The sequence below is a fragment of the Acinonyx jubatus genome, chromosome X (genome assembly GCF_027475565.1).
Source record: "Acinonyx jubatus isolate Ajub_Pintada_27869175 chromosome X, VMU_Ajub_asm_v1.0, whole genome shotgun sequence".
Classification (NCBI taxonomy): domain Eukaryota; kingdom Metazoa; phylum Chordata; class Mammalia; order Carnivora; family Felidae; genus Acinonyx; species Acinonyx jubatus.
The window spans coordinates 110,227,079-110,298,555 of record NC_069389.1 but is presented as its reverse complement, the minus strand read 5'-3'; the positions used below and the strand labels follow the sequence as shown (position 1 = coordinate 110,298,555).

Here is a 71,477-nt window from a genome sequence, read left to right as displayed (position 1 = left end):
TTATTATTTCTACCTAGGCTTACCTTTTTTTTTTTTTTTTTTTATCAACACAATCATTGTTTCCTATGGCAAAGTGATAAACAGGTTTGTTTGTTTTTTAAAGGAAGGTAAGGCCAAACAACAAAGATGGGAATCGTTTTCAATTCTTTAAATTCTTCAGATGATATTTTATTTCCATGAACATATTTTCCTGTTATTGTAAATTTATACTAAGTAAATAATGATGGCATTAACTGGCATTCTTGGTGTGCTTTTGATCATCTATCTCAAAAAAAAAAAAAAAAAAAAAAAGCGACCGCCAAGAGAATTTCCTAACAAACATCACTTAACCACTACGTGGCCGTGAGTGTTTAAGGCAATTAGGCAATGATTACTTCAGAAGTGCAATGTAAATTACCCACTTCCTCTGTTTAACGATTTGAAATATACACACCCAGACAACAGAGTCCTTGAGACGCATTTCTCTACAGTAGCTCGTTTTAGAAGCCGTTCAGGTCTTCATCCTCAAGAGTTGGTGGCCCTGGCTTTTGGAAGAGCCCTCCTCAGGCCAGGAACTGACTTTCGGGACTCTGGCTGTGCCGCTTACTGGCTGTGTGACCTTGGGCAATTTACTTCACCCCTCTGAGCCTGTTTCCACGTCGGTAAAAAGTGTGGCTTTGTACCTACAGGTAAAAACACCTCTCTTTACGTGAAACTGAACTTCTCTTAGTATTAGGCTCCGGTACATTTTCTGTCCCTTTCCACCACCGCACAGCTGAACGTTGCCAGATTTGGGGACAATCGCCGTCCGGGGTTTGTTTGGAACAACCCTAGTTTTAAACAATCCTTCGTGTTACTAAACCCAGCCTGGATGGATCACCTGTTGTTCTGTTAACAGCACATCAAGTTCGAATTTTTTCCAATGCATTCTTTGCCTTGTAATCTTATGAAACAGGCACCTTCCTTCCCCTCGTTTCAATTCAGTGTCAAAACAAAATGGCATTTACCAGTCTCTGATCTGATCCACATGCTAGACTGGCGAGTCTAGACCTAAGTATACAGGCGAAAGCCGCCGAGCTGTTTCCAACCACTGGCATGTGCCCCAATTCCCAGCGAGAGTATACAGTTCTTCCTGACTACCTGAATAGGGACTATGTTAAGGCACTGATGAGACTGGCAAAGTATAAATTATCCAGCTCCCCCTTGCCTCCCTTGCTTTTAAGAAAATACTACCTATTTTCATAAAGTAAATGTATCACTGAATAAGCAGAGAGGGTAGTTGGTAATATTTCCCTTCCTCCATCAGCCATAAGACAGAAAGCTCATGGCCGTTCCCTTCCGCCCACCCCAAACATACTTGTGGACCCCACTGAAACAACATCTGCTCCCCCCCCCCCCCTCCCGCAAAAGAGTTACGTAGAAATTTTGAGTAGCCCTGTCTGGATGGAATGGGACCAATCACCTATCTTAGGCTTTAGAAACAGAGCCAATTATTTATTGAGCATCTTCTCTATAAAGCTGTTTTGTGCTTTAAACTGAGGGGACTATAAGGCTACGTGAGATATGGTCTCAGGGGCACCTGGCTGGCGCAGTCAGAAGAACATGCGACTCTTGACCTCGGGGTCGTGAGTTTGAGCCCCACGTTGGGTGTGGAGTTTACTTAAAAATAAAATCTTTTTTTTTTTTAAAAAAAGATATGATCTCTACCTTCGAGAAATACGACAGACGCATTTGTGCAGCATAAGGGGGGATTACCAATGAGGAAGCTAACCTTCAGAGGCAACATACAGTAGTAAGCAGGGCCCTGGGATAAGGCAGAGCTGGGTTCAAATCCCAGCCATATGGCTTACTAGCGGTGTAACCTTAAGCAAATGACTCAACCTCTCTGAACCTGTTTTCTTTCTTTGACACGGTAATACTATTAATAGGATGACCCGTTTCCCAAGATTGTGGTGAGGCTTAAGTGAAATAAGTCAGATAAAGCACAGTCATAAGTACTTAAAAGTATGAACTATTATAATTAAGGCTTGAGGGCTTCCTGGAGAAGAGGACGCACCACTTAAAAGCTCACGTCAGCGGCTCCTGGGGGGGCTCGGTAGGTTCGGCGACCAACTCTTGGTTTCGGCTCAGGTCATGATCTCATGGTCTGTGAGATCGAGTCCCGTGTCGGGCTCTGTGCCGACAGCTCAAAGCCTGCTTGGGGTTCTGTCTCTCTCCCTCTCTCTCTGCCCCTCCCCCTCTCAAAATAAATAAACTTAAAAGATAAAAAAAAAAAAAGCTCACTTCAGCAAAAGAACAGACTTGTTTCTGAGACACCCGTATCAGTAAGAAGCCAAGAGAGTCTTACCCAGGGTTCGGAGGGAGCGCCACATGAAAAAGTGAGGCCCAGAAAGACCAAAGACGAAGGCCCTGGGTTTTTAACCTCTTAAGTAGAGGTGCCTCCAAGATTCCGTCCCAGGACAGGACTCCCCAGCCCTCACAACCTAAACACATCATAGCTTCATAAGGATTCCAACCACTTGGCCCAAGTTATCACCCCTAAAGCATCTACAATGTGGATTATGTCACCAAAACGTTTTCTCTTCTCCACCTGCGTTGCTAGCTTGGGGTTTCATCCCTTCATTGACATCATCAAGACCCCCACACACCCCCTCCACCCCCTGCTCCCCCCACATACACACACTGAGGTTCTGTCGCTGTGCTGGGTAGTCCACATCCAACTGACTCAAGAGTCCTGTCCAGTCTGCAAGACAGGATATGCCCCGCAAACAATAGCTCGGATGAAGTTCGAGCGGCCTTGAAGCCGGTGAACAGCACGGAAGGTGTCTGCGGGGCTCCAGGGGAGACAGAGACTGAAACACTCCCCCGGCTCAGCTACCGGCCCCCCAACAGCTCCCCACGTCACTTAGAGTAAACTCCGACGTCTTCACCGGGGCTTGCCAGGCTCTGTGTAAGCTGGCTCCTTCTCAGCTTTCAGACTTCATCTCCTCCACTCCCCGCCCCCGACTCTGCCCCAGCCACCATGGCCTCCTTGCTTTCTCCCCAACGGGCCGGGCACGCCGGAGCCAGGCCCCCTTCCAGCGGCCATCTTTCCGTCTGGAGATTTCTCACCGAGAAGCGGAAGCCTGAAGAAGAGGCTAGCACGACTGTGCCGTTAACCGTGAGGCCCACACCTTCTGCCTGCCTCTCGGAGCCTTTCACAACCTGGACGCCCCCTCAGCCAGCCAATCCTTTGCTCATTCACCACCACCCCCACCCCCCACCCCGGGTCCCATGCTGCACTCGGGTCAGGACTGTGTGTCCCACACACTCCCACTCGGAACGTCTTCCACGCTGACTTGCCACGATACGGGTACTGTCATTATACCTATTTCACAGGTGAGGAGACTGAGGTCCAGAGAGGTTACATAACTCGTGACTTCTCCAAGGCCCCAGAGTTTCTAGGGGGCAAAGCCGGAGTTCAAACCCTGATCAACTTGATTCCGAAGCCTACGTGATCTTTTTTTAATGTTAATTTACTTTTGAGAGAGAGAGAGAGAGACACACAGACCGTAAGTGGGGTAGAAGCAGAGAGGGAGACACAGACTCCGAAGCAGGCCCCAGGCTCCGAGCTGTCAGCACAGAGCCCGATGCGGGGCTCGAACCCATGAACCGAGAGATCGTGACCTGAGCCGAAGTCGGATGCTCAACCGACTGAGCCACCCGGGTGCCCCCCAAAGCCTACGTGTTTAACGACAACGCTCACCTCCTCCCTTCTCTGCTGCTTTGCCACATGACTGCATCCAACAGTCCAAATCATCACAGAAAACACCCAATATTTGCCAGACAAAAGGAATATGAAAGGCAGCGACTTTTCTAAAAGCCTCACCCAAGCACCCCTTTTACGGATACATTAAAATTTCCACGAACAAAGGATGGTAAATACTAACACGCACACCCCCCCCATCTAAAGTCGCAGAAATGCAGCTAATAAAAACCCCCAAAGCCCACAATGACAGGGTGCAGTTGGGGAGCGAGCGAGGCACAAATCCCCGTGGTGCCCCCATTCCTGCGAACGGCCGCTGCGTTCAGGTTCACCCATACACCTGTGCTCGCAGCGCTGGGCCAGGCACCGAGGATGCAGAGACGAGAAAGGACAGTCCCCATGCTCTAGTCCCCAGTCCTTGGGTTCGGCGGGGTGGCGGGGGAGGGAGAGAGAAAGTGCCAGGCGGGCTTCACGTTGACAGCAGCCAGCCCGATGCGGGGTTCGAACCCATGAACCGAGAGATCGTGACCTGAGCCGAAGTCGGATGCTCAACCGACTGAGCCACCCGGGCGCCCCCCCACCCCCACCTCGCGCTCCTCCATTTAAACAGCCGAGTAAGCTTGGAGAAATCGTTTAAGCCCCCATGACCTCAGTGTCCTCACCTTGACGATGGGATTTACATCAGTCTCACAGAGCTGTTGGAAGGAGTCGGTTGGCACGAGACCTGGCACATAGTAGGTACTCACTAAGAGGCACCGCGTATTCTTCTTAGGAATACGCCTCACCTCCTGCAGTAGAGGGTGTGCTCCTTGTACTTCATGTCCGTGTCCACAGATTATGGAACACGTGGCCTCGCACATGAGGGACTATTGGAAATAGCTACATAAAGAACGAAAGAGGGGCGCCTGGGTGGCTCAGTCGGTTGAGCGTCCGACTTCGGCTCAGGTCACGATCTGGTTCTGTGAGTTTGAGCCCCGCGTCGGGCTCCGTGCTGACAGCTCAACGCCTGGAGCCTGCTTCGGATTCTGGGTCTCCCTCTGTCTCTGCCCCTCCCCGACTCACGCTCTGTCTCTCTCTCTGTGTCAAAAATAAATAAACATTAAGAAAAATTATTTTAAAAAGAATGAAAGAATGAACAAATCATGATAATGGGTGACCAAAAGAATTACAAACGGGGTGCCTGGGTGGCTCAGTTGGTTAAGCGTCCGTATGTTGACTTCGGCTCCGGTCATGCCCTCCTGGTTCGTGAGTTCGAGCCCCGCGTCGGGCTCTGTGCTGGCAGCGTGGAGCCTGCTCCGGATTCTGTCTCTCTCTCTCTCTCTCTCTCTCTCTCTCTCTCTGCTCCTTCCCTGATCGCGCTGTCTCTTTCTCAAAAGAAATAAATAAACTTTAAAAAAAATGACAAGGTGCTTCAGGGATTCAAAGGGCCGTAATGCGTCTCATTGTTGAGGGCAGGAGAGAAAAAAGAGGGGTCAGGAAAAGCTTTAACGAGGAGATAGATATTGGTACAGAGTAATGACGTTCCCGCCAAGGGGGCTTGAACCCATGTCCAGTCTGGCTTCCGTGTGCCCCTCTTTCCAAGCTTATGCCAGACCATAACTGCCATTGCGATCCTTCCCGTGGTGTAAGAGGAACGTCATGGCGTAGGAAAAAGCCAAGAAACCCAAGTCCTACCCGGTCTGCTGAAAACTGGCTGTATTGTCTTGCGCCTGGCAGGGCACCTCCCTAAACGTCAGCTTCCTCCCCCAACAACAAAGATCTATCGCCCAGAGCGGCCGAGAGACACGTGTTCAACAAACGGCGGCCACAGTCTCTGCTCTGTCACCTGACTTCTAGGCATGCTGAGCTAGCCAGGCACCCCGGCTGCCGGGAATATGAGATTTGGCACGAAGCCTTGCACGTCACTTTTTAGCCTTAGTCGTAACAAGTGCCACCCCATCCGGCACATGTCGAGGTGCCTGGGTGGCTCAGTCGGTTAAGCCTGCAGCTGTTGATTTTGGCTCAGGTTATGATCTCACAGTTTGTGAGATCGAGCCCCGGGTCTGGCTCTGTGCTGACAGCGGGGAGCCTGCTTGGGATTCTTTCTCTCTCTCTCTCTCTGCTCCTCCCACATGCATTCTCTCTCTCTCCAAGTCAAAGAAAGAAAGAAAAAGAAAGAAGGAAAGAAGGAAAGAAGGAAAGAAAGAAAAAGAAAGAAAGAAAGAAAGAGAAAGAAAGAAAGAAAGAAAGAAAGAAAGAAAGAAAGAAAGAAAGAAAGAAAGAAAGAAAGAAAACTTAAAAAAAAAAGATCTGGAACACCTTAACTCTTTGGGCATATGTCAGCTTGGGTAAAATGGGATTGCTAGAGAATTTTGTAAGACGTTAGGATCATTAAAAGCTTTGGAAAACCTTCCCAGCAGAGGAAAAGAAAACGACCTAAAAGCTGGCTAAAACGCTGATTCGGTGTGCAGAAAGAAGCCGTCCCGAGTACGGAGCCAGGCCCACAAGGCGAGGACACAGGGGCATCGATGGGGAGCTTTGCCTGTACGGTTTTATATCGGACATTTTTGGTGTAAAGGTAAATAAAGCCATAGACTATATCAGACCAAAAGGAGGGAACTTCCAGAGCCATGATGATATATTAAATTCCATCCCAGGCTCAATAAACTATGACTTATAAGGCTTGTAAAATCTTTACGGGGCTCCTGACAGCTGCTAAATCACGCACCTTGGCTAGAATTTCTCTGTCTGTCCATGATGACAAAATACAGAGGGAGCGAAGTGCACTGAGGTTTGAGGGAGTGGATGTGGGTGTTTTTGCACAATACAGGGGCTGCTTGCTTCATTTTTTTTAAGTGTATTTGTTTTCAGAGAGAGAGAGAGAAGCTGGGGGGGTAGGCAGCAGAGAGAGAGGGAGAGAGGGAGAGGGCGAGAGAGGGAGAGAGGGAGAGGGAGAGACAGAGAAAGAGAGGGAGTGAGAGAGAATCCCAAGCAGGCAGGCACCACACGGTGAGTGCAGAGCCCAACTCGGGGCTGGATCTCCCAAACCTGAGATCGTGACCTGAGCCGAAATCAAGAGTCAGACACTTAACCGCCTGAGCCACCCAGGCGCCCCTCGGGGCTGCTTATTTAAAGTGGCACTTTGTCATAGCTTCCATCTGTAAGACGCATTTCTGACCCTATTGGATGAAAGCTGCTCTCTCCTCACTTTAACCATGCCTGAGCAACACGACTTTGTCACGTATTGAATCACCCTGAGGGTCTACTAGAAGGACACAAAGCTTCTGGTGACTTCTGACAAACATGAGCTTGAGTAGATTATGCCCAGCAGGCCCAAAAGAGTTTCCTAGTCATTGAAACCGGAGTTCATGCACAGATGGGAAGGAACGGACTCTCGGGGACAAGCTAGTGGTTTTTCATTGTCCAGGAAATGTGCAAATCAGAGCGACCAGAACTTTTGCAAACGACGCTGAGTTTCGCCTCAGAACTCAAGTGCCTGTGGAGTGAGAACATGGAGAGACGGGCTGATAAAAAGGGGCTTTCCTCTTTCCCCTTTCAAGGCTGTGTTTCGGATGTTTGACGTTTTAAATAGCGTACTGCTCAGATGATGGCAATGTGAACAAGGAAACGGAGGGAAAACGCTCTTTTTCCATCCATTCTGTCCGCGTCGGCGAACGAACTGGCTCTCTCGGTGGCCTCCAAGGACTCTGCCACGCGGGAGAAGACACGCACCCGGTGGGGGCACCCGGGGCTACCGTCAAGACCCTTTGCCACTCCGATCTCGAGCCACACCTTTGGGGTTGAGCCCGGCCAGGTGACGATGGGGCCACTTGGCAAAGGCCCACTGGATTTGGTTAGTTGCTCACTTTCTAAAACGATCGGGATGGGAGAAGGTGGTTTTTACTGCGTCTGCTTACGACCACCCGGGGCAGCTTCCGCGGACCCCCGTCTCGGGAGGGTGCTTCTAAGTGGAGAACGGCCCGTCGTAACATCCGCTGGCCATCCGTGTGCCGGGTACATGCTTGGTATGAGCATGGAGACGCGGCAGGAAAGAAGGCAGGCGCGGTCCTCATGGAGTTGAGTAACATGGACAGACAAGCAACCAGACGAGCGTGAGGCGTGGGGGGCGTCGCTGGGGGAGGGGTGCAAAGGTCGAGCGAATACGGCCTGTGCTCACGGGGAGCCCGGGCCCCGGCGGGAGAGACACGACAGCAAGTGAGGCGTCCCAACACCGAGCGATCGCCAACGGGAGGACACTCAGGACCGCGGGAGCACGGCCGAGGGAAGGGCCCACGCGTCTGCCCGGGGAAGGTGGGGAGGGGCTTCGCAGAGGGCGACCAGGAAGCCAGGTCCCCAGGGATGAAATGAATGGCTGAGGGACGAGGTGGTCTGGGACTCCGGGGCGCTGGCCGTCACTATTCCCCCTGCAAGTGACTACGACCTTTGAGTCCAGACTGATGGCCTCACTCCGTGAGCACTAAAGAGTTAAGCCTCACTTCTGCCAGTCCTTTTAAGGTTCTCGAAATCCCAGGGGAGGAAGAACCCGCAGGCTGCCTCATAGCAGTAGTAGGAATGCTTTCAAGGGAGGAAACCAGGAAACATCAAAGACAGGGTGTTTCTGGCTGAGTGGGAAGAGCCCTGGGTTTGAGTCCCGTCTCTACCACTAACTAACTGACTACGTAAATAAATAACGAACTAACTCTTTGATCTTCCAGGACGCTTACCGTTTTCTCCGAGCCTCAGTTTCTCGGTCTAGAAAATGGCAGTCAGGCCTGCCTCCCAGTGTGCTTAGAAGGGTCAAGTCCAGCGACAGAGGGAAGGGGCTTTGTAAAGTATAAAGCCCACTACGAATGTCAGCTATTGTTTCCCGGCAGGGGAGGGACGGAGCATTTGGGGGTTTATTCCTGGTGTCCTCGGCCAGGAAGCCAGTCCTTTCCCGACACAACGAGCAGGCTTCCTGAGGGAGATGCACAGCCCTTTGCATCGTCCACGCGGACAAGCAGGAGGAAAATCAGTAACGTGTCCGACCGGGCAGCCCGGGTGGGCGCCTTTGTGGTGTAAGGGGTTCAGTGAGGCGCGCTGCGGTGGTCTGGGTGGAGAGCAGAAAGGACGAGGAAATCCACACAGCACGGTGACGACGGGGACCGTGCTACAAGCCGCTCCGTAGCTGGACAGGTAACAAAGAGCGCCGTCAAGTGAGCTTGGAGAAGAAAGCCCTTCTAGAAAGTGGAGGCAGCACAGCACAGTGGTTAAGAGCACCGGCTCCGGAGCAAGCGCCCTGGACCTCCAGTCCCATGATGCAATCTTAGGTAAAATGGGAAATCGGATTACCAGCTTACTGATTTATAGCGATTTGTTCCCTCCCTGCGCATGGCTTCCCTAGGGGCAGGGTACACGCTCCTATCCCATTGACTTTGACTTTGGACTCGGCCGCGTAAACGGTTTTGGCAAACGCGTTGTGAGTGGGCACGACGTGTGCGGCGCGTAAGCACAAGCAGGCTTCAAACGGGCTCCTGTGACTTGGCCCGGTCCCTCATGCTCCTGCCCTATAGGAACCACATGCCCCGCGTCACGGCTGTGCGTTCCCCCTGGGTCCCGGAAGGAGAACTTGGAACCAAGTCCCGCAAGCTGGTAGAGCCCCACAGCGCGACAGCTGACCGGGAGCCTTCCCACAATATGAACGAGGGATAAAAGGGTGTTCGAGTCCAGGGTCCCCAAGCTGCAGCCATGGCCAAGTCCGGCCTTGCGGACCACAGGTGAGCTAAAAAGGGCTCTTACACCCCTACGTGATTACAAACACTTTCAAAGATTATTGCACGACGTGTGAAAGGTGTATGAAATTCAAATTGCTGGGTCCATCCACAAAGTTCTTTCGGAACGCAGCCAGGCACGTCTACCCGTCCACACGGTTTACCGGCCACCGTGGGGCCACGATGGCAGAGTTGAGTAGCCGTCACAGAGACCGTATCGCCCCCAGAGCTTACAACGTTTACCATCTGGCCCTTTACAGGCAAAGCGTGCCAAACTCTGGTTAAAGCCCCCAAATACTAGGGTTATTTGCAACTTTGGCAACCCATGACTGATACAGGGAAGCACTTAGGGTCACAAAGCCTCAGTTTCCTCATCTGCTGAGGGGAAAGGAGAGCAGGACAATGTTCGTTGCGTTTTTAAAAGATTAAATCAAAGAGCACACGTAAAGCATTTAGATTGCAACCAGGCACACCGCAAGCATTCACAGTTGTTACCGAGGAGCCGGAAGATTCCTGCAGGAGGGGCGCCTGGGTGGCTCAGTTGGCTAAGGGTCCAGCTCTCGATTTTGGCTCGGGCCATGATCTTGCAGTTTGTGAGTTCGAGCCTCGAGTCAGGCTCTGCGCTGACAGTGCGGAGCCTGCTTGGGATTCTCTCTCTCCCACTCTCTGTGCCCTCCCTTGCTTGTGCGTGCGCTCTCTCTCTCGCTTTCTCTCAAAATAAATAAAAAAGTAAAAAAAAAAAAAAGATTCCTGCAGCCAACACAAGAAGGTCGAGAGGCGCCTGGGTGGCTCAGTCACTGATGTGTCCAACTCCAGCTCAGGTCATGATCTCGCGGTTAGTGAGTTCGAGCCCCACATGCGGCTCACTACTGTCAGCCTGTCAGCACAGAGCCTGCTTCAGATCCTCTGTCCCCCTCTCTCTGCCCCTGCCCGGCTTGCGCTCTCCCCAAAAAATAAATAAACATTTTTCAAAAATACCCTGAAAACAGGATGGTCGCGATGAGCCGCATTCCACGTTGACTAAGGGTTGGTTGAGCACCTGACCCCCCAGTGGTCAGCAAATTGCATATAAATGGTTTCAATACGGTTTCTTCCCTTGACTCCAGTACTCATATATATCAATATAGTCATCAATATAAATCATTGGTGCAGCGCGTTTATTCGTTGCGATCTCCATTCCCTGGACGCCCAGAGGAGGAAAGCAGGTAAGATTAAAAGGGTGATTTTCAAAAAGGGCTTCAGAAGGCATTCCAGAGCTCCTTTGGATGCTCAGAAGGGGACATAAATTAAAATCCTTCAGGAAAGAACAAAAATGCTGGTCCCTTCTGCTCGACTCCTTCTGGAGCCCTGGGAGGCCCTTCCTAAAATTAAATTAATTCCCTTTCTCTCCGAAAGCAGATTCGGTGGCAAGCCTCTCTGCCTGAGCCACCTGATTCAACTCCACGTTCTCCCCGGTGTAATCCACACTAGGCAGAATATTGAAAAGTATTCCCAAAGTAGGTAGACTTTGAATTAATTACTTACTTTATTTAACTTCTGCGGTTCTAAAACTGAAGCGTCTCGTAGGTGATCTTTCGAAGGCTGGATGATGTGGAAATACCTGAGTCATTGGCCAAATATTTCGTTCTTTTCTCCCTTTCCAGATGTGAAATCCATTACTTGCTAAAGCTGCCTCTGTGTTGCTGCAAAATGGGAACCAGAATGCTTTTCGCAGAAATATTAGATACTCCAAAAGTTTCTTTGGAAGCTCACCATTCAGATCGTCTGTAACATAAGGCTGGTAACTCAAAGGTACCTCTCCCTTGATACTTGCTGGGAGGAATTTATCAGGCTGTTCTGAATCTGCTAAATCATCCTGACAGCTGGCTGCAGCGTTTCCAAAAACACATGCGCCATTTTGTCATGGAGATCACCTTTTTATTTTTTTGTGATGGTCCAAACAAGCCAAAGAGCTTCCAAGTAATTTGGGGCTAAGGAGAAACACATTGCAGAAAGGTCCCCGAGTGGCACCACTCCTGACGCTCCAGGACTGGCTCCCCCACCCCTCCACCCCCCCTCACCCCCCCCAGCCCCCCCCCCGCCCCCCCATGTCCCCCACCCCCGCCCGGGCAGGCCTCGAGCCCCTCCCTCTCCCCTCAGAGGCTCCATCATACTTTGTAACCCAGGCTTTCCCGCCTTCAATTTCCTTTTCTGTCCGCCCCGGCTTCTTCGGGGGAACCCCTAAGACTTTCCTGTGTCTTTCCTACTTTTCTCGATGAATAAATCATGCAAAAATCTGCCACCATCCCTCACTTTTCCTGTCACTTAATCTGAGCTCATCTGTTTCTTGCCCCATCAGCATTTCCCCCTCGCTCCCCACAGCGTCCGTGCGAGTCAAAGAGTTCACATTCTCTTATTTATCTGTGTCCCACTGGACTAGGCGCCCCCCTTACAAACGGAGGCCACGGCTTATTCCTCTCTGTGTCTCCGGGACATCAGATTGCCTGGCACATGGCAGATACCTAATATATATATTACATATATATAATAATATATAATAATATATAATATAATATAATATAATATAATATAATATAATATAATATAGAATATATATATATTTGTTCAGTTATTCTGATATATATACAATATATCGGTTATTCTAAAAGTAAAATGAAACTTCAACTATCCAGGACCTGTGGGAGAAGTGTCTGAGTGTTCTTTGCGGGGATTGGTAAACCCTTCCAGGGCTCTTCGGAGCCTTTGTTAAATTCCTGGTTCTCCGTGATGATCCCGGCAAGCAGCGAGGGCGTTGGGGTTATGGGTATGCAACCCGTTCCTCCCTTCTCTGAGCAAGTGCAATTCTGTGAAGACACACCGCGGGGTTCTGTGGCTGAAGGAACATAGGAGGTGCGTTCCTGCCTCTGTTGGGTTTGTGAAGTCACGTCTTCCTGCCCTACTCGTGCTGGCCCTACAGAAGACCCTATGCTGGAGTCTTTTGTCCCCGAGAAACCTAATGACGTCACCTTCTTGGTCTCTCCGTCACCCGCTCGTGTTCTGTTCTGTATCGGCACGGGAGGTGATGGTCATTCATAGTGGCGATGGCGGTGGTGGTGATGGAGGACCCGGAAATGAGTTCCGGGTGGTCCCAATGGATCTTCTGATGGAAATTTAATTATGCTCTGGTTTCTACCCGAGGTCATACCAATCAGCTCTGACAATATGGGTACACCTTAAGGCAGCCCTTCCTTTTGAAGGAAAGTCTGTCTCTTATGGATGACCTCGATCCTAACCCACTGCGTTGGATTCTGATTTTATTTAATGTCGTCGATCCCAAAGATTGATTACTCAAACCGTGGATGATCTACAACAAGCTGAAACTCTAAGCTGGCTTTCTGCTCGCCCTCCCAACTTTCCGCCCACCTTCACCTTCACGCAGACACACATCTGACCTGTTTCCTCTGCGTTGGTATGACCTCAAGCAACAAAACCCAATCTTGGCGTCAACCTAAGAAAAAAATACGTGGATGTCACATCTATTGCCCCAAACGTGTACAATCCAATCAAGCATTTGACTCGGGACTGTTTGGCTTGTACGTGAGGTGATGAGAACAAAATGGGTTTGGGGAGGCCCTTCGGGAGTTGTTTTAAATTTCTGAAGCCAATAAGGTACCGCTCTATAAATTACTACTGTAGTACGCGAAACAGAGCCCGGGTAGATTTAATGAAGAAATGTTTCTCTAAGTGCCCCTTTGCTCTGAGGAATAACTCCCCCCGTTTGACAACAATTAGCATGCGCTCCCTTCTACAGGTGAGGAATATTTTATACTATATTAGGTCCATTGTTTAATTGGCTGGATGCTATTACGAAGCTGTTGAAAAGAAAGAAGTTTGCCATTATTGTTGACTCTCAGTCTCAACGATTTATGTTAATAATTTGGGCCCGACTGCGTGTTCAAACGTCAACAGTGAGAGCAAAGTATTGGTGTAACAGATGAGGTTCGATATTCAAGAAAGAACATTTAGTAAAAGGGCAAGATACGCGGCGCCTGGGTGGCTCAGTCAGTCAAGCCCCTGACTTGATTTCGGCTCAGGTCGTGATCTCCAGGTTCGTGAGGTCGAGCCCCACGTCGGGCTCCGTGCTGACAGTGCGGAGCCTGCTTGGGATTCTCTCTGTCTCTGTCTCTCTGTCTCTCTCTCAAAATAAATAACTAAACTTGAAAAAAAGGACAAGAGAGCTTGAAGTGATTACTCAGAGTGGATAATAATATGAACTCCTTCCAGAGGCAAATGAAGGGTTGGAACACACCCCTCGATCAATCAGGGAACCTGCCTAGCTGTCAACTCCCAGTTCAAATGCTGAGTTTACAAAGCCTCCCTGGATCTCCCAGCAGGGACATCCAGGAAGCAGGAACAGAACAGACAAATGCTCAGCTCCAGGGAAGTGTATGGCTGGTTCTAGGAACTGAGACAAGAAAGGTCGCTAATGCTGGAAAACAGGACTGGCAGAGTCATGGAGGCATTCTTTTTTCTACGGGCATCAGAAAGCAACTGAAAAAAATTACACTGGGGGCGGACGTGGGGGTGGACTGGGGCGGGCAATGTGATCTCATTGGCTTTCTCAAAAGACCACTCCTGCTGCCGTTCAGAGTACAGACAAGCGGGAGATAATAATAGTGGAAACAAGACCAGTTAGTTGGCCTATTGAGGTGCCCAGCAAGAGAAGACGGTAGTTCAGACCAGTGTCGTGGCGCCACAGGCGGTGGAAAGGAAACAGATTGACTACATTTTGGAGATAAGAGTGTCAGGGATTGTCGGATCAATAGGCTGCAAGGGCTGAAGTTTGAAAAGGAAGCATCAAGGCTCTCTTCCAGGGCACGGGCTTCAGTAGCCAGTTGGTGATCATGACAAGGAGCTAGGGAACCATGGGGACCCAAAGTAGCACTGTGGGGCACTCAGTGAAGGGATGTTTGTAGACTGGGGGGACGGGCCGGGGCGGGGGGGGGGGGGCGCGGCTATGGAATCTCCTCTCCGTGCTAAAGCATCTAGGATTATTTTCAGTCCAACTAGCTTGTCTCAGCCTTCTTGGTCAATGTGTCGGCAGCGGATTCATTAAGAAATATTGATAAAAGGTCTACTGTGTGGCCAGCACTGCTCACGATCGACCCGGGGCCAAAATAGAACTCGGACAAAGTAAACTAGAGCTTTTCCATGCGGCCATCTGAGAATTTCCACTGGCGGTACACAAAGGGAAAGAACAAGTCAGTCCCCAGTTAGAAGCAGTAATCTGGATCAAGCAACATAGTTCTCGATGAGAGAAAAACAATCTTTTCAAAATAATATGGAAATTAGGCAGATATTTCAGCCGATGCAAAACTAAGTTAGATGCGGGGTTGAACGTCAGCAATTAGGAAGAAGTTGAAATAACACGGCATGTAAAACAGACGAGGTAGTTTATGTTCAAGGCACTAAACATAAACCAAAGAGGGCGGCTGGGTGGCTCAGCCAGTTCAGTGGCCACCTCTTGATTTCGGCTCCCGTCATGATCTCACGGTTTGCCGGTTCAAGCCCCACGTTGGGCTCTCAGCTGATGGCACGGAGCCGGCTTGGGATTCTCTCCCTGTGTCTGTCTGTCCCACCCTACTCATGCTCTCTCTGTCTCTCTCTTTCTGTCTCAAAAATAAATAAGTAAACATTTTTTTTTTTTTTTTTTTTAGAAAAGGCACTAAAGGAAGCGTCACTTACAGTCCCAATTCTGCCGCGAAATCACTTTTTGACCTTAGGCAAAAGTCCCTTTGTTTTCTGGGCCATAGTTTCCCCACGTACACAAGGCAAGCGTTGGACTAAATGGTCTCTGAGACCTTTTTGACTCTAACACACTGTGAGTCTAGACCGCAGAAAGCCTAGCCGCGCGTCTCACGGCCAGGGATTGAGTTGGGGTTCTATAACAAGCTTTTCCTGAGACAATAAGCAGATGAAATACACCCCCATAAAATGATTTCTTAAAATTATATCTTGTCAGGGCACCAAAGAGTCAGAGATATGGAAATTATAAGTGGTAGAATTGACATGTAATCCAGAAAAAAGGCATTTATAGTATAAGAGGATAAGAATTGCTTAGTATTTTTACAGCATAATCAGGAGAGACAGAAACGTACCAGGAAGGAAGAACTTGGAGTCTTCGAGACCCCAGAGCCTGACAGGAACCTCTTAGAAACTCGATTTTGCTCTCCCTTCACTGTGATTCCTTGCTCAAGAAGCTTCTGAGCGGTGGACCGCACGGCCAAGTGGGGTGCCTATCACACAACTGGCCCCAGGGATCAGCCTGGGGGCCCCCCCTCTCGCGGTAAACGCATTGCCCAACTTTCCGATTTCCATTTGGTCTCTAACACGTTTTTCCTCGAAGAATGAATTCCTTCACTGCAAGCAGAACACCCCTTGGGGAAGAGGGTTAAACACCAAACACCAAAACACGCAGCCCCCGGAGCGGACGTGGTCTGAAAAGCATAGGAACCGGGAAGGAAGTAAACGTGCCCCTGGCGTCAGAGTTGTGTTGTATTTCGCTTGAGACGCCGCCTGGTTATGGGGCGATCGTTCCTGTGGCTACAGACCGACAGACTGAGTGCGTCTGCCCCTCGGACTGTGAGAAGAACACGCGCTCTGAGAGTAAAAGCCAACAGACAATTTCATCCTCGAGATGGAAAAAGCACTTGGCAGGCGTCGTTAATTTCGTGCGCGCCACATTCCGATGAGCTAAGCACCACACTCCTCGCCTACACGGTAAACCAGAACTTGTCTTACAGGAGGAAAGTCTTAGTGGGTTGAACCGATCTCACACACATCCTTCTTTCTTCCTGAAATGTCCTCCTTCTTATTAGAAAGCAGCTGAACTCTCCGAAGGCTTTTTCATGTGTACGACCGGTTTACGTGGGCATAACGTGATTTCCCCCCGTTTGCCAGCTAAGCAGAGTGGCTGTTAAACAACACAAATAGGTGTGGAGCCTCTGCGATGTAAAATTCTCAGATGTGTGGGGAGCAACTCTGGGAAGGACCCTACAGCCTCTGCAAACTGCCTGCGACGACATTATTAGGAACACAATTCTAGAATAGTGCTTCAGCGCGTCTGTATGAGGCCGGCTTCAGAATTCCGGGGAAACGCGACGTTTTATTATCAGCAGCGGAAGGATTTGGTTCAGTTGCAGCAAAAAGTGACAAAGTGGGAACCCATTAAATACCGTGGGGGAGGGGCCGTCTGGAAACATCTTGTTCAAATTGTGCAGTAAACATGTGGTTTCTAATTCTCTTGGTTACTGTGCTTCCTCTAAAAGGATGAGAAGCCCTTGTTCCCCAGGTCCCCGGTCCCCTCCACAATTTTGGTTCCATTTCGGGAGCCGGCTGGAGCCCGGATTCTTTTACCCAAAGAAGAAAATAAAAGACAAAGAAAGAAAGAAAAAAAAAATTCTTGGGATTTGGTTTGCTTTTCCTTTTTTAAATGTGAATGCAGAGAGGTACACACAAAGGAAAACAAACTATCTGATAATTTGATGTCTGAGCTCTGGGAGCGAGGGTTTTAAATTGGGTGAACCGGCCTGGAAGTACATGGCTAATGAAAGGTGGCCAATCCCAGAAAAAGCCAAACCAGAAGTTGAGCCCTGGGGAGTAATTAAACCGGGAAAAGACCCAAAATACTTGTCCTGGAAAGAAATGGAAACACAAAAGTATAATCTCTCTCCAAACAGACCGGCCAACTATCTTGATTGGTGAGCGCCCTTTATGATAATGCAGTGTTCTCTCCCCAGCACTTTGCCTCAGCTCATTTTAAATAAAAAGTTCAAAGTCTACATTCTGTTGCTGTCAGACCTACTTCTCACACCTTGAAGGAAGGGAATTCAAAATTGGTTTTGAAGTGTCTTCCAGACGGAGACCTTTTTTTTTTCTTCTTCTTCTTCTTTTTTTTTTTTTTTAACTGCTTTAGTCTGTTCCTTTTAACAATTAGCCACTTATTTAGGAGTGGGGGGTGGGGGGCGGGAGGACGGTACCCCCCACGGAAAATAAAATTGCGCTTTCCACTTTTGAGGTTTTTAAGCTACGCGGGACCCTACTTCAATAAGCATGTCAAAAGACCTATTTGAAAGAATAGATTTTCTGTGCCCCAGGCCAAATCCCCTTTAGCAATTAAATACACTCTGGATTGGAAATATACAACATACGGACACATGTAAAGTCGCCAAGGTATAGTTTCTCATGAATTCCTCCTCAACCCATGGCTATCCCCTTTGCAGAACTTCTTAACGATTTCCTACAAGGAACTGATTTCATCAGAATGTGTCTCCAGATAATGAAATAAAGGGAACGAGGCAGAATAGCTGCAGATTTCGGCATGCGCTTCAGATGTTCAGTAGATTGTGGCCAGGTATAGAACCCTCGAAGTTGTCAAGGAAACAGAGTGGCTTTGTGTGTCTGGTAGGGCTTTTCTTCTGCCTCTGCCTCCACGCTTCTTCATTTACACTAACTGAAGCAGTAACGTCTGTGCCTTCTGAATGTTCCAAGTCACATGACGCACTTGTTCGGAAATACACTGCAGGAAGACGAGATTCTTAAATACCGAGACGTTCCTAGGGAAGGCCTAATTGCAAATGTGCCCTTCATTCTGCAATGTTCTTCACAGATTGCATTTTCCTTAAACCAAGAGTCTCTTGAATTTAATCCCTGGAAGAGAGACTGTCGAGTAATCACGGGGAAACTTCCCAGTATTAGTCTTCAATTCCCTCAGCACTTTGGTCTTAGAGCAAAGATAAAACGTGATAATCCTCTCTAATCATCACAAAGTTACCTACTTAATCAAAAACCCACTGATGGGCCTTCGACTCCCAAATGGATAAGCGAACTGTGGTACATCCATAAAAGGGAATACTATTCAGCAGGAAAAAGGGAAGCGATGTAAATGACTCTTGCTCAAAGCATTATCCCACGTGACAAAAGCTAGGCTCAAATGGCTACATATTTTGAGATTACGTTATAGGTCATTTGAAAAAAAGGCAAAAACCTACAGGGTAGAAAGCAGATCAGTGGATGCCAGAGGTTGGTGGGGAGGGTGGTTGACTCCACAGGAGTATGGGGGATATTCTGGGAGGTAATGATTTGGATGGTAATTAGACATTTGTCAAAACTCATAGAAGTATACACCAAAAATGGTAAAGTTTACTATGTCAGTTATGCTTCAGTAAACCTGACCTTTAAAAAAACTTGTTTTTTTAAAAGGTTACTTATTTATGTTAAGAGAGAGAACACAAGCAGGGGAGGAACGGAGAGGGAGAGAGAGAGAATGCCAAGCAGGCTCCACACTGTCAGCACAGAGCTCAACGCAGGGCTTGAACTCACGACCAGAACCGTGAGATCACGACCTGAGCCGAAATCAGGAGTCTGATACTTAAACGACTGAGCCACCCAGGTGCCCCCCAAAAACCTTGTTTTTACTCCCTCCCTCTAAACAAACCCACACTGGTGGTAATTTAAGCTTATTATGTACAAGTTCTCAGTATAGTCATACAACAAATCACATGTACTATCATTATGTGAAACCAGACCACAGATTGGAATTATTCTAAGACAAGGGGCTATGAAGCAAAATTTCATTCCAAGATTCTTTATAATATGTTTTCACCAAGAAATGTTTCAAAGCCCCAGTGGCAATATCATAATGCTACAAGTTTCACTTGTACATTGCAGGTAAGAATGACCCAAGGTTATCGAAAGATGAACTATAAAGATGAAACATTTTTTATAATATGGTGTTTACATATATATCTCTCCAAACTTAGGTGAATTAAGTTTGCCTATTTATCATATACTGAACCATCAATAAGGTGACACTTGGAAGCTTATCATATTATACTTCTGGTAAACCAATATTTTCTTCTACTTTTTAATTAGTATTCTGATTATTATATTACTAACTGTAAAAATTATGCTAATATGGGGCGCCTGGGTGGCTCAGTCGGTGGAGCGTCCGACTTCGGCTCAGGTCACGATCTCGAGGTCCGTGAGTTCGAGCCCGCGTCGGGCTCTGGGCTGACAGCTGGGAGCCTGGAGCCTGCTGCGGATTCTGTGTCTCCCTCTCTCTGCCCTCCCCCACTCATACTCTGTCTCTCTCTCTCTCTCTCTCTCTGTCAAAAATAAATAAACTTAAGGCAATTATGCTAATAGAGTTAATATAAAGGGGACCAACACTTATGGTACACCTATTGTGTGTCAGACGCTATACTTCCTCTTTCTTATCACATTTAATTTAAAATTTTTGTGACGCATGTAGGACTGTCTCTGTGGGGTTTCTTTGTTTTGTTCTTGAGAGAGAGAGCGAGCACGGGCGTGCGCACGTACGCACACGCACGCACACGCACATGGGAGTGGGGGAGGGGCAGAGGGGGGAGAGAGAATCCCAAGCAGGCTCCACGGTCAGCGCGGCGCCCGACTCGGGGCGCGATCTCACAACCGTGAGATCCCGACCTGAGCGAGAATCAAGAGTCGGTTGCTCAACCGAGCGAGCCACCCAGGTGCCCCTGTTTTATTGATGAGGAAGGCAAGGTTGAGAGAGACTAAGCGACTTGTCCCAAATCAGCCAGCCAGCTCGTGGTACGATCTGGATCCCAACCCAGGTCTGGTGGCTCAGAAGTTGAAGAGCTGCGACTTTCAGGTGACTGAGGTCCACTGGGTGCTGAAATAGGCCTGAGACGATTCAAGGTCTCCACAATAGAGTTGGAACCCCCGTACTTGATTCAAAAGAGCGCCAAAGCACTTTTCATTAGCTCAAGACATCTTATTTAAGGGTTTTTCGTGGGTCTGACTGGCCTAACGTCATCCATTTTTTTTTTTTTTTCCATCTCAAATTGATTCCCTACATTTCACGGGGTCTTAGAAAAAGGTCTTTAATCTTCCAAGCCTGCAGACACAGTCAGGCATTTGAATGTTATTTAACGATGTGTTTGTAAAGGAAAAAGCCAGTGACAAAGTGGGGAAAAGGCAACACTTGCAAAAAGTCCCAAGCGCGTCTGTTCTTCTAGAACGTAGCTACACACAAAACACACATTACAGTCTGAAAAAGACAACACTATCTCCAATTGCTTCCTTCTCCTCAGATGATTAAAAGATTAAAGAGAACATGACCGCCTTTTTCCGGTACTACGAACTCCTTTGCAGAGAAGCACGGCCTGGCTAACTTCTTAAATTATCCAGTAGTTGGAAACGACAAAACCCTTCCACAGTGAAGGATCTTTAGCTCAGCTGTGTGGCCTGAGAACCTTGAGGCATTTTATCTCTGGCTAGTACTAAAATCCCTAGCAACTGAAAATCAAGTGAAATTCCCAAACTTTGTCATTTAAAGGAGTGACGACTTTCCAAACTAAATGATCGGTTTCATCTGATAAATGCCTGTTGGCATCGTGTCGGGAAAACATACCCCAAGAGCCGGCCAACATAAAACCCAGCACACGCTGGCCCTTAATATCCCTCTTTTGGAATACAAACCCCATCGTTGCTAAACAAAATGTTTATGTAAGACCCATCAGAACTAATGACTCCTCTCCAGATGAAACGCCAAGGGAAAAGCGAATGAAAACCCCTGAAGAAATGCCTTGGAAACGAAAACAGAAGCATCATGCGTGGTTACGTCTACTTGGAGTTTTCTCGCATGGGTCCGGGGAGCAGTGTTATTGGGCTCGTAATTACATTCAGCACGCAGGCCTCTTTCAAAGCAACCGAATTTTTAGCCCCGCCACTCCTACGCGGCAGCTTGCAAAGTATTTCCTTGCTAAAACTCCGAGATAAGAAAACAGCCAAATTCACACCGCGTTTTGAAACTTCCTGACTTACGTGTTTCCGAATGCTCTTTTAACACTGTTTTGAACCCGTTTTTATTTAGTTTGCCCTCAAAGGTGTCTTGTTTTTTCAATTTGAAAAGAAAATTTTAAAAGCCAGTTAGCTGTGAAGTCCCTCCCACAGGCACATTTAATTACCTGACAAATGCTTCCCGTACTGCTCATACTTCCCAAGCAAGAGCCAGCTCCCCTCGAGAGAGGAGTGACTAAGTACTGAGTGAGCGCGTTGTGTTTCAGGCAGAGAGGAAACCCACTTCCTTGATGTAGACAACCCACCTAGGGCGCGCAACAAGAAATCCGTTTAAGTTGGTCAGATACAAAAATCGCTAATCAATTATTGTTTTCAGCACTTTGCAGTTTCAAGGACCTAACTCAAATATCCATTTGCTTCAGGGCATTTGCGTCTGCTAAAACCCTCTCTGGTAACCAGATGTCATATTCCAGTCTTTCGAAATCTCGTTAGGTGGCCTCGTTCTCATCTCCACTGGAGACTCAGGAGAAGGCCAGATGTTCAGAGAAGATCCAACGGGTGACGTAATGAGACTTGTTTCTTATAAAACGACACTGGACAATTAGCTTGCTACAAAATGTGATTTAAAAGGCCATGCATGGGGGGGGGGGGGGCGCCGGGATGGCTCAGCGGGTTAAGAGGGAACCTGCTTGCGATTCTCTCCCTCCCTCCCTCCCTCTCTGCCCCTCCCCCTCTTGCACGCTCTCAAAACGAATACAGTTTAGAAATAAAAAATCAAAACGTACACATTGGCCACACAAAGCACGTTCCGCAGAACAAGACAGCAAATACACCACACACACATACAAGAAACGAGAAATCGATATCGCAGTGCTCAAGTTGGGACTACGGAAGATACTTTCTTCCTCTGTTTCAACCTTCCTTTCCTGGGTTTTGTTTTTTTTGTTTTTTTTTAATTTAAATTTTTTAAGTAGGCTCCGTGCTGGGCACGGAGCCCAATGTGGGGCTTGAACTCACGACCCTGAGATCAAGACCTGAGCCGAGATCAAGAGTCAGACGCTTCACCGACTGAGCCACCCACGCGCCTCTCAACATTCCCTTTCTAATTTTCTTTCAGGAGTATGCATTTTCTCGAAAGGGAAAATTAAATCCTAAAAAGATTATTTCTTTAATCGTAGAGAAAACAGCTTTGTATTTATGGCCAGGTCATTTTGTTTTCACAAACAATCGTCACGGGTGCCTCCGTGGACACCCTCTGGTTTTGCTGACAGGTAGTAGTGAGTTAGGGTTTCAAGTCTCTTCAGATTCAGAGCCTATTTATTCCATAACTGTAACTCCTCGCTTACAACAATCTGGAGGCTAGAAATTCATTCTATCAATAGAGCTAAAAAGAATCATTTCCGTCATCAACACATTTTCACGGAGGACCCCCAAGGTAGAGATTAGGGGTCTCTACCTCCTTTGCATTTCTGTGGAACTTCTTGTCCCTACAGCTTATGTGGCATTTAGCATTATTGCTGACTTATATTCGATCACGTTTTCACGTACTCATGTGTCGTCTACCAGGTACGTAATAAACCCCTTGAGCGAGCAGTGATGCTTTTGGTCCACAGCGTCGCAATATGGCGCCTTGGAAGTAAGAGTCACTCAGCATCTGTGATGATGTATCAGCCTCACGCACACACCTAGACCAACCCATGGGGTGTTGGGGACAGAATGAGCATGATAGATTAAGACTGGTCATGAGCCACCCCCTTGGAGCTGAGAAACGCGTCACTCTTCCTGAACACTGGGGAAAGAGAACACCAAAACGACACAGGGCATCCACCAACAAGGAGAAAGGGGCTGAGGGAGTCAGGAGTGGCTTTACCTGCAGCAGATGATGATGATGATGATGATGATGATGATGATGATGATGGTGCTGTTGATACTGGGTCAGTGTTGAACACTTCAACCTCGAGAAGCTCAATTGATTGGACCCTGGGATCTGGAACATGCAGAGAAAATGGGTGAATACAGTCGCGACGATATCATTCCGTAGAATTTCTCGTACTATATGCATACAATACAGATCACATAAGCCCATATTGGTATCTACAATAAACACCCACAACGTACGAAATAGAATCAGTTACGGTTTAATTATGCTGCGCTATTAAAAGCGCCTGCGCCAGAAACGTATTGTTTTAGACAATCATTTTATTTCTCATGTGTGGAAAACACAAGTGACAGATAAATAAGGAGAAGACTCCTGGTGTAAGTTTGACAATTATGGTTTGATATGCCCAAGAATATAAGTTGATTCATAAGATAGATTCCGTTGATGTGCTGCAGTACATTCTCGTCTGTTTGTAAAAACGCGGATTGTTTGGTTTTCGCCTTGTTTTTGCATCTTCCTTGAGGCTTACCCAGGCCTTTGCACTGATAAATACTGTAGCAATATCTGATGAACGAGTAAATGAGTGAGTGATTAACAAATTGTGAAAGCAGAGAACATAATACTCATGCTATCCCTAGTATGAACATCATGGCCCCTGCCGACACGTAATATTATTTTGCCATCATTTTGATCTCTGAAAAATACACCCAGTTTCAGGGCAGATGTGACACCGTACAACGGAGGTGGGAGTCGATCTAGAGTTGAGTCAGCGTTTTTCGTCCCTCTTCCAAGAAGAGTAATCGAAAAGCATGTACTTCAGAAAGCTAGTTTTGGATGTTGAAAGGCTTTTTCCAACCAACTCTAAGCAATGCTCAGGTTGACTGACTAATCGTCAACAGCTCCTTCACAGAAAATACACACACACACACACACACACACACACACACAAGACAGTTCAGACAAACATTTATGTTATGCCTCTGTACCTTTCCAGGACAAGAGAGTGGACAGGAAAAGCGATTCAGGGAATTTCAGCAGAGCACGTGCACAAGAAGATAGAACTTTCAAGTAATTTTACTAAAATATATCCATTACCCAGGAGAGAAAGCCCCGGCCCCTCCAAAGTCCCCAGGGCCATTGTATAAGAAAGAGCCAAGTAATTGAACATGTATATGCAGCTGCGTGAGCTCTCAAAAGATTAAGTGATGAAATATTTTTCTTTGGAAACTGCTAGGGAATTGTGCATTTCCCCGAAATTGACATTAAACACAAACAAGATTCCTGATAACGATGCGTAGATAAGAATGCTTTCATTCGGAAAGAAGCAGTGTGGAAGAGGTCGTGGCACTCTGTACAAATACGGAAAATGACAGCAAATGTGACCTGATGAGAAAGCAACAAGACTACCTCCTTTAAGCCACATTTATAGACGGCATCTTGAGACTGTGGTCATAACCCATCTAGTCAACTCTTAAGGGAGTTCAGAATTGGGCTTTTAGCAGACAGCAGCGGAAGGCTGTGTCAGGCATGTTATCAATTAACCACGCAGGCCATTCGTTTTACAAACTTTTGGCAAACTTTCCCTAAGCATGAAATGGGAATGAAGAAACGTCTCCGTGGAAAAGATGGGAATAAAGGAAATAATATCAATGAAAGGCTTAAGCCTTGAAAAGAGATGAACAGTAGAAACAAAGGGCAGGAAAATGCAGTAGTAAGAAAGCAGGATTCCAGAAGCCGATTGCCCACATTCAAACCACGTCTCCACCAGCCACGACCTGGGCAAGTTCCTCAAACTCTGGGACTCAGTTAGCTCATCTCTAAAATGAGACATACGGTAAACACTTCACTGAGTTACTGGGAGGACTCGGACACCGAGCCCAGTGCGTGGCCCAGAGGATACGTGATAAATGTTAGGTTTTTCTTTCTGCTCCTATGTTCGTGAATAATAAAAATGCTGATGAGGGGCTGCTGTATTAGTATACAGACTGCAAGGAGATAGGGCTTCTTCCCACATATTAAAATCAGCTTCTTTCATATGTGAATAAACCGGTCCAAATTACTCCATATGTTTCAGCGGAATAAAGATGACTTTTTTTTTCAATCTAAATAACCATCCCCCTTTTTAAATGTAGCTTTTTAATGTTTATTTTTGAGAGAGAGAGACAAGAGTGCGAGCGCGGAAAGGGCAGAGAGAGAGAGGGAGACACAGAATCCGCAGCAGGCTCCAGGCTGCGAGCTGTCAGCAGCGAGCCCGACGCGGGGCTCGAACTCACGGACCGCGAGATCATGACCTGAGCCGAAGTTGGACGCTCCACCGACTGAGCCACCCAGGTGCCCCAAGATAATGGCTTTTTGTTGAAGTGGCACTTCTATGGAAGTTAGGAATCGCCCTACAACAAATAAATCTCTGTGGACTGGTGAGTTGTTTCACACAGAACTCCCTTTGTATCAGAGGCAAAATATCAATATTCCCGTTTGTTGGCAACAGGAGCTGATTCTGATCATGGAGGGGACTAAAACAGAATTCGCGGGGACAAAGAGAATGGTACCAGCATCAGTGACATTTGTTCAGGTCCCACGCGGGACCCTCACAATGACACTGCTGAAGAGAAGGGCCAAAAACGAGCAATGGAAAGGCCAGATGTAGGCACAAGAGAGGAGAAGGAGAAGCAAGAACGAGCATAGTAAGTTTCTTGCATGGGCATACTTACCAAAGGCCGTCCTTCCCTTACCCTGCAATATACATGTGCAAGCGCACACACATGCACGTGTGTGTACGTGTGCGTGTGTGTGAGTGCGCATACACAGGCACGCACACTTCTGTTCACCACTCATCCCTAGACTTGGATAATAGACGAATCTTTTGCAAGATGCAGTTCCCCTCTCCCAATATTCACTCACTTCATTTATGACAAATCGTTACCTGCAAGATAAAAAAAAAAAAAAAAAAAAAAATACAAGTAGATCGCTGTTCCTGGAAATGAGAAGGGACAGCCAGAGAAAAAGTGTCATCTGGTAGTGCCTCGGTCCTCTTGGCATTTAGCGATCTTTTTTATAGATGACTTGAGTCAGAAAACCTTTTGAGAAGATAGAACAAATGAGGAGCTAATAAAGCCTAGTGGTTGATGTGGAGGTAATAACACATAGTGGTTAAGTTAGAGCCAGTGTTGTGCTGCTAAAGGGCAGGGGTTGGGCCGGGAGCCCTGATATGTACAATTTGCCAATTTCTAGGACGTGAATACACCCACCATGACGATCTCAAGTTTCCAACAGACGTGGCCAATCACACGAGCTTCCTGAAAATACAACAACGGGTTCCCACAAGCTAGTGCAAGCTAGCTCCCGCGCACCGCTGATTATAACTATATGACCGTAGGGCTAGTCGCTTAATCTCTCTGACTTTCACGTTCCTCTACTGTAAATCAAAATCACCATTATTATTATAATATATCTGTCACAATCCTCACCATCATCATTGTTTCAATCGCACTTATAGCCAGAGCTTCTGTGTTTCATGTCAAAAGCACCTTCGATCACATTCCAAAGTCTCTCATGATTAGCCAACTTAGCGTGGTCCAATGTCGAAATCCAAGACCATAGTGCTTATGGCAGAGCATCTCCCCAAATGCCCCCTCAGTGATAGAGTTTATCTCTAATTAGAGAGAAGGGAGGAAGGGACAGGAAAGAAAGGCCATCCTTATTTTCCTGACTATTTTCTGCTTATACCCATCTACCCATCCATCATCCCTCTGTCTATTAAATTAGCATTAACCGAGTACCTACTATGTGTGAGGCACTGAAGATCCAACGATGGGCAGAACAGGCAAAGTTACTGTCCTCAAGGAACCTACTGCTCTCATCGGGGAAACGGACACTGAACAGTCACCAAACGGACATGAGAGCTTTGAAGGAAAGGAGTGAAATATATGAAAATGTATGGCAAAGGAGCCTGACCTAGGGCAGGGACAGGGAAAGGGTAGAAATGTGCCAGAGAAGGCTTCCCTTAGGAAGTGGTGATGAAGCTGTGATCTGAAGGATAGGCGGCAGTTGACAATGTACAGATGGACACACAGAAGGCTGGTAGATAAGCAATTGGCTCTTTGGGTCTGGACCTTTGAGGAGAGGTCTGGACTATGGATACAATTTAAGAGTCAGGGGTATAAAGATGGAAACTGAACCCCAGAGGCTAGATAAGATTGCTCAGAGAAAGGGTAAAAATAAGAAGGTGACCTAGGACCGAGCCTTGATGGACTCCAACATCTAGTGGTTACGAGTTCGACACCCGCATTCTCTACTAATTGGGACCCACTCCTAGCCATGTTAATAAGCACCTGGAGAGACTACATGTGTAGGGATTAAGAAAAGGAACTTCATATGGTAATTCTACTTTTCATTTTTTAAGGAACCTCCATCTTGGGTATTTACCCAAAGAAAATGAAAACACTAATTCGAAACGATATACGCACCCCCATGTTTATTGCAGCATTGTTTACGATAGCCAAGATATGGAAGCAACCCAAGCGTCCACCCACAGATGAATGGATAAAGAAGAGGTCGAATAGATATACGATGGGATATTACTCAGCCATGAAAAATGAAATCTTGCCATTTGCAACCATATGGACGGAGCTAGAGGGTATAATGTTGTGAAATAAGTCAGTCAGAGGAAGACAAATACCGTAAGATTTCACTCATATGTGGAGTTTAACAACCAAAACAAATGAACAAAGGAAAAAAGAGACAAAAAAAGAGACTCTCAAGGATAAGAACAGGGGCTCCTGGGTGGCTCAGTCGGTGGGGCGTCCGACTTCGACTCAGGCCATGATCTCGTGGCTCGTGGGTTCGAGCCCTGTGTCGGGCTCTGGGCTGACAGCTCGGAGCCTGGAGCCTGCTTCGGATTCTGTGTCCCCCTCTCTCTCCGCCCCACCCCTGCTTGTGCTCTCTTGCTGTCTTTCAAAAATAAGTAAACATAAAAATTTTTTTTTAAGTATAAGAACAAGCTGGTGGTTGCCAGAAGGGAGGGAGGAGGCGGGATGGGTGAAATAGGTGAAGGGGGCTAAGAATACACTTACCATGATGACCACTGAGAAATGTATAGAATTGTCATGTCACTATATTGTACACCTGAAGTGTATGTTAACTACACCGGAATTTAAAAGGTAAACACATCAATAGTTTAAAAAAAAAATTTTAATGTTTATCTGTTTTTGAGAGAGAGAGAGAGAGAGAGAAAGCACGTAAAGAGAGAGGGAGACAGAGGATCCAAAGCTGGCTCTACGTCACCAGCAGAGAGCCCCGTGGGGGCTCGAACTCACGAGCTGCGAGACCATGACCTGAGCCGAAGTCGGTCGCTTAACCGACCCGATACATAAATATTTTTTTTAAAAAAAAGCAAAGGAAAGGGAGTTCAGTGTCAAACTGAGCTGGGCTGGAATCCGAGATTTGCTTCTTTCCACCTTCAACAAATTATTGTAACTCTCGTTGCCTCAAATGTGCCATCTATAAATGAGATCGTTACAGTACCTGTCACACAGCTGCGGTGAGGATAAAAGAACATAACACACATGAAGCACTTAGCACGGTGTCTGGCAAGTAGGAATCGCTCAATCAGCGGAAGTGAAGTCAAGAACCCACTGTCACAAGTGCCCTCCCTAACCCCGTGCTGGTGAGTAGGCACGAGCCCAACTAAGCTAACGCCGTGTCTTTCTTCTGTTGGCCTAACTGGAATCTAGCCGCTCTTCGGGTACCATTTATGAGCCCACCCGGCCGCAGAGTACGCCAGTGCTTGGCGATGCGGCACGTGGTTCAATTTTGTCATCAGAACTTGGCTTGTCGCTAAGCGAAATTAGTCGGAGAAAGACAAAAATCGTGCGAGCTCACTCATAGGAGGACTCGAAGAGACAAAACAGATGAACAGAAGGGAAGGGAAAGAAACTCAGTGGAGCTGGCGTGCACCTACATATGCCAACGTAACTTCTTCTCTTCCCCTGTGCGCGTCCTACCTCGTCATCTTCAAAACTGGTTCCCGTACACTTTCCTCTCCTTTCAACTCTCTCCACGATCCTCAGCTTTGTCCAAGGCCTCCCACTCCAGCTTGTCCTACTACTGAAATAGTCTTCTGACAGGTATCTCCTGCCATCTATGATGTTTCTCGAGGCCCGGTTAACCTTCCCAACACTGTTCCTGGCATTGCCCTACTTACTGAGCCGGACATGCATTCATTCTCATCGTCAACACGTATTGAACTCTAACTACCTGCAGGTAGTGTGCTAAGTTCTAGAGACGGAGGGTGAAAAACCAAAGTCCCCAGTGGGGGTAAAGACTGCGGCCAGAGTCTAAACATCACGATAAAGGTACTTGGCCCAAAAGAATCAGCGTGACTGAAAAATCATCTAACCACCAGCCACTATGTTTTTCAAGAAATGTGCTGTAACTGAAGCATGAGGGACAAAAGAAGTTCAAGAAACGTTACGAAGCTGGGGAATTTCCTCTGGAGGTGTATTTAAGAGCTATCCATGTCTAGGGTCTAGATTAAGTATCAACAAGGTTTTGGTTAATTCCTCCATGAAAGTTGGGGGTGGGGGATGGGCCATGACGACATGAAGAAATCTCTTCCAGAATGGTATGATTCTGAAACTCCTTAAGCAAAGCAAAAGCAAATCAAAGGCCGATTTGGACAGCTACTGGCAATTCATTAAAAAAACCTTGAAGCTTTCTTAATTGTAGAATGGGGGGCCAGACTGTATTTCTGAACAAACTATAGAAATTCCCCTGGAAACATAACATAAGCCATTTTATTTTTTCAATGTTTATTTATTTTGAGAGAGAGAGCACGTGCACAAACACCCCCCCCCCACACACACACACACGTGTGCACGAGCAGGGAAGGGGGAGAGAGAGAGAGAGAGAGAGAGAGAGAGAGAGAGAGAGAGAGAGAGAAACTTAAGCAGGCTCCATGCTCAGTTGGAGCCTGATGCAGGGCTCGATCCCATGACCCTGGGATCATGACCTGAGCCGAATCAAGAATGGGATGCTCAGCCAGTGGAGCCACCCAGAAGCCCCTGTGTATGCATTCCACGGACACATGATCAAATTCAAGGCCTACTGGAAGCAGAGCTTACATCTTCCTGACATACATACCTCCAGAGAATGATTAGATGGCTAGTCCCAACTGGACATCTAATGTCCCAACTGGACATTCAAGCACTGCACAATGGGGACGCACGAAGGAAATAGGGACAGTTGGTCCCTTGCAACGACACTAGAATTTTGAGAGTGGGATGTGAAAACCCTTTGGTACAAGCGAATGAGCCAAGCGTGTGACCTAGACCAGAACTTCGCTGCACCCAATATCTCTGGAAATAAATGGATCCATCATTGGTTGGAACTTCGATATTGTTTTTGAAAGTATCATTTTATGAACAGTTTCGTTGGAAAGGGATTTTTTTTTTTTGGTAATGGGATTTAATAGCAAAACTAAATGTGATACATGCCCAAATATTTAAAGTTGACCTATTTCTCACTATATTTGTTACCTGCGAGGTTTTCAGTCATATAAGAACATCTTTAGTTGCACGTGCCTGAACTATGTTAGAATTTTGCTCCTTTAAGGGGCGCCTGGGTGGGTCAGTCAGTTAAGCGTCTGACTCTTGATTTGGGCTCACATGACCCCAGGGTAGTGGGATCGAGCCCCACTTCAGGCTAAGCATGGAGCCTGCTTAGGATGCTGTCTCTCTCTTCCTCTGCCCGTCTCCCTCTCTCTCTCTCTCTCAAATAAGTAAAATAAACACTAAAAAAAAAAGAATTTTGCTGCTTTAATAACACTGCAAATAGCCTGGCTGGTTCAGCCCATGCAGCACAGGACTCTTGATCTCGGGGTTGTAAGTTCGATCCCCACGTTGAGTGTAGGGATTACTTAAAAATAAAATCTCAAAAAAAAAAAAAAAAAAGAGAGAGAGAGAGAACACTGCAAATATATAGCAGCTGCCCAAACTTAATTATAGTGGTGTTCCTTAAACTCGAGAAATTCTATACAGCCTGGTTTCCAGGGTTAAAATTTGGATATATACTCTGAAACGTTTCATATAAAATCTAAGCTTGGAGAGATTTTTGTGTATATGTGAGTGTTAAATTTCTTTAAAATTACTACTTATAATTTTAGACTACAGAGCCCTAAAAATTAAAGTTCTTTTTTTAACTATTCCAATTTTTACTAGTATTTGTTGATTGGATTTTTATTCCTCACTACAAAATAGAACCTGTTGCCTAGCAGCAATTTTAATCGTTAGAAAAATTTGAAACATCAAATCAGAGTTTTAAAAATTTATGCCTTAAAGTTACGGATTTGTATATGCAACATTTTTTAAAGAAATGATAAACAACGTGAGTCACCTGTAGCACAACTCAAAGTATTTTCCAACGAAACACAATAAACGAGTAGATCACTGGTTCTGATTTTGTACCTAGGATTTTCTCATAAGCCAATTTTGAAGTTTCTTTTCTTTTTTTTTTTTTAATGTTTTATTTATTTTTGAGAGAGAGTGCACAAGTGGGGCAGGGACAGAAAGAGGAGGGGACACAGGATCCAAAGCCAGCGCTGCACTGACAGCAGAGAGTCCCATGTGGGGGTCAAACTCACGAACTGTGAGATCATGACCTGAACAGACGTCAGACGCCCAACTGACTGAGCCACCCAGGCATCTCTGTTTTCTTTTTCAATAACTACTTATAACAATGATATTTAAGTCAGCCTTCCAGTTCCTGACATGATGGAGAATTCGTGTGGGTTGCTGGCTCTCTCTCCTGAGCCCAACCCTGAAAATGACCCAGAAGGGTGGATGTGTTTTATTTAAGTTTATTTATTTATTTTGAGAGAAGAGAGAGAGCGGGCAGAGAGAGAGGGGGAGAGAGAAAATCCCAAGCAGGTTCTGTCTGCCCCATGAGTGCAGGCAGAGCCCAATGTTGGGCTCAAACTCACAAACTGTGAGATCATGACCTGAGCGGAAATCAAGAGTCAGACGCTTAAATGACTAAACCACCCAGCTGCCCTGAGAAGGGTGTATGTACTGAGGGAAGGAAGGTTGTGAGATTCTAGAATAGAAAAGGAAAATTGGGGGTGCCAGGGTGGCTCAGTTGGTTAGGTGTCCCATTTTTCATCTCAGCTCAGGTCTTGCTCTCATGGTGGTGAGTTTAAGCTTTGCACTGGGTGGGAAGGAAGGAAAGAAGGAAGGAAGGAAGGGAGGGAGGGAGGGAGGGAGGGAGGAAGGAAGGAAAGAAGGGAGGGAGGGAGGGAGGGAGGGAGGAAGGAAGGAAAGAAAGAAAGAAAGAAAGAAAGAAAGAAAGAAAGAAAGAAAGAGAAAATGAACATTTCAAGAGATTCCTAGGGACATAAAAGGTAGTTGGATCCCATTGTTGGGGGTGGGGTTGTTGGAAAGAGAGAGAGAGAGAGAGACAGAAAGAAAGAAGGAAAGAAAGAAATAAAGATGGAAGGAAGGAAAGAGAGAAAGAAAGAAAGATGGAAGGAAGGAAGGAAAAAGAAAGAAAGAAAGAAAGAAAGAAAGAAAGAAAGAAAGGAAGAAAGAAAGAAAAAAAAGAAAATGAACATTGCAAGAGATTCCTAGGGACAGAAAAGGTAGTTGGATCCCATTGTTGGGGGTGGGGGTTGTTGGAAAGAGAGAGAGAGAAAAAAAGAAAGAAAGAAGGAAAGAAAGAAAGTGGAAGGAAGGAAGGAAGGAAGGAAGAGAAATGAAATTGCGAGAGATCCCTAGGGACAGAAAAGGTAGTTGGATCCATTGTTGGGGGTGGGGTTGTTGGAAAGAGAGAGAGAGAGACAGAAAGAAAGAAAGAAGGAAAGAAAGAAATAAAGATGGAAGGAAGGAAAGAGAGAAAGAAAGAAAGATGGAAGGAAGGAAGGAGAGAAGAAAGAAAGAAAGAAAGAAAGAGAGAGAGATGGAAGGAAAGAGAGAAAGAAAGAAAGAGAGAAAGAAAGAGAGAGAGAGAGAGAGAGAAAGAAAGAAAGAAAGAAAGAAAGAAAGAAAGAAAGAAAAAGAAAATGAACATTGCAAGAGATTCCTAGGGACAGAAAAGGTAGTTGGATCCCATTGTTGGGGGTGGGGGTTGTTGGAAAGAGAGAGAGAAAAAGAAAGAAAGAAAGAAAGAAAGAAAGAAAGAAAGAAAGAAAGAAAGAAAGAAAGAAAGAAAGAAAGAAAGAAAGAAAAAGAAAGAAAGAAAGAAAGAAAGAAAGAAGGATGGAAGGAAGGAAGGAAGGAAGGAAGGAAGGAAGGAAGGAAGGGAAAATGAAATTGCGAGAGATCCCTAGGGACAGAAAAGGTAGTTGGATCCATTGTTGGGGGTGGGGGTGGTTGAGCCTAAGTGCCACCCCTCTCAGAGAGGGGGATGGCTGAAGGTAGCTTTCCAGTTACACTTTTCAGTCTCACCCACATTTTGCTGGGAAGATCTTCCTTGATCCTGGCACCATGGCAGGATAGGAAACAACAGGGGCACTAGCAGAGGATGCTGGGTAACATCTGCAGAGCCCTCAAGCGCAGCTGTCATCAAGAGCAGATGACCACAGCCATCTCATGGGTTGGTTGTTTAAAACCCATGGAAAAGAGGGCGCCTGGGTGGCTCAGGGGGTTAAGCATCTGACTTCGGCTCAGGTCATGATCTCACGGTTCATGAGTTCGCGTCTTACTTCAGGTGAGCTTGAGCCCCGCTTTGGGTGAACACGAGCCCCTCTCCGGATGAGCCCCGCATCTCTCTCTCTCTCTCTCTGCCCCTCGCTCGCTCGAGCCTTCTATCTCTCTCTCAAAAAAACCCAAAAAACAAAAACCCAGGAGGAAGAGAAATTCCTGGGGTAGAGGTGTAAGGAGGTTTCTTGAGGATCGGGGTCACTTGAGACAAGGGAGGCACAGCAAATATAAAGAAAGCTGAGATTATAGCCCAGAAGTTGTTATTTACAAACTCAGAGATTCCCCGCCCCCCCCAAACACTCTCACACACTCACACATTCACGGATAGTGGGTGGTGGGAGTCGGGTGGGGAGGGAAGTTACAGATATGCAAGAAGGGTGGGTAATCCACGTGGTAACAGATTAGAGTTAGAGACAGGAGTGTCAACTCGCGTTACCTTAATAGAGATATTGATAGATATTGATAGATCTCTATCGATAGATATTGATAGATCAAGAAATATTTATAGACCTTAGGGTTGTGAGTTCAAGCCCCACATTGGGTGTAGAGCTTATCCTAAAAATTAATTAATTTGGGGCCCCTGGGTGGCTCAGTCAGGTAGGTAAGCATCCGACTCTTGATCTCGGCTCAGGTCATGATCTCACAGTTTGTGAGACTGAGCCCCACAGGGGGCTCTGTGCCGACAACTCAGAGCCTGCTTGCATTCTCCCTCTCCCTCGCTCTCTGCCCCTCCCCCACTTGTGCACGCACGCAGCGCTCTCACTCCCTCTCTCTAGAAATAAATAAATAAAGATAAAAAAATAATTTTTTAAACCGGTGAATGTTACCACGGGTTTTAATGTAACAGAAACATAAATTTCATTGATACTGATTTCAGATTCCACATTACGGCTTAGCTTTAAGAAATTAACCCTTGTCGGGGAGCCTGGGTGGCTCAGTTGGTTGAGCGTCTACTTCAGCTCGGGTCATGGTCTTCTGGTTCACGAGTTCGAGCCCCGCATTGGGCTCTGTGCTGACATCTCAGAGCCTGGAGCCTGCTTTGTGGATTCTGTGTCTCCCTCTCTCTCTCTCTGCCCCTCCCCTGCATATACTCTCTCTCTCTCTCTCTCTCTCTCTCTCTCTCTCTCAAAAATAAATAAAACATTAAAAAAAATTTTTTTAGATTAACCCTTGTCAAGTTTTGGTGTATTATCATAGAAAACTCTCCATCATTACCTAAAAAGGCTAATACAATAGCCTCCCTTTCCAGCTTCATTTCTGTGTGAGCCTGAATTTATTTCCATGTGCTGCAACCCAATCATTCACTGCAACAGACTGAATGTAGAAGCAGTCATGAGAATCAGCTGTCTTCGATGAGGCCAAACGGGAAAGAGATTTGCCACGATAAAAACCAATGCCACTCGTAACAGTAAATTATTTTTTGCTTTGAGAAATTTAAACATTTTTTTTTATTAAAAATGTTATTTTGTTGACATGTGATGGGCTTACAATGATCATACTTGCCATGCACACACTTAATCAACGCTTTAGAATTTTTTCGGTTTTGATTTCCAATATGATAAATAACCACTGATATAACCCCCATGAACCAAAGCCCCCTTGGGCGTTTGATCATTTTTCAGAGTGTAAAGTGGTCCTAACACCAAAATATTTGAGAGCCGCTGCATTGCACTGGATGTGGAAAAGAGAAAAAGGCAGGCCTTGGCTTACTCTACTAATGCCCACAGTTTCAAAGAAAAAACAAGAGTACTTAACATCTGCCATGCAGTTGGTACAAGCCTAAATTAATGGACCTGTGCTTTTGACTATACAGCTCACCCTCCCCAAGGAGCCTCTCTTCTCTACAACCCCTCCAGTCTCTTCCTTCCTCCATATTGTTTCCATTCTGCCATTAAACAAGGACGCACCCCTCTCGATGTTTTCACTTTACATCACTGTCTCCTCTCTTTACCTCTCTCTCTCTTTGTCTCGCTTTCACTACCAAATTTTCTCATTTGCCCCTGACACTTCCTCTTGATCACATGGATCATTTAAATGTTTATTCATTTTTGAAAGAGACAGAGCAGGGGAGGGGCAGAGAGAGAGAGAGGGAGGATCCCAACGCGGGGCTCAAACTCACAAAACTGCGAGATCATGACCTGAGCAGAAATCAAGAGTCAGACACTTAACCAACTGAGTCACCCAGGCACCTAGATTGTTTTCTTTGTGTTGCCTCTGTTTTTCATTCCTCTGTTTCCTCTCTCTATCTTCTTTGGGATTATATTAATACAAATATATTAATCATCTTATGTAAATATATATGTATATTTATATATATATATTTTTTAAGTAGGCTCCACGCCGAACAGAGGGCTTGAACTCTCGACCCTGCAATCAAGAGTCGCATGCTCTATCAACTGAGCCAGCCAGTTGCCCCTATATTAATCACAATAATATTGTCTAGTATTCCGTTTTAATTTATCCATTGAGTTTTTTACTATATCTCTTTACATATCTATTTAAGTGGTTACTCTAGGGATTACCATATACATACTCAACTGAGCACAGTCTATTTAGAATCAATATTTTACCACTTCAAGTGAGATGTAGAATCTTTCTCATCATATAGGTCCTTTTACCCTCCTCACTTTATGGTGTACTTGTCTTATACATTTCATTTACGTACATTTAAAATGCCATCAATCAATGTTATAATTCTTATTGTTGACCTTCATAATATTCTAAAGAACCTGAGAATAATAATTTCTTTTTTTTTATTTGCGAGAGAGAGCACAAAAGCGGGAGAGAGGGGCAGAGGGAGAAAGACAGAGAGAGAGAGAGAGAGAGAGAGAGAGAGAGAGAGAATCTTAAGCAAGCTCCATGGTCAGTGTGGCTCGATCCCATGACCTTGAGATCGTGACCTGAGCCAAAGTGAAGAGTCAGACGCTCCAACTGGCTGAGCCACCCAGGTGCCCCTAGGTCTGTATATTTTTTATTTATTTGCTGAAAGTTTCTATTTTGCCACTTGTCCCAAGAGTATTTGACTTTCTCCAACAAAAATTGAGGGAATGTGTCACCAATGGCTTTTATTGCAAATTATGAAAGAAGTTTTTCGGAGACAGGGAAAATCGTAAGTCAGAAACAGATCTACCTAAGGAAAGGAAGAGCGTTAAAGGAAAGTAAAATAAAATCTTTTATTTTTCTTATTCTTAATTTATGTAACAGTTTCCTAAAATAATAGCAACAACGTATTTGGTGATGAGAGCCTATGGATACGTGAAATGAAGGACAGCAATGGTGTAAGAGATGGGAGGGAACAATTGGGAATAGGAGAAAAAAATGGAATCACATAAAATGCTTAATTAAAACCAGGGAAGGCAGAAAAAGAGAAGATGGCATATTTGCCCTTATTTATTGAACCATGGTTATAATAGATGCTTCAAAGTATCTGTCATAATTCCAACATCTGTGTCATCTTGGAGTTGGAATCCGAAGAACATTTTGTTTTTTCCCTTGCAAACTGAGGTTCCTAAGTTTTCACATGCTGAGTAATTTGGGATCGCAGTCTGCACATTTTGAATACTCTAGTATGGAATACTCTGGGTCTTGTTTGATTTGTAAGCAAAACGCTGTGGTTTTGTGTTTGTTTTCTTTTTTGATGCTGTTTTATTTTTGCTTTAGAATGTAATAGAAACTGCTCGGGTTCAGGCTGCACGTTCCAGCCCAGCTTCTGTGGGCCGGGGGGCCGGTGCCCGTTCGGTTTTCGGGGTGTCCTGAGCCTCACTCGGATCTGTCTTCAGCCACACCACTCAGTGGCCACTCTGAGCGGGCAGTGGTCTAGTATGCGAGTCAGAAGCGTGCCCAGGAGTTCACACACGGCGTCATGGTCTCTCTCTCTCTCTCTCTCTCTCTCTCTCTGAGAAGTTACTGCCTCTCAGGGGCCCTCCTTCGCCGTCCTCTGGCCAGCAAGCTGGGCTGTTCATTTTCCTGTTCTGATGCAACACTTTCCCTCTTCTGCAGATGGTGTTGAGGGGAGGAAAACTCTCTTCCTCTGCCCTTCTGACTTGTAGGCTGGGGCCCCTGTAACAAAGAGGAGATTCACAGGAGGAAACGTACACGCTTATCGCATGTCAGTTTTCATGTTAGGTTTGATGAAGACTGGAGGGTCACGGGAAAATGTGAAAGCGCAAGAAAAGGAGTATGAGCTAAGTGTAGTAGACCGGGGGTGGAAATAGCCAGGTCTGGTCATTCGGATTCCTTTCGGCAGCCCTCTGTCTTCGGAGATAAGGACGCTCCTTGCCCCTGGGTGGAGGGAGGACACTTCACACGTGAGGGTCTATGACCTGAGAAAGTCCTTCCTACACTCGCCACTTCTCAAATGCCTTCATCTTGAAATATTCAATAAGCCAAGGTGCCAGATTTGGAGGCAGCATAACCCGGACGCCATCGGGGGCCAAGGGGTCGGACAGCAGAGAGGTACAAATAACGGTCATGTACTCTGCGCCCTTGAGGCCATAGTGCCTCCATGTTTGCCGATCCGGGGCCATTTTCACAACAGGCAAATCTGTCTTTGGCATTCTGCTACCATTTTACCAACAGGTGTCTTTCTGTGTTCAGTTGTTTTAGGCGATCTCCAAAGTCCTTTCCGACACAGAAAGGCTCTTCTTTTACATTAAAATTTTTTTATTAAATAATTTAAATATTGGTAATAGCACACTACCTGGGGTTCAGGGTACCTTTGTTTGGACCCCATTTTTCATGTGGTTTCTTTTTTTTTTTTCTTTTTAAGTAGGCTCCACGCTGGGCGTGGAACCCAACGTGGGGCTTGAACTCACGACTCTGAGATCAAGACCTGAGCTGCGATCAAGAGTCAGGCGCTTCGCGGACTGAACCACCCAGGCGTCCCTAGACCCCATTTTTACGTGAATCCTACTTACTAATTGGGTGACCTTAGAAAGATTACTTAAACTACCTCTCCCTTACTTTCCTCTTTTTTTCCCCCCTCCCTTTCCTCTTAATAGTATTTACCTCTTGGGGTTGCTGTGAGTTTTAAATGAGATATTGCCTATAAAGTATTTAGCGTACCTGACACATAGAAATAGTAAACACTTAGTAAAACAGGAGCTAAATAAATAAATAAATAAATAAATAAATAAATAAATAAAAAACAGGAGCTGTTACTTTTGTAATTTAAGGGGGAAAAAAATGCTGTTCTAGGACAAATTTCCATTTCAAAATCTTTATATTATTATCAAGCAAGGAGGCTGTTTTACATGTCATGTGCTTTTGAACTTTAGCACCAAAGTTCCAACATGGCTTTAAACAGCCAAATTATACTTATACACACCTTATTGTTGTTCTTGTTCATGGTATTATCACACACGTTTATTAGCATGATTACACTGAATGTATCTGGTTATTCATGTGTATATTCATTAGGATTTATTCATGTGTATATGTATCTTTTTAAGTTGGAGGCAATATTTTTTTAACGAGGCACAGATTCCAAAGTGATTTATTATTATTATTATTATTATTATTATTATTACTATTACTATTATTTTAAGTAACCTCTTATGACAAACACGGGGCTCAAACTCACAACCTTGAGATCAAGAGTTCCATGCTCCACTGACCAAGCCAGCCAGGCACCCCTTCCAGAGCGATGTAAAGAAGAAACGTGGGCAATATGTTGTTGAACTCTGTGCTTCGGGAATACAACTCAGTAACAGGAATAATAACTTGCATTTGAATATTGCTTTTCTAACTTCCAAAGCACTTCCTCATCACCTTTTGCAATTGAGTTAAATTGCACGTTGTAGTCCCAATAGTGGAAAATCTGTCTCCACTTAAAGACGGGACTGAAAACAATCAATCTTTCATTTTCATACACTAGTATTTGTGCTAACAAGAGCTGCACTTGTGTCCTGGACGGAACCCACCCACCATCCCAGCAGTAGGACCTTTTTTGTCCTCCACAAAGTTAAGTGGAAGACAGAAAATCATTTTTGTGGTAGGCATCACACAAAGTCATGCAAGAGATAAGAAACCAATGGCTTATTTAAACTCAGAAGGTAGGGGCGCCTGGGTGGCTCAGTTGGTTAAGCGTCTGACTTCAGCTCAGGTCATGATCTCGCAGTCCATGAGTTTGAGCCCCGCGTCGGGCTCTGGACTGATGGCTCAGAGCCTGGAGCCTGCTTCCGATTCTGTGTCTCCCTCTCTCTCTGCCCCTCCCCCGTTCATGCTGTGTCTCTCTCTGTCTCAAAAATAAATAAACGTTAAAAAAAATTTTAAAAAAAAACTCAGAAGGTAATTTAACTATACTTAGTCATTTTACACCGTGTAGAAGCATTCGACAAAAGATTTGCTGAATGAATGCCCGGTTGAACTTTTTATTAATTTAAACGATGAATTGCAATAAGGTAACATACAATTGAATTTCTGCCACACGTTTAAAAACCAAATTAATGGTTTTATCTAGTTTTGAGAGGGAGAGAGAGAAAGAGAGCACAAGCAGAGGAGGGGCAGAGAGAGAGTGGGGGACAGAGGATCCGAAGCAGGCTCCGTGCTGACAGCAGAGAGCCCAACTCGGGGCTTGAACTCACAGGCCGCGAGATCCTCACCTGGGCACAAGTCAGGCTCAAGTGGCTAAGCCACCCGGGTGCCCCTTCTGCCACACATGTTCTGAAGTTTATTTTTATTTATTTTGACAGAGAGAGAGAGAGAGAGAGCGTGAGCAGGGGAGGGGCAGAGAGAGACAGAGACGCAGAATCCGAAGCAGGCTCCAGGCTCCGAGCTGGCAGCACAGAGCCCGACTCGGGGCTCAAACCCACGGGCCCGTGAGATCGCAACCTGAGCCGAAAGTCAGAGGCTTAACCGGCTGAGCCCCCCAGGCGCCCCTCGTTGTGCCTCTCCTTAAGCACTCTTCTCATTCTGTCTTGGTTTTATAGCTGTTTTTATATTGCCTTGTTTATTCATCCTGTGTTCCTGTCTCTTCCCTGCGCGCACTTTGAGGGCAAGAACTCATCCGTGCGGTCCCTAAAGCAATTAATAAGGAAACTTCCCAGTCTATTGTGCATGCCGAACAAGTGTCTGTTGAATCAAAAAGGATACAAAACCTAGTTCCTTAATCTTCCAGCAAGTATTTCAATTTCTTAACTGTCCACTAAGAAAATAAGGCCCACCCTTGTACGTGATGCATATATGCGTTTGGGAGTATCATGGGTTATGTCCAAGCATAATAATCAAACAAACAGGAATACCATTTGGCAGTTGGCAAAGAGGAATCGGGGAACCACTGCGAAGTGGTTATTTCCAATCAACCATGCATCCATGGATGGTTTGTGAACCATGGTTAATTTAATATCCACACATGCTTATTAGAAGTATTCAGCCTCTTTCTATAATCAACTTGTTTATATATTTACGAGTAATGACTTTCCGGTTATTTTAATTAAGAAACCCTTCATTCATTAGGATTCTGTTGCCTGATATAATCCCTTCCAATGGGGCAAACTGGTATTTATTGCAGTCGTAGGAAGAACAGGTCGACAAAGAGGTCTTGATTAACCTGTTAGTGGAAGAATTCAATCAGATAAACATTCTGGAGGGCAATTTTGCAAAAAATACCAAATGCATATCCTCTGATCCAGTAACCTCGAAGAATCTGTCCTCACCACTTGCCCCAGTATATGCACATGATATGAACTGAGGCGTTGGATAGAAGAATATACACACTGGGCAACAACATAAACGTGTTGTCAATGGAGCAGCAGCGAAAGAAACGATGGTACAGCCACCCGGTGGACTGCTACACAGCTGTGAAAAAGATTGAGGAGGGCTGCCTGGGTGGCTCAGTCGGTTAAGCGTCTGACTTTGGCCCAGGTCATGATCCCATAGTTCGTGGGTTCGAGCCCCGCGCTGGGCTCCATGCTGACAGCACGGAGCCTGCTTGGGGTCCTCGGTCTCCCTTTCTCTCGGCCTCTCCCCCACTCATTCTCATTCTCTCTCCCTCTCCCTCCCTCTCTCGCGCGCGCTCAAAAATAAACGTTACAAAAAGAATAAAAAGTTGGAGGAAAAGCTACATGCAACCTGATGTCAAGGAGCTCCTCTGTTTTTCCGTCAGTCTGTCTCCCCATTGCTCGGGCTCCAATCTCCATTGTCTCTGACTGACCTCTTTCTTGGGAGACAGCCCAGGGCCCATCCCCAGTCTGTCAGTTCTGGCTAGCCCAATCCATTCTGTCTCCCACCTCTCTTGGTTTTCTCTTCCTGTTTTTGCTTTTTCCTCTCCCCTTTTTTCTTTCTGCTAGCCCAGGCCTTCAGCACCCCCCCCCCCCCCCGCCCTGCTCCCAGTTCTCGCAGTTGCCTTCCAGTGGGTCTCCCAGCCCGCAGTTTCTCTTCCCAGGCCACCTACCCTCCCTCTGTCCTATACAGGGTTCTCCTGATCCCCGGGCCGGGCGCCGGCCCAAAGCCCTCCTGGCCTCCCATCGGTACGTGTTCCAACTCCCGAGGAGGCTGGGCAGTCGGGCACCCTCCCACTGGTGCCTCCCGACGGGGTTCGGCCCCGTCCAGACATAACTCCCAGGGCCCCATGCGGTGACTTCTCAGGACCCCACATGGCGCCGGGCTGACCCCTGGCCCCGGGGGTCCCCGTCTGGAAGGCCCTTCCTGCCCTTCCAGCTCGCTGAATACTAGCGATTCTTCGGTATCCTCCTGTGCCACCATTCTTCCTGGGCCCCAGCAATGCCTGACTCGTCCAACCCCTCACAGGTCACCTTCCCTAATGTCTGTCACTGCCGTAGGGGAACGTCCCCGAGCGCCGTGGGGAAGCTCTTAACAGTGGAAACCATGGCCCTCGCACTGACTGGCTGATCATGTAACGTGCAGTGCCTCCGCCGTCGCCAGCGCGTGGGGACAATCACGTCGCGAGAATTGATGCCTCCCTGACTTTTGTCCCTATCTGCTTACGGGGGGAGGCCGCCCTCCCGCAAAGCGCCCGTCCAGTGTTTCCGGGAGCCTCCGGGCAGCATCTCATTCGGGCTCATGATTGAGTCCCTGTCAGCTGTCCAGGCCTGCTACCCTGTGGCACACGCCGTCGCTTTCTTCATTTCCTGCTCTCGATCCCGGCCAGACTCCAATGCCCCCCACTGGGCACCACTGCGGCTTGCATTGGATACCACCAAATTATATTTCTTTGTGCTTGCCACACTGCTGTGAACCTAACAGTCTTTCACAGACATTAGCCGTTGAATGAAGGATGATATTCACTAGGACATGCTTTGATTTGCTTTTCCGGTCACGGAGATAGGTTGCCCCGATTTCTTCTCACGCCCTCTCCAGTCACCACCGGGACCCGTCGGCAGACCTCGTGAGGTGGCTTTTCAGGGCTCAGGCTACAGCGTCCTGAGCTGCGGAGCCAAGTAATCCTACCGGCCGGGGGTCGCCAGCCCAAATCGACGGGTCCCCCTCCGACGTGTTTTGATCCTCGCCCGGAAACTTCCGCTCTCCGGGCCTTCAGAGTTCAAATCCGAGTGGGAGTTGATCTCACGTTTCAGGAGGAGGTCAGCTCACACCTCAGACAGAGTTTCTTTGTGCCCATCTGGTGGGCCAGAGGGTTCCCTAGTGCAGTTCTCATCGGGGGACGATGGGGGAAGTCCGACAGTCCACCCAAACACTTTCCCCACGAGGAGCGCAGCGCACTTAGCGATGGAGGGACAAACGCGCAGCGGGCGAGAGCGTATGTAGTGGAAGGGACGGGCAGAAGACGGTTTATGGGTGTTTGTTTCTTGGTGCTTAACCATATGACCGTTCAGACTGGCTCCCGGAGGCTTTGAAGTTAAAGCCCCTGGGAAAGAGAAGGGTTCACACTTGGGGGTATCAGTCCCCCAGACCCAAGGTCAAGTAAACCCGGTGGTGCGAAAGGCTCCCAGCAGAGGCTCAAATGGTAGGAAACCCATCTGGGCTCTCTTTTTAAATCCGGGGAGGATATGCGAATACCCTACCCTTATAAAAAAGCAGAAACAACTACTTCTTTAGTAGTCCTGGTTAGAAGAAAAAAAAAAAAAAGAAGAAGCTTTCGCATCATATAAATTGGGTTAGTAACTTCCTGTGACACATGTAACAAAGGAAAGCTGACGGTCTGCAATGCATGGGATGTTAGTGGCAGATCCAGCACTAGAATTTTCCAAACCCGGGGCGCCCGGGGGGCTCAGTCGGTGGAGCGTCCGACTTCGGCTCAGGTCCTGATCTCACCGTTCGTGGGTTCGAGCCCCGCATCGGGCTCTGTGCGGACAGCTCAAAGACTGGAGCCTGCTCCGGATTCAGTGTCTCCCTCTTTCTCTGCCCCTCCTCCACTCGCACTCTGTCTCTGTCTCTGTCCCTCTCTCAAGTAAGTGAACATTAAAAAAACTTTGAAAGAAAGGTTTCCGAACTTTCTGCAGTGGGTGTCGAAGTTTCACCCACTACTTTCATACGACATTTTGGGAATTTCTAGGACATGTTCTGTGACAGAGGTCTCACTCGAGGAAAAAAACCGTAAGTAATTCTTCTTTGTCTATACAAAGGCCTAACAGGGAGTGACTATTTACCTACCAAAAGAATCCTCATCCCCTACAGAGTACAGTTGACCCTTAAACAAAGGGGGTTGGGCGCCCTGACACCCACCCCCCCCCCCGCCACCCCGCACAGTTGAAAACCCCCATATGACTTCCGACTCCTCAAAAACTTATACCTACTGTTGATCGGAAGCCTTACGGATAACGTGAAGAGTCGATCAACACACAGTTTGTATGTTATGTGTATTGTATACCGTATTCTTACAGTAACGTAAGCAAGCAGAAAGAAAATGTTATTCGGAAAATCCTAAGACAGAGAAAATACATGCACAGTACTGTATTTATCAAAACCAATCCACGTGTAAGTGGACCCACACTGTTCAAGCTCATGCTGTGCAAGGCTCAACTGTCATAGGAGATTTTTTTTTTTAATGTTCATTTATTTTTGAGACAGAGAGAGACAGAGCATGAACGGGGGAAGGTCAGAGAGAGGGAGACACAGAATCCGAAACAGGCTCCAGGCTCCGAGCCGTCAGCACAGAGCCCGATGCGGGGCTCGAGCTCACGGACCGCGAGATCATGACCCGAGCCGAAGTCGGCCGCCCAAACGACTGAGCCACCCAGGCGCCCCTGTCATAGGAGATTTAATTTAGACAAATATGTTTTCTCATAACATTTGCCATTATTTTGTTTTATTTTTTTAAGGTTTTCTTTTCTTTTTTTTTTTTTTAAGGTTTTCTTTTTCAGTAAGGCTGGCTTCAAAATCCAAAATGGCGCTCGAACTCGCGACCTTGAATCCCACTTTCATAGACTCTTTTTGGATGAGAAACATTTGGTTCTGGGGGCCCCGTGAGCGGGGTGGCCAGGGCAGAATGTCCCCCCCTCCATTTTGTTTCATCTTTACTGTGTGTGGTTCTGTTTTCTTGTTGTAAACTATCAAAGCGATTGAGAGTCAAACATAGGAAAAGACTCTCCATCTTGTGCCGCTTTCACAACTGCGCTCCATCGAGTTAGAGGTAACCTAACATTTCATAGAAACCCCCCCCCCCCCGCTAAGGAGTGGGGGTGATCTTTTCAGCCTAGAGAAGTGGATCCCAAGCCTGACCGTGTGTCTGAATCACTTGAGTTTGAGTTCCAGAATCTCGCCCCAGACGTACCGAATCAGAATCTCTGGCACTAAGAAAGTCTGGAGGAACCTATTTCAGAGAGCACCCCTACTCCTACCTCAAGGAGAGGACTCTGCTCCTCCTAACTCCTTCACTCCAGTTCTGGAACTTTATTTTTTTAATGTTTATTTATTTTTGAGAGAGAGAGAGAGAGTGTGTGTGTGAGCAAGTGGGGGAGGGGAAGAGAGAGAGGGAGACAGGATCCGAAGCAGGCTCTGTGCCGACAGCACAGAGCCCGACGCGGAGCTTGAACCCACGAGCCACGAGATCACGACCTGAGCTGGAGTCAGACGCTCAGCCGACGAAGCCACCCAGGCACCCCCAGTTCTGGACCTTTAAACGGAACTTTACAGAACACCTGGAGTGGGGGGCAGAGAGACAACTGAGGTAGTAGCTTTCGACGACCAGCTTATGACGGAAAGTCCACACTCCGTTCCCAGCCCACCTCCTGGCAGGATCCTTCTAGCAGGTGCTGGCTTCAAAATCCACACCGACAGGAATCTTCAGGAAGTCTCATGCCAGGGATTTCCAGATCCAGCTCCCCTTGGCTCCCGCCAAAGGAGCCACCCCTCCCGTCCCACCCGCTAAGATGGCCGGCCCACTCCCCCACCCCAGAGTGGTTGGCACTGAGATTCTTAATTTCCTCCTGGGGAAATCCCACTCACTCCTCAAGTCCCGATACCATGACCCCGAAAGATAATCAGGAGTCCACAGTCCATTGCCCAAAGGCTGGTATGTTTAGTCTCAAATAATACCAAGGGGGCCATCGTTCAGCTGGGCTAGCCAGCGCTGTCACGGGTCCAACTCAGTTCCAGGAAAGCTCAAACCTCTCTTGCCACAGACTAATCTCAATTCCAAATCTACTAAGAGAGAAATCCCAGGGCAAAAAGCCATACCCATCTCGGGGTGGGGGGATCCGAGCTTAATCCATCTTTAGAAAAAGCGACATTCTTTAACTCTATTGGAGAGTAGTTTGTTTAAACCCAATTTACATCACCAAACAGATTGATTAGCATCTCACTCTGAAGTAAGTTTCCTCCTGAACAAAGGCTTCTTATGACAAAAGTTGCTCACTGAGGCAGAGTTCCCCCAAACAAAGCCAGGACCTGCTACCCTTGGAGGGTGTCCCTTCCAGCCCCCTCACGCTTTTCTTCCTACCTAAAATCTACCCAGCTCAAATCCCTCTTCTTCCTGGAAGCCTTCCCTGACCATCCCGGGCCACCAGTGTGTCTTCTTCCAACGAATCACAAGAGCTGTGGCCTATCCTGTTCGCCTGGCAATGGCTCATCCATGGACTTAAGACTTGGAACTCTGCTTGTATTATTGCCCTAAACTGTTGAGAGTGATTTTATCATTTGTGGTTGTTTTTTTTTTTTTTAAATCTATTTCGTTTTGAGACACAGGGAGAGATCAGGGGAGGGGCGGGGGGGGGGGGAGAGAATCCCACGCAGGCTCTGGGCTGGCGGCACGGAGCCCGAGGCGGGGCTCGCCCTCACGAACCGTGAGATCATGACCTGAGCTGAAATCCAGAGTCAGACGCTTAAACCAACGGGGCCACCCAGATGCCCCTCATTTATCATTTAAATCTAGGCCCAAATATCCGTTACCACTGCCCCCACCCCCAGTGGCTCATGAGCTGCTTAAAGAGCGCCAACATCTCTCCGGCTTCGAAAACAGGTTCAGAAGGGTGAGCGGATGTTCTGAGGCCACACAGCTGGGTCACGCAGAAGCAAGTCTGATCTGGCTCCCCAGAGAATGTTCTCCTAGCTGTTATTTCTAACTCCCTCCCAAGGAGTGTATTGACTGGCCCCTGAGATGCGTGGAAAGGTATACGGCAAATTCAGCGCCGGCCTAAGGGAGGAGGGCCTGTGTGTCAAGCCTGTGAAATCAGTACTTAATCTGATAAGCAGTGGGGCACCATGGAAGGCTCTTGAGCACAGAAGTGACAGGAACGGTGTGAGGTGTTAGGAAGATCAATCTGACAGTTGGGGGTAAAAAAACAAAAAACAAAAACAACAAAAACAACAAAAAAAACCAGTGATGAGAGCCTGAAGGCTGGAGAGACCATAGTCCAGGTGAGGCAACAGTTCGAACTTGAAGGAAGGAGGAAGATGTGTAAGATAATAGAGTGAACTGATCACGAAAACACTAAGAAGAACCGTCAGCACAACCCTCCCAAGTCCATCTCTAGAGCCAAAGAGGTGAAGAAAAGGCAAGCTGTCCATAGGATACAAAATGAACATACTTTTCACTTGGCGTTCCTTTTCTTGCGTCTCTTCTGATTCTGGTCTCCTCTCTCCCCTTGCGACTGAACTACAGTCACCTTACATGGGACTCTTCTGTTAGGTGTTGAATTTGTTTCTAAGGAACACAAACGTTTACGAGTTAGCATTGCAACCATCCCGACTGGGGACACAGCCACAGTATTGTATCTTCAGCGCTGAAATACAGTCAGACCTGCCCGATGTTTTTCTGCCTGGTTCGAACACCTCGGCTCAAATAACGCCTCAGAGAAAGCTGTTGAAATTAAAGATGACAAAGCGTGAATCAGGCACCTCTTCCGAAAATGGTGTGTTAAAGAAAATAAGGGAGGGGCACCGGGCTGGCTCCGTGGGTGGAGCATGCGACCCTCAATCTCGGGGTTGTGAGTTCGAGTCCTAGGTGGGGTGTAGGCATTACTTTAAAAAAAAAAGTGAAATCTTCAAAAAAAAGAAGAAAGAAAAAAAGAGATGTTTAACTTGTATTCAAGTCAGGGATTTGGACCACATCTAGAAGTTTAAACAAAAACAAAGAATTGCACGTACTTTTTTTTCTTGATGAGGACATAATCACTAATTTTAAAAACATTGAAACACTCAACCATTTTTTTCAAAACCTGATGCAAACGTGAGTATTTTGTCTCCTGCTCAATTCTCTGACCTTTCCTATCAGCCCTCCTCCAGCTGGATTTTTCCAAATCTCTTTTGATTATTTCTCTTTCTTTTTAAAAACATTTTTTTTAATGTTTATTTATTTTTGAGAGAGAGAGAGAGACAGAATGCGAGTGGGTTGGGGCAGAGAGAGAGGGAGGCACAGAATCTGAAGCAGCCTCCAGGCCCCGAGCTGTCAGCACGGAGCCCGATGCGGGGCTCGAACTCACAAACCATGAGGTCATGCGTGACCTGAGCCGAAGTCAGGTGCTTAACCGACTGAGCCGCCCAGGCGCCCCTGGTCATTTCTATTTCTGTATCTCCAGAAAAGCGTATGGCTAGATGCTACTCAGACAAATGTGATCCTATGACCCCAGATGACAAAGACCCACTGGGTCCCATGATTTACACATCAAATGCCTTTCAATAGCTTCAAATATTTGGGATTACGAATGCTCCAATAATGCATTAGGCACTTGTGGTGGTATTGAAGCCACAAGAAAGGAATATTACTTTATTAATACAGGGTTGAAGATGTGCTCTTTCATCGAGGGAGGGAAACACACGCGGTAAAACGCACATATGCTCTCCTTCTCTGATACCACAGAATCCAGAGTAAACCTCATCAGACAGAATGAACCCCGGCGCCTGGCACCACAGTGTGCCCAGTCTTTCTGATTTCACGAGTGGAACGGTTAGTCCCCAAAAGGATCGCACCGAAAGGGGAAGTTGTCCCATGTATGGCACTCCGAAAGCTTTACTGTTACTGCGCCTCTATTTAGTGTGCAGATTGTAATAAAACCCATGTGTGAATGTTTATATTTTAAAGATGTTGGGGCTCCAATATGTTCTGAATTAGGGCTCTGGAAAATACTGTATAGATTCAGCACAAAGCTAACCGAAAGACTAATCTTCCCATTGTTACACTTTAATTAGTGCGACCTGTCACTACAACTTTTTATGATGGAAAGTATCAGGCCTTTTATCTTACTTTTAAGCCCCATTCTGCAAACAGCAGAAAGGGAACTGAAAAGACAAAGAAATTGCATTTTATGGAACAATAAGGAGAGTCTTTAAAAATCCGGGGAAGTTCGCAAACGGCCAATGAAATCTACTTGGAGGCACCACCACTAGAAAGATGGCCGTTTACTGAGGACGCGATGATATTAGCAATCAGCTACCTCCTTAATCCCCTCCACAATCCAAAGGCTAAGAAAGCCTCACTAAATATTGTTCTGACACCTTTAGGAGGAAATCTGACGCCGAAAAAACACAAAGATCGGTCCCGAAATTAGGAAAAGGAATTGGAAGATTTACAGAATCAGCCGGAAATTAAGCCCCACACGACTACAAATGTGACGGCTTGAGCTACTTTTATTAGATGAGCCAGATTTAGCAAACTTGACATCTAAGTAAATAATGCACTCAACATGTTCTCAGGAAATGGTGACTTAAGAGAAAGAAAGAAAGAGGGCTAAAAAAGCCAGAAGCCACAGACAAAAATAGGGCTCTCTGAGTTTGTACAATTCTTTTCTGCAAGCACTGTTTATGTCAACGTTATTGTAGTTTGTCCTCAAGATAGAAGAGGCTTGATATGAATTAACGTGCTGTCTTGAGGAAACGTGCGTGTTTTGAAAGCGCATGGGTCAACACACACACACACACACACACACACACACACAAAGTCGAACATGCAGTGTTTCTTTTCTGGGAGTGAAAAATAATTACTGCTAAAATACTTTTCCTTCACTCTTTCATTATTTATTCTCTAATTTGGGGGAGATTCAGCTGGTTTACTTTGTGTCTGACTTGGAAACCAAAGCTTTAAACTGAGATAGATTGAGAGCTTCTCAAAGCAGAATAGGGAAAGGAGGAGGGGGCTCGGAAAACAAAATTCCTGCCTTACAAATTCCAAGCCACATGCTAATTGGTTCCCTTTCTCTGCTCCCCGCCTGCAGTTAAATGCTGGATCAGGGGCGCCTGGGTGGCTCAGTTGGTTAAGTGTCAGACCAGCTCAGGTCACGATCTCGAAGCCGGTGAGTTCGAGCCCCGCGTAGGGCACTCTGCGGTCAGTGCGGAACCCGCTTCGGATCCTCTGTCTCCCTCTCTCTCTGCCCCTCCCCTGCTCGTTCCTTCTCTCTCTCCCTCTCCCTTTCTCTCAATTAATAAATAAACTTAAAAACACACACACACACACACACACAAACAAAACACAACAATGAAAAGAAGCTGGCTCCTACATCAGAAGCCCACTTCAAAGCACACTCCAATTCTAGACTTCTCCTCAGCCCGACCCAAACCCGAAAGGGGATGGGAAAAGACAGTGACACAGAAGAGGGCATGGTCTTCTCTTTTCCTGCCTCTCCCATTACCACCCCCATTTTGTCCGGGGAGCTGGGGAAAGAGAGCCAAGGTGTGCCTTTGGCATCCGTAGCTGGGTCAACAAACACTATCTATCATGGTTCCATCATCTGGCTACCTAGTGAATTAAAGTTGAAAGAGAATTGGCAAAAAATTTTCCTGTGAGGTAATCCGGAGACTCCAACTAGCACCGATTCCAGACAGAAATAAATTGTGGGTTTAAAAATAACCTAAAACCTCATGGCTGGCTCAGTTGGGAGAGCATGTGACTCTCGATCTCGCGGTTGTGAGTTTGAGCCCCGTGTCGGGGGTAGAGTTCACTTTGAAAATAAATGAGTGGATTGATTTTTAAAAAGTAATGACCCAAAACCTCAAAGGAAATCGTGGTGGAACCCAACATTATTTGTTGGGAGCTCCTTGTATTGAAAAGACTCGACAGAGAACGCTCTACCCCTCCCAAAATGCAGATGAACTAATTTATCTCTAGTTGCTGCATTCAAAAGGTATCATCTTTAATATCACGGAAAGGCAATCCTTTAGCACCCGTAATGCTAAAAGTTAACTTTAGACTTGGCTTTTTGTTCCAAATAAACCTGTTGGAATGTCTATCGAAAAGCAACACAGGGTAGGTGGAAGGATTATTGTTCCCACTACAGAAAAAGCAAGAGCATTATTTTCCGATTCAGGAAATGCCAGAAATCTGAAGACAGCACAGTATTTCTAATGTTACCATTTTTAATATGTCATGATCATTGACACAGAAAGCTGCAGAAACGTGGAGGAGGACTTTTGGCATAATGAATGGGAAATGATCAGAAATACAAAAAGACTTGGGTTTTGCATTGAAGTTAAATGTTAAATCAAACAAACACACGCTGAGGAATCTACCTCCTGCGTGTAGATGCCAATTTGTCCTCAGATCTACATCTATGTGTCCCTGGAGGGTTGGCAGTTCTACGTTGGCGAATGGAAGTAGAGGAAATTGAGACGACTGTCCACAGTGGAGAAATAAATCTGCCATGGACAAAAGTCATTTTGCAGCTGATTAGTGGAGCAGGCCATTTTGAGATGCTGACCCTTAAAAGACCACCGGTGAACGAGTAGATAAATTGGGGGCAATGCGTTCCAAGAATTTCGATTTCCGCCATTCTCTAGAAAATAGTTCTAAAACTTTCATAGAGATCAGATTCACCTGGGACACTTGTTGAAAAGGCATATCCCCAGGTGAAGTTTGACTTCATTTATCTATCCTGGGTCCAAGAAATGTTGCGGTGGGGTTTTTAAAATTTGTTTGAAAAAATAATTTTTTAAGTTTTATTTATTTATTTCGAGAGAGAGAGGGCGCGCGAGCAGCGGAGGGAGAGAGAGAATCCATGCTGTCAGGGCAGAGCCCGACGCGGGGCTCGACCTTGAGAACCGTGAGATCATGACCTGAGCCAAAATCAAGGGTCAGACCCTTAACCGACTGAGCCATCCAGGTGCCCCATGTTGTTGCGGGGTTTGTTTTTTTTGGTTTTTTTTGTTTTTTGTTTTTTTTTTAAGTAAGCTCCATGCCCAACGCGGGGCTCGAACTCACGGAGCCTGAGATCAAGAGTTGCATGCTCTACTGACTGGGTCCACCAGCGGCCTCCCCCCCTCCCCACCACCCCCAAGAAATTTTGATACAGGTGATCCACAAGGCACACATCAGGTGGCCCTGTGACCTTCATAATTCTGTGAAAATATCTAAAGAAGCAAAACGAGAAGGTCGGTTAAATTACATGGTGTATTCCGTGCAAGCAAAGTGTTGGCCTGGATTCGATACAGCTCTCTCTCCTCCGGCTTGTAGAGCGCCTAACGAAATCAAGGAGGCATGCAGTGCAAGTCTTGCCTGAGACCATTCCTCCTCGAGGCTTCAAGCGGAGAAGTTGCCGGACTGGTGCAGTGGTGGTCAGATCGTGCCCCGAGTGTAACCATTTCAGAGCGGAAAAGCCCGGGACGCGCCACACGCGCCTGAGGCCAATGCTCAACATGAGGATCAGTGAGTTCTCCCCTGCTTTCATTCCGGACGATACACGTAAAACTCGTTCGAGCCACGTGCGGCGATTGCAATATTTTTCTAGCGCTGGAGAAATGGGTCTCACCCTCTCTTGTAGCTAAAGAATGTTCTCTCCTGATTCTACCAGGAACGCTAGTTTCGAACACCAGACTTCTGGGAACTCATACTTTTTTAATTTTTTTTTTTTAATTTTGTAAATGTTTACTTATTTTGGAGAGAGAGCCAGAGCCAGAGCAGGGGAGGGGCGGAGAGAGAGGGAGACGCGGAATCCGAAGACACCGTGACCCGGGCCCAAGTCAGAAGCTAAACTTGCCTGAGCCACCCAGGCGCCCCACATGAACACATACTTTCGATGTAAATCAACGCGTATGCATGCACACGCAAACCACGCTTCCTTTATTGAACACCATATATGCACAAAATAAGTTTCAATTAGTGCGGGCTACAGAATCGATCCCCCCCGCCCAACCCCAATCCAAAATGCCCGAGGCCGCACATTTAAAGAAATGAATGCAATTTGAAAACCACTGCACAATTACCTTTTCAAAATGATTTGATTTTAATTAACGCATTTATACTTATGTGGAAGCTCGGTTTCAAACACTCACAAGGAGCAAGTGTAGAAGAGGTGATAAAATATTTATCGTGGATCAGGATTTTGTGCTTAGCGATTACCGATTCGTGTTCTGATTTAGTATCTGCCCAGTAGAAAACCATACTGGTTTGTTTATAAAGTCAACGTTGTTTCTAGATTTTTCTCTCTGTTGCTGTTTCAGTAGGGAGGCATTCTCGTCCTGGGTCCTGATTTTTAGGTCGTACATTCCAACTATTCACTTATCCAAAGTGATTACAGTTTAAGGCCAACCAGAAGCATTTGGGCTTCAGTTCAGCGTTCAAATAGTTGTGTGATACAATCAGTACAGTTTAAGGCCAACCAGAAGCATTTGGGCTTCAGTTCAGCGTTCAAATAGTTGTGTGATACAATCAGTCAGTATGCAATTACAGGGAATCTAATGGGGCCAGATGCATGCAGTCTGGACACATGCAAAGTAGAGATTAAGTTTTATGCACGCAAAAGCAAATTATGCCGTTAAACAGGGCTCACTGATGAATTGCATCCATTTTTGGCCGGTGGGACCATATGAATTTTCATTTCACTGGTTCAGAGCTCTGAAACTTTCAACACTTCCAAAAGTAGTATGAACCTTCAAGTACCCACAGCCAAGACCATCCAAAAAAGTTGTCCTCCATGTTTTTCCTAAATAAGGGTTTCTCTCCCCTCCCCCCACTCAGTTGCGAGCACAACAATGTCTTCGCAGAAAGTCTGGTGAGAACGCTTCCCTGCAGTCTCATTCACAAGATTAAATCTAGCGCCTGGGACAGAAACATGGTGTTGTGGTGTTCAGCGACATAACATTCAGCGGAAGAAGCTTCATATCACCTCCTTGATACATCCGCAAATCAGGCTCAAAAACCACGATCGAGGAATAGATGGCCTGTTGGAACCGAGGCACAGACGCTGCGCTGGAAGAAAAGACAAATGCCGAAGTGCATAATGATTCTGAAAAGATTTCTTTATCGAACATGTCATTTGTTTGAAAGACCGGGGTTGTTGGCATCAGATGGGGGGCACCAGCTTGTTAGCAAAGTGAAACATGATGGCTGCAAGATACTGGCGACTGATGAATCAATTGAAGTCACTGGTGTTGCTCAGCTGAACGTCTTCATTTAATACGTCAATAGTCAGGACTTGAGGAAACACCTTTGGTTTGGGGTTATCACCGCAACCAGGAAGATGTCACATCTCAGTGAATACCCGGGCTAAATGTTTTTTTTTTTTTTTTTTTTTTTTTATAAAGAATGTCGAAGTCCCCCCAAGAAATGTTACCAGCTGGCCAACCAATTACATACTCTGCTGGTGATTAGCTGCAAAAACACAACACAAGTGAGCTTTCTCCGTGTCAGTTCTGGCTGGGTGACGTTCGTGAATCATTTGCACGCAATTCCCATGCATTGGATTGGTATCGGGATGTTAAAACGCATGTATTTATCTGTACCACAGATTGCCTCCCATTACCTTGTCGACTCTGGGACGTTTACAGAGGGAATTGTTGGCAATCACATTTTTCTCATTTCACCCATGAAGTTTCTGATGACCTGATATAAACACAAAGAGGTCTTTTTTCTCCCTCCCCCCCCCCCCCCCCGCCCCGGGAAAGGCAACAGAAGCAGGAACACTTCTCTAAGAATCAAAGAGGGTGTTCTTCTGCCTGCCCCCGCACCCCCACCCCTACCTTCCTATTTTACCGGAAAAGACTGTGCTGACTGATTTGATCCTTGGGACTCTAGAGTAATGTCACCTCCAGGAGGATCCGGCCACGGGAGGCACTACAGCACTGCCCTAGACGTCAGTTTTGAAATTGGTTGTTTAAGACAACCTTGCTCTTGCTAAGTAATTAACAACCAACGCTCAGAACACGGCCGACCCCCCGCATCTCATGGGGCAAAGTCAGAAGGAAATAGACAAAAGTGATACAGCAGTTGAGGAAGGAATCCTGAAAAGTCTCCCAGGCCTCTGTACAAAAGCCATTACCATTCAGCAGTACCGCCTGTCTGGGAAGCTCCAAGCCCCCAAAGTCAGTGGGAAGGAAAGAAACACTTCCCACCCAGACAGTTCATTTGGGAGGAGCTTAGTGCCTTTGGCGTTTTTGTTTTGTTTTGCTCCAGGAATAGCCTTAGCCCTGAGGGGAAAAAAATGCATCTCATAATGCTGTAATGGACCATTTCTTCACTTTCAGACGTAATAAAACCAAAAGTATGGCTGTAAAGTAATTAGACTGGTGGCCATTGTTTGTTTTTTGGTTTTTGTTTTTATCTTAAGCGAGGCCATCACCTAGGGAGTCTGTAAACTTATTCTAAGGATGCTGACATCAGTCAAAACATTTTGGGGACTCTTCTTTGAGAATGGCTTTCAAAGCTAGCTTCTAAGCCCCATAAGAAAATGGGCCTCATTATTCTATAGTCACACTCACGTAATACCAACATAAATTTAGTGGGGGGAACTGAATAATTTAAGACGCCATCCAATTTCATCTTTTGTTAAATGTGAATGCCGATTTTCACACTGTAAAATTGTCACTTAACTTAAATATAGTAAGAATCAAGCTGTTGACTCAAGTAAAATTGTATCGAATTACCAGCAAACCATTAAATTAGTATGCTTACAGATTTTAAGTACACAACTTATTTTGATCCAAGAATAAGTGCATTCATTGGAAGATAACGAACAACAGGCATTTAATAACATTTTAATTTTACGCGTTTAAATATTCATGGCTATGTTCATAAACCCACGTGCCTGATCTAGCCATTATGCTTATGAAATGCAGTATTTCTTAGATACCCTAAGAAATTTTGTTGTTGTTGTTGTTAATCCCTGGAATAACCCTAGGAGGTATTATTATCACAGTGCAGCTGCCTCTCGCACAACTTTGTAGTCCACCTTTCCAAGGGCTTTTTAAATAATCCCATTATAATACTCCGCTGACTGTCGGAAAGAACACAGTTCTTGTTCTGAAAAACAAAAACAAAACAAAACAAAATTCTACCGACACTGTTCTAGGGGCTATAAAAATGTCAACTCTCAGGGAGCTAAGAATCAAAGGATCACAGTCTTTCTTGACCTGCCTGTACTCCTACTCTTGATGCAAATGAACAACAAAAATCAGAGGGAGACGGGCCGTTTTCCCTCTCCTTAAAAATTACAGTATCATCAGTCTACTTAGAAATTTTAATAAAGCTGGATCGAAAAAAAAACCCAATAGCCATATACTCTATCAGGCTGCGATTTTACAATACCTCATCACGGCATCATCACGTCAAATAAATAGAACGATGGCCACTCACAGATTACGTTAGATTACCGATGTTAAATTTAAAATGAGAAATCAAGTATCTGGAGTTCGAAGAACTGCTCTGAAGTGTCTTCATCTTCTCGAACACTACAGTCAATTAACGACAACTTGTGTTTTAATAACACCTATATTCCATGATTCTGTAAGTGTCCTAATCAATGGTTGCCAACTTGTCTACCCCAAGAACCACTTTGGGGCTCCTGAATAACAGGCATGTAATGTTCTATGCTGCAATGTCTGGAGGCCCTCCTTTCTTCTTTGAGGCTATTTTTAGCTTTGTCTTTCCCTTTCTCACCCAAAGAGTGGTGTTCCAATGCTGTTGTTCCTCCCAACTCCTGCCTCCAATCCTTCCTTCTAATCACCCCATCAATCCTTGACTTGGAATTTTTCCCCTGACTTCCCCAGCACCTGGCCCTGAGTCCCTCTGGGAAAACACTGTGAGCTCAGAACAGTTGGTTGAGGTTTGTTCAGCGGGTTGGGGTTTTTTTCCCCCAGGTTCATCGCTCAGGGGAAGCCCAACTACATGTGAATAGAATATAATCTGTCCCAATTCAACAGGTCGGTCGACATTATTTTAGGAGTTATAGTTGTCACTGTAATAAAACAATAATCACAAAACGTTTTCATGGTTTTATTCAGGTCAAACAACAATTGTAGGGATCTTGGGATACTGCTTTTTGAACACAAACATACAAAATTAACAGAACAAGCACGCGTGTTTCTAGTTTTCAACACGTTAGCCCCACATGTGCGATGCAGGTATTTGAAAGAGATTTTCAACAAGGTCAACACAATGCATGAGATAATACACACTGGGTTATGAATCAGGCCAGTCTTCACCTCCGTCTTCCCACGGATAATCCTAAGGTGGCAGGGTGTGAAGGCCGGGGGAGGGGGAGAGGGGTTTCGCTTTTCCATTTTCACAAATGATTGCTCAACACAGACTGAAATACACCAAAGGAAGAAAATAGTCTTTTTTATACCTCCGGAAGCTACTACTCTTACAATGATCGCTTCAAGGTAACAGACATCCAAATTGATGTGGTTTTCTTTGAAACCTCATCAGTAAATCATTTCTTGCACAGTAGGTTGGGCGTGAACCCTGCATTTAGGATAGGTAGTGTTATGGAGGGCTGGCTGCTGCATACCAACGTCAGTATCAAGTTCTTCGTCAGGAATTAGAGACTGTCCCGGATACCAAGCAGGACAACACTGGCAAAAAAACAAAAAGTGAACTGCAGACAGGTCAAAACAGGCTGTATTTACGCTTAGAAAAAATTCTTAAAATGTTCATTGGAAATAATTGTTTCAAATGCTAGTTTATAATAGAACACAATGGAATCTTTTCCACACCGTACGTGCAAATGATCTTTACAGACGTTGTGTTTAAATACAACACGTTAGACAACATATACAGCCTATCCGAGATCAAACATAATAAACTTGCCTTCTGCTGATGGCTATTTTAACACTTACTGTAAGCTCAACCTTTCTCTCTGTTCATCACATTAGTCAACAGGTTGACGTGTCATCACATAAACACTATGCAAAATTGTCTGCTTTATTACATGATTTTTAAAGAAGGATGTTTTCTTTTGTTAAGAGATGCAGGTTTTGTTTTTGTTTTTGTTTTTGGAAACAGGGAGTTTCTTGAATCTCATTCAAAGAAGTTTTGCTCCTGTGCTATCAGCCCAAGTACCCTGAACCACTCCCCCCCCTTTTAATGTTTCCTGAAAACTTAGTGGGTTTCAAGCTGCAAATTTCGACGGTTATGATAGAAACCAAGCCTTAGTGGGAAAAAGCAGTGCCCTTCAGAGTCATCCCACAAATATGAGAGTTCTACCGGTTTATCACTCATCCAGATTTGCAGAAATTCCATTCACATAACCCCTATGCAAATCAACCAGCTTTACCATATCAAATGACCCAAAGAACACCGCAGGTATCCAGGGGGGGCAGTTCACCAGCGCATCTTTAGCTTGATTTTAACGTCCCCTTAAGAGACAATCTGGGCTCTGTGGTTCTGAGAGAGACAAAGTGCCTAACCACCAGCTAAAGCTTTTTCAAGTTAATGAACTTTTCATCTTTCACACTTTCAGCACCAAGAGGTTTACCCAGGGGAAAGCCAAACCTCAGGGTTCCAACTACAGCATTGGAAAAATAAAGTACAGACCAAGGACCACCTACTTCCTTTGATCTCTCAAAGATGTCAATACTCCATTCCAGGGAGGGGGGGGGGGGAGTGGCTGAGCCCGGGAAGGAAACTTCAACCGAAGGGGGGGAGAAAAAAAGATCTGTTTGGTGGCAATTTCAAAACAAGTTTCCAAACTGCAGAAGGGGCTCCGGCCCCTTTGACTTGCAGGAATTACACATAAGAAAAGGACAGAAAATACTACAAGGCATGCTTATGATTTTAATTGCCCAGGGGTTTCCAATGCAAAGCCCGACAACTTAAATGCATATTCCAAATTCTTGCTCCAAAGCCGTCTTCTTTCTGCACTGAAAGGGAGGAAAGACAACCCCATCAATTGTTCTCTGCAGATAAAGGCACTGTTTTGCAGATTCCCCCCACCCCCCCAGATCTGGGCCAGCTTTGCTAATGACCTGCCCACCCACCTGGGACCCTTCCCAAGGTGGCCCCCCGGGAACTGCCCCACACCTTCAGGTGCCCAAATGCTTGACAGTGGGCAGCCCCAAGAAGGCTGCCTTTTCCTTTAGCTCTCGGCCTCCACGAAGATGCAACCCGAAAGAATTCGTCCGCTTATTTTCCTAGAGGAGGCGGGGGTCCACAACTACCTCCTTTTATCTCACTTTTTTTTCCCCCCGTCCTCACGAAACACACGGCCGAAGGTGAATGTGCAACATTTTTCTGCAGAAAAAAACACGAGCCTCAGATCCCAGAGCTACCGCGGGCTCTTTCACCCGCCGGCATTTAAGCACTTAAGCAAAAGCTGAATGAAAGTTTTCAGGACTGTGACCTTTTTTTCCCCCCCCACTTGGCGTAAGATCGCCAGCTGTTCCCAGCACACACGAAAGCTGCGACAGTGCCATTTTTCAAAGGCCCACGGTTAAATGAGATATGCAGGAAACGGGGCCCGAGCAACGCGTAAGGTTCGAACTCGCGATGGCACCTCTCGGGCGAGAAGCAGGGGCGTTTCATTCGGAAATGGTACCTGCGTGCTCCCCTCCCGGGGCCCCGCCATTGTCCTTGGCAGAGAAAGTGTCCCGCACATTGGCAGTTTTAGGGGCTCGGAGGTGCTGTGGCCTCCCGACCCGGCACAAGAACTCAAAATGGCATTCTCCCCCCACCCCGACCCGGGAGGAGAGGGTTTCGAGCGGGACGGGAGGGTAGGGCGGCCTCCGGCGGCTTTCAAGTCCAAGTCCCCTGGGAGCCCCAACCCCAGAAGGCTCGCCAACTTCCCACACCCAGAATGCCCTGGAAGAACTTCTTCGCTTCCGTTTTTTTTTCACAATTTTGCGTTCGGCCGCCGCGATCTACATTCTGCCGCGAGGCGCTCGGAGCCGGGGAATAACGAGGGAGTTTAAAGCACACAACAGTTCGGCAGCCCGCAGTCAGCGCTTTGCTGCGCTCCGCGGGGGTTCGCATCCGGCCGCCATGTTCACCACTCGAGAGCCGCCCCCAAAACCACCCCCCTTCCCCACACCCCTCCCCTCCCCTCCCCTCCCCGCTCCGCCGAGGCGCTGCAAAGCCGCTTTCAACTCTTCCCCAACCCCCCCACCCCCCGGCTGCCAGAGCGGCTCGACGGCTGCGGGGTGTGCGCCTGCGCGGGAGTGGGGGCGGAGGGGGGGGCGGCGGGCTTGAAAAGGCCGGAGCGACGGGGAGCGGGGGAGGGGTTGGGGCCCGGGCCGAGCCTACTCTTTCCTCGCAGCGGGTCCCCGCTCGGGCCCCGGCCCGGTTCTCGCACGTGCGCGCTAAAAACCCACTTCAAAGTCCGCTCCCGGCGCGGGGGCAGCCCCCTCCGGGCCGGCCCTCGGACCCTCGCACCCCCCGCGCGGGCCGCCGACCAGGCCCCGGGCCTCACACCCCCCCCCCCCCCGCCCCTCCAGTCCAGGCCCTGCGGAGAGAGCGGGAGGGCCGGGCCGGAGGACGCCGGCTTAGGAGCCCCGGCGGCCGGGAGCAGCCTCCGGGCGTCCGAGTGTCTCCCTCCCCTCTCCTCCCTCCCCCACCGCCCGGAGAAAATGAATGGAACACAAAGTTTGCGGCCAGTGCTACGCTGCGGCCTTCGGAGCTCACCATTGTTTGGGCTCGTATTGACCCCAGGTCCGGATTAGGCAGCGGCTGATTCCTGCTTTACAGCCCCGCCGGCCTAATGAGGCCGGGAGGCGATGGGGCGCGAAGCGTCCGCAGAACCCGGGCGACCGCCGGCTTACGGCCGCCAAGGGCCCTGTAGGTGGAGGTCAAAGGGTCAGCGGGCCGAGACCGCGAGAGAATTGACCCTAGGAAACGAGGTCCCCTCCCCCCCCGCCCCCCGCCCGAGCTTCGACCGGGACTTGCAAGAGCTTGGTGTGTGCACAGGGACTCTGGGCGCCCCGACGAGGGGCCCGAGGACCGCCGAGCCGGAGCCCTGACTTCCGAAACGCCCGGCCTGGTCCCTGGGGCAAAGCCCTGGCAAAGGCTTGAGCCTCGAGGGTCAGCCAGCCAGCCGGAGAAAACCAGCCAGGCTGCCAGGCCGAGAAGCCGCCCTTCAGGGCATGGCACACCGGGGGCTATTCTTACAGAAAAACTTAAGTGGCAAGAGGCCGTTCGACTTTCCTCTTTGGTTTGGCGGGGGAGGGGTTTTAGGGGGAGGAGAGGGTGCCAGGGGCGAAGAGGCAAGGGGACAGCTGGAGGCGAGGAGGGGGGAGGGGCGAGGAGGTCCCGAGCACAACTTTCCTGGGAGGCTTTGTGAGCGGAGGCGGTCCCTGCTCGCTCTCCAACCTTCCCAGTAGCTAAGACCGACCGTCCCGCTTAGCCTGGACCCCTGATCTTTAACCTTCCAAACTGGATGAAGGCCAGACTTCTGTCTGCTTGGAAATAGACACCTCCCTTTTCCCCACCCAACAGTGGAAATCTTCAGCTAAACCACCCATTTTGGAAAAGATAATGGACTTTTAACAAAGGTCTTACCAGGTGCAAGAAGGAAAATAACAGGTAGATCACTAAGAGCCCAGTTGACATTCATGGTTTCCAGCTGATCCTTCTTTAGGGTTGCAAAGGTTTTTTGTTTGGGGGAGGGGGGGAGGTGCTTATTCTTTAAGGTATTGACTGAAAATTCAAGAATATAAATGTGCACTCCCAGAGTCAGATTACAGGAAAAAATGCCTGTGAAAAGTTTTCTACTAAAATAAACTTTTCTTTGCCAACAGATGACAAGGGCAGAGGACACAGACTATTTGAGAAATATGACGCTACGCCAGAATTACAGCAGATCATGTAGAGGGGCAAAGCCATCACATGATCAAAATGTTGCTTATCATCATTGTTAATTGCTGTCTTCCCCTCCTAGGACACAATGCTTTATGGCAAAATTTTATGGTAGAATAATACCAAGTCCACTAAGGAAAAATCAAACTCTGATTTATGTCTCCGAAAGAGATATTTTGGTATATTTAATGGCCGGGGGCGGGGGGCAAGTTTCTGAGAGAAACTTGCAGCCAACCCATCACTCAACTCCCATTTAAGATTAGGTTAAGTTGGGAGAGGAAATTTATGGAGAAAACAATAAATTGTGGAAGTTCAGTGCCTAGTTCAGAAGAAAAACACGATTTAGACTCCAATTGGAACACATCTAGAGCCAGTATTATGAATACAGACTTTCTGAAAACTTGCTGAGCATTTAAAACGGCCTCGGGTTTGAAGTGAAGGAAAAATCCTGAAATAGGAATTTGGTCCAGCACCCTCAATGTCAAGGTCAAGATTGGAATGTCTGGGGTAAAAGTGGTATACTGACCAGGTTACCTGCTCATCGCTTGTGAAGTCATCCCAATCTCTCTGTTCATGGCATTCGGGCCCTTGCCTTGTCTATTGGAGGAAAGGTGCAAAAAAACCCCATTCTCCACAGACAAAAAATTGCATCAAAGCAGTGTGCAATTAGAAACTGTCAATAATTGTTGACAAAGATCAGTAGATAACTGAAAATAGGCTGCTTCAACTGTATCCAGGAAATCAAAGTTTCTTTTAATCATCATCATTTCTCTCAGTAGTTCGATTTAAGGTTGATTTATTTGAACATGGGAAAAAAAAAAGCGGGCACTAAATACAAAAATGTTATGACATAAATAAGATGTGCCAAGACTTTATTTCTTCAAAAAGAACAATAAACAAGATTCTATAATTCAAAATGATTATGTATAATACCAAATTGCTGGCCACCAAAAAACCTAGAGCATTGCTCCCTTCAAAGAAGGAGGTACTTAAACCTATTCATTACATTTCTAATTCTTTACAGTTCCTTATCTCCACCATTATATTTGCTGATTTGCAAGCTGGTTACTCATGCAGAGACTGGGGTCTCAATATTAAACGGCACCCTAAATTAGTTAAAGTCTCTCGATACTCTAACCCGCTCCAACCCCCCAATATAGTAATCAGGTTTTTTTTTCACATAACTGTAAAAGAACTGTTTATCCAAATGAGCTGCTTCGCTGAAGATTAAATGCATTGTTAATATTTTATCACAAAGCAAACAACCATTTTTCATTGTTATTGATTTTAATGGAAACAATGCTCTTAACATCTGTGCCTATAAACCATGAACTTTAAAAATACATATTTTGCAAATGTTTTTTCTTTCCATAATATCATTTCAGAACCGCTGCAGTTATCACACCGCTATAAAAATGTTATGAAGAATTGTGATAATTATGAATTGAACTATATACAGCAAAACAAATCAGCCTTTGCCTTCCAAAATTGTCAATGGACTATGGGTCTTTTTAAGAAGCACTTTAACCGTAAGTAAGCACGGCTGGACTGGCCTTACTCATCACCACTGTTTCAGACATACGCTTACTTTTGAAAATATATAGATAGCTAGATAGATTTGATAGGCAGATTAGATAAGTCATAGATACAAACGTATATATGTATATGGGTGATCTCTCGATAGATTACACAGACATGCATCCTGCCACAATGTTCATTTTTATGTAAGGTAATAAAAAACTAAGGGACATAAAACTCATTAGGTTACCTTATGTTTATATATGGAGGGCAGGGATGATTAAATCCAGCTTCTCAGTCTTTGAAATACAAGATTGAGATGTCATGGCCACTAACTGAACTGATCAGTAATATTTGATTTGCATGCCGAAAATCCAGGACAAACACATTTAAACTCGCAGTTAAACAACCATCTGAGCTAGAGATAAAGAAAGGAGGGTCTCCCCAGATGGAAGCTGACACTATAAGGAATCTATACTGCAATAGAAAAATAATTTAACAATTAAAAAAGGGATCTGCGTGAGTTATAAATACCAAGAAACAAGATTTCATTTGCTTACGTCTCCTCTTTGTAGAAGGAGGCTGTTACAAAACAAGAGAAAGGAGTCAGTGGTTCAAAAACTGTAAATTGTGTTCTTCTTTCAAAACAATAAAATTTAATGCTAAAGCAGTTATAATCAAAAGCTGTACAGCATTTGTTAGAAAACATTTTTCCATAAATATTGTTCAGTTCCCGGCACTTGTAGCAATAATTAAATTACAAACGATAAATATGGCATCAGTGGATATGTATTTACAAAAAAAAAAAGTTATTACAAAAGGCAACTGTATACTAAACGTCACAATCCGTAGAGTAACATCACATCCTCAGCCTGAAAAAATACCGAACAACAGTTTCGACCCCATTAGACAAAAATACATTCACAAGTGTAATGCTTTGAGGAAAAGTTCAAGACATAACAGGACTTTGGCACGGTTTAAGACTGTGAGAGTTTAAACAATCACCACTAAGGCGAAGAATTTCCATCGTTTAACATCACCACCACCAACAAGCCTTCTATAACTTCCTCTCAAGAAACAGGACAAGTGTTAAAATGCACTGAAGGAGCTTAGGAATGGGGTGTGCAGAGAGCAAGAGAAAAGGGAGGAAAAAGCAGTGAGAAGATTTGTTTTGAAAAATCCTTCAAACGCCAAAACGTATTTTCTACTCCTGAGAATAGGGCATGACTACTTTTGGATCTTGCCCCCAAAACCTTCCTGGACAATTGCAATTGACAAGATGTAACCCTATATATGGCCTCTCGCCTTAAAACTCCATTTCCGTCTGATTGGTCTCAGTTTTCTTTTTAAAATGCATTTGGTCCATTCTATGGTTAACAGGGTTTGTGTTTGTCCTCAGACGTACCATTCGTTAAAATTGGGAGGAAGTCCAGGGTTGTGGCTGGTGCTAGTTTGAACTGCAGAAGGGGTTTTAGTGGTATCTTTACTGTTTGCAGAAGCTATAGCGGGTGGAGTGGAAGATTCATAGCCTGAACTGGCAGCAGGGGAGGAATCTGACCCTTGAGATTCATGAACCTAAAATTAACATGTATATATTATAATGAATATAATTCCAACTGGCATCGTGCAAGCAAAAACAAGAGCAGAATTCGAGCACTGTAGGAACAAGACCGCCCAGTGACCCACTTAGACGAGAAATGCCGCTGATTTTGGGGGGGGGGGGTTGTTTTGAATTTCCGGATTACTGAGGTCTACAAAACCCGGAGATGGTCGCCAAGAGAACAGCTTCAGCCCTAAGACTGGCATCATGGAAAAGGAATACAACACTGGGTTTCACTCCTGCCCTTTCTCCCCCGATGGAGTGGGATGAGCACTTAGTCTTGGGGGCCCTATGGAACACTCACTCCCGGCCCAGGTTTCACCAAGCCCGCTGCGGCTTGGGAAAGCAGGTACAGAGAAAGGTGGCACAGGCGCCCAGGGCACTTCGAGGTCTCAGACAAATGGGTGGGAATCAGACCACGCTCCTCGGCCCTATTGTTTGGTCGGCAGCCGCAGGGCAGCCGTAGAGCGAAGGAAGCACCCACCCCCGGGTTCGGCGCGGGCACTCTCTCGGTTCCCACCGCGGGCAGTGCCGGGAAGACGCGGCCACCGCAACCCCAAGCCCCGGCGAGCTCGGTTAGAGCTTCCCAGTAAACAAGCAATTGTTCCCTCTGCTCCCTCCTCCTCCCCACCGTGCTCTCCCCCCCCCCGCCCTCCCCACCCCCCCCCGCGGGTCCCCAAAATGGGTTCAAGGTGTCACCGCTGGAGCAAATCGGATTTAACGTGGAGGATACAGGGTTGGCAGCGCGGGCGCTTCCGTTCCGCGGCCCGGTGTCGGGCCGAGTGTTTATAAACCGCCGACCGCTAATAAAGAGGTAATTACCTTCATGTGCTTGCGCAGAGAGCTCGGGTGCGTGTAGGACTTGTCGCACACTTTGCAGATATAGGGCTTGTCCGAGGTGTGCACATGCATGTGCTTCTTGCGGTCGCTGCTGTTGGCAAAGCGTCTGTCACAGCCTTCAAATTCACATTTGAAAGGTTTCTCACCTGCAAAAGGCAAAAACGCAAAGGGGGGGAAATGCGGTCAGGGCCCGGAGCTTCCCAGGGCCCAGCAGCGGGAGACGGAGCGCCCTGCGGTCTGGCCGGAGAGGGAGCGCCGACTGGGGGCGGCCGTGGCATCTCGTTTCCCTGGAGAAAAATGGAGAGCGCGGGTTGAGCCTGCAGGGCTGGGGAGTGCTGGTCCGGGCGGGGGTGGGGCACGGCCGGCCCGGAACCTGCGCGTCCCTTTGTTCTCGCGCAGGATGGGGAAGCCTCAGGCTCCTCCAAAGTTTCCCCTAACTTGTGCTTCCATTCCCCCCCCCCCCGCCCCCCTCGGCCCGGGGCTCCCAACGCGTGGCCAACGCTCCGCCGCCACCTCGGCGATGTAACCCAGCCCGGGCGGGACAATGGGCCGGGGACGGGACAATCCCGTTCGGGTCCTTCTTTGTACCTTTTAATTCGCCTCTTTCAAAGGCAGCGGTTTGGCTAAACCCAGTATTAAAAAGCACGGGTCGGCGTACTTAACGTTGGAAAAGAGAAAACTAGATCAATCCAGGGGCTCCGGACAGTTTTACAAGATGTTCTGAACAAGCCACGAAACTGTGGTGCCTTTTCTACTTTAGCTTTCCTCCCGGAGGACAGAATTGAACCTGGAACTCCAAATAAAAATAGTTTGACAAAAGTATCAGTCATTTAATGAGGAGATGTGCCAATCAAGGGGGGAGAAAAGAGCGGAAGTAACCGAAAGTTAGTTTTCATTAGCATTTCTATGGTTGCCCTCCCCGAATGTGTGCCGAGAGCGGAGTCGCTGGTAAGCCATCCGCTCTCAACACGTTCGGAGTCCCTTCCTAGTAACCCAGAAAGAGAGACAAAAAGAGGCGGCGCCAGTTGGTTCCTGGGCGCGAGAAGGTTCCAATTAGTTCCTGAGACCGCGGGGCCGTCAGCCCGGGAAGTTAGAAGTGGGCAAAAGCGCCGCAGGGCGGGGAGGACGAGAGGTGGAGGGACACTGACAGCGCTTCTTCTCCGAACGGCCCCCGCGGGGCGCCGCCCCTCTTCTCCGGTCGCCACCCCTCTCCCTCGCGCTGCAAGTCGGCTGGGTGGCGCGGGGCCGCGGTCAATCCCGCGCCCGCCTGCCTTCCCCCTTACCTGTGTGGGTCCTCTTGTGGATCTTGAGGTTCTCGGAGCGGGCAAAGATCTTCCCGCAGCCCGGGAAGGGGCACGGGAAGGGCTTCTCGCCCGTGTGCACTCGAATGTGGTTGACCAGTTTGTACTTCGCCTTGAAGGACTTGCCCTCGCGAGGGCACTCCTCCCAGTAGCAGACGTGGTTGTTCTGCTCCGGGCCCCCCACATGCTCCATGGTGACATGTGTCACCAGCTCGTGCATGGTGCTGAAGGTCCGGTCGCAGCTCTTCTTGGGCCGGCTCAGCTGAGCCTCGTCGATCCACTTGCACGACAGCTCCTGCTTGATGGGCTGCCGCATATAACGGAAGAAGGCGCCGGGCCCGTGGTGGGCCGCCACGTTCACGCCCATGTTCATGTTCATGGGGCTGTAGTTAGGGAACTGCGCGCCGGCCGTGTAGGGGTCCGTGCGCGGACTGGCCACCGGGCGGTACGGGTCGGCGCGGCCGAACAGCTCCCCGCGCAGCCCCAGGTGGACCTGGTTGTTGTCCACGTGCCCTGTGGGCGACGGGTGCCCGGCGCCCTGCTCATGCAGCCCGGGGAAGAGCAGGTACCCAGGAGGCTCGGGGATGCCAGCTGGAGCGTGCAGGCTGCTCGCCGAGCCGGCGAAGAGCCCGTGCTGCCCGCCACCCGAGGCCGCCTCGCCGAGCCCGGAGCCGCGCTGGCGGAACAGAAAGTCGCGCGTGGAGTTGAAGGCGGCGGAGGCTGCACCGCCGTAGCTGGGCACCTGGCCGGCGTGGTGATGGTGGTGATGGTGGTGGTGGTGATGGCCCAGGGCGTTGGCGTAACCCGAGCCCTGCGGCGTGAACGCGGAGCTCTGGCCCGAAGACAGATCGTGAGCCGCGGCGGGGCTCAGCTTGAAGGCGGCGGCGGCGGCGGCGGCGGCGGCGTGGGGCGAGTCCCCGAAGGGATTCAGCCCCATGCCCGCCGGCTCGCGGTTGGGCATCTCGTGGTGGCGCGGCGCGCCGAAGCTGCCCACTCCCAGCCCGGGGAACTGCGGGCCTCCGTCCAGGAGCATCGTCATGGGTGGGGCGTTCTGGGCACCGGCGAGAGCGCTGAAATGAGCGAGGGTGCGGGCGAAGGAGGAGATCTTCGAAGTGCCGTCGTCGGAGACGGTTGGCGGCGGTTGGACACGGCCGGGAGACCCCCGAGGCGGTGCCAGGGGCCGCAACTTTCCGTCGCTGGGAGAGTCTCCTGCAGAAGGATAGGAGGGAGGAGGGGAAGTAGAGGAGCAGGGGGGGGGGGGGGGAGGAGGGGGGAAGAAGGAGCGGGGAGAAGGGAGGAGAAAAGACTCTGGGACTAGATCTGGTGTAACAAACTAACAGGCGCGCACAAAGAAAAATAAGCAAAATAATAAGTGGAGGGCGGAGTTGGCCAATCCGGTCCCGGGCACCCCTCCTCTCCCCGAGAGCGCAGCACCGCGGGGCCAGAAGGCTCCCTCGGCGCGGGCCTCCCGGCTGGGCTGCGCTTAGTAGCAGAGCCGGCTCGTGGCCGGCCGGCGGGCAGCGGGCTGGAGGCAGGCTCGGTCCTCGCCGCTCGCCGCGCGAGTCCCAGCCTCTTCGCCTCCAGAGTAATGTCCTTGGACTGATAAAGTCAATCACTCACTCCTCTCACATAAACCGAGCGGGAGGCCGCGCGGCGCGCGCCAATCGGGAGCCAGCTGGCCCGCGGTCACCTGACCCCCGGCCCTGAAGCCCATTGGCCGCCGCCACGCTGATTGGCAGCGCGGAGCGGGGAACATGGCAGCCGCGGCCGAGCGACCGCCGCTGATTGGGCCGTGGCCCGGCGCCTGGCAGGTGAGGCGGCGGCGGCGGCCCGGCGCCCGCGAGTGGGCTCCGCGGGGCTTGCGCGGCTGTGGGGGAAGCGGAGCCGGGCTCGATCGGCGGCCGGCGGGGCGGAGCTGGGCCTCTCCCTGGCTCGCCTCCGGCCCGAAGCGGACCAGCACCCCTCACGCGCGTTACCCGCTTTGGCCAAATGCACTCCTGGCCCCGCAAGGATCGTTCCCACCGTCGGCGCGGCGCTGGCCCCCCGCCGCCTCACCACCCTGAGAAAGTGCCCTCTTGGCTCCCGCAGGGCGCCGATCCTGCGGCGGGCGTAGCAGTTCCACGTTCGCGGCCCATTAGCCGCGTCCTCCCCACACGCCACTGTGGGCCCCGATGGCCCCGAGAGCACCGACCCAGCCCGGCCAGCTCGCCGTCCGGGCCCCGAGCTGCCGCTGGCCGTCCGAGGCCCAAACGACGGGAAACGATTACAATTAGAGCCGATCTCCCTTCCGTCTGAGCCAAGCGTTGACTCTTCGGTTTGTGAGTGGTGGCTATAGTCGCCGCTGCCCCTGCCCCCCCTCCCCATATGTGACACACCAGCTACAACATAGCAAACATATAAAACGCAAGCACGTAGCTGGGAACACGCGCGCAGCCCAGCAAACACACAACAGTAAGCGCACACAACCCAGTAACACAACAAGCTACACACAGAACAGTAGACGTAGGCGCACGCTTTGGCAAACACACAACAGATCAAATACACGCGCACAGGCCAGAAGACACACACACAAGCACAAGTACTACACACGCACAGAATATACTTAGCCTGTGCACACGAAACACGCACACGACGCACTCAACACGCTGCATAGCCTAGCAAACTCACTACACACGCACACAGGATCAGCATGGTTTCCAACCCAAAGGGTAATCAGCTTCAAATTCTCAACATTTTCAAATGCAAAAGCGGGGGGCGGGAATGGGGACGGTGAGGTGGAATTTTCTTCCCTCTCAACAGCCAAGGCTTTGCTCTGGTCCCCTCCTACCCGGAGAAGCACCAAGTGACCTCGGGAATCCTTACCCCTGAAGGATTTGCTTCCCAGAGTTGTTGTGCGCGCAATCACACCCCCTCCCACTTCACCCCCACCCCGCCTGGTGCAAGGTCTTTCTGGACTTAATGGCCAGGTTCAGACAGGGCTATAAATCCACTCATTTTATTTTTTTTGTCCGGCAGTGCGTTTGCAAAGAATGCAGGCGAGTGGGAGTGGAAAGAAAAGGCCCACAGAAACACGGCTGGGATTGTCACATCTCCAACGGGCCGAGTCCCCAAAGTCTGAGCCTTGAGGCAGCCTCACAGCCTGGCCGCCATCTCTCTGTAGGAAACAGAACATCTGATCAAGTTCAGAGGCGTTGGGAGAGACAGCCTCAAGCAGCGCTTTATAACGGCAGCCCTTTACTTCCTGCCCCCCAATCTGCCAGGCCTGGCCAAGACTTCACCTTCTTTCTTTGCCATTTTGCTGGGGGAGGGGGGGGAGGTAGCCCTGCCCGTAGCACACTTACCGTAGACACCCCCTCTCCCCCCAAACTCACCCCAATCTCCCTGTCCATCCACAGCTCTCTCCCCAGGTTGGGAGGTGAGCCCACCACTGACTTAAATTATTACATCTACTGAAAATAGGCTCTCCAAGAACGGGTTCAGTGTCGCTCAGCAGAAGGTTTCTTTGCAGGGGGGAGGGGGCTCAGAGAAGAACAAATATGCCTAAATCATGCAAATGAATTCCCCGGAGTCAGGTTTACAGAAAGGGAGGATTGCTCTCCTTTCTTTTCCCCTTTCTTTTCCCTTTGCCCTTGATATCCTTCCTTCCCTCTACCTCTCTTCACCTCCCACCGACCCCCACGGACCCTGGGCGCGGAGTGGCGTAGAAAAAGTTTGGATTTCCTCCCGTCTCCAGTGCAGAGGAGAGCGGTTCTCTAGGCTCGGGGGTTGGGGTGGGGGGTGGCTGTCGGGCCCCAGCACGGCCGGCGCTGGGGCGAGGGTTTGCGGAGAGACCGGCCAGGTACCCCCTGAGAACCTGGGGCCCGGTGCGTTTGGGAGTCGGGGCGGGCAGCGGGGCGAGGGGCCGAGGGAGGAAGGCCGCCGAGGGAGCCGGGTCGGCTCCTTCTGGGGGAGGGGTCCTGAGCGCAGGGCAGGGGGGATGTTGCGGCTGCTGACCTACCCGGTGCCCGGTGTCCGTTTTGATATGGCC

General features: G+C 47.7%; 1 protein-coding gene across 2 annotated transcripts; it reads right to left on the bottom strand.

Moving 5' to 3' along the window:
- Positions 1-57,408: 57,408 nt before the first annotated feature.
- ZIC3 (Zic family member 3) lies at positions 57,409-69,035 on the bottom strand. Of its 2 annotated transcripts, none has more exons than XM_027054761.2 (3): positions 67,433-69,035; positions 66,132-66,295; positions 57,409-57,978 (listed from the first exon to the last, which is right to left on the bottom strand). In XM_027054761.2, exons 1-3 carry the CDS (start codon positions 68,487-68,489, stop codon positions 57,829-57,831), a joined length of 1,371 nt encoding a protein of 456 aa, XP_026910562.1. In that variant the 5' UTR covers positions 68,490-69,035; the 3' UTR covers positions 57,409-57,828. The 2 variants fall into 2 exon arrangements, with proteins under 2 accessions (XP_026910562.1, XP_026910561.1); XM_027054760.2 differs by lacking the exon at positions 57,409-57,978 and adding an exon at positions 62,958-65,284.
- Between the last annotated feature and the right edge of the window lie 2,442 nt (positions 69,036-71,477).

What these genes read in the sequence shown, in the direction of transcription:
- ZIC3 (XM_027054760.2), bottom strand. Translation starts at nt 68,489, where the DNA reads ATGACGATGCTCCTGGACGGAGGCCCGCAGTTCCCCGGGCTGGGAGTG. An exon ending in CCACAAGAGGACCCACACAG is followed by an intron (nt 66,296 to 67,432) that starts GTAAGGGGGAAG and finishes TGCCTTTTGCAG; the next exon opens with GTGAGAAACCTTTCAAATGT. An exon ending in CTCTGCGCAAGCACATGAAG is followed by an intron (nt 65,285 to 66,131) that starts GTAATTACCTCT and finishes TGTTAATTTTAG; the next exon opens with GTTCATGAATCTCAAGGGTC.